Genomic DNA, 72,089 nt, shown 5'->3' with positions numbered 1-72,089 from the left:
GTAAGAATGAAAACGAGCATTATGAACATTTATCTTTGGTTTTCAAGTTATTGAAAGATAATCAATTATATGCTAATCTTGAAAAGAGTGAATTTTTCCAAACACAAATTGAATACGTAGGACATAATGTTTCATCTGAAGGTATTAAAGTTGACCCTAAAAATATAGAAGCAATTTTGAATTAGTCGATACTTAAAAATGTGCACGAATTACGTTCTTTCTTAGGTCTTGCTAACTTTTACAAAAAATTTGTGAGAAATTTTTCATTGCTTGCATTACCTTTAACCAGATTATTAAAGAAAGGCATTGTGTATCATTGGTCCGACAATCAACAAAAGTTCTTTGATTTACTGAAACATGCTTTAACTCATGCTCCTGTATTGCAATTACCTAACTTCAATAGACCATTTTTCCTAGTAGTCACTGATGCTAGTGGATCTGGAATAGGAGTAGTCCTTATGCAAGATTCCCATCCCATAGCCTACTCTAGCTGCAAACTTAAACCCTCTGAACTTAAGTATTCTACCTATGATAAGGAATTGCTAGCTGTAGTACAAGCTTTACGTCAATGGAAACACTATTTAATGGGATATGAATTCATGATCAAAACTGACCAACAAAGCATTAAACATCTCCTTAGTCAACCACAAATATCTGACCGACACATTAAATGGGCTGCTTTTATTCAAAGTTTTCATCCACTCATACAATATCAACCCGGAAAAGGGAACGTTGTTTCCGATGCTTTAAGTAGAAGACTGACTATTCATAATATCTATGTGATATCTTTTAACTCTTTTCTCCCTATGAAAGATACCTATGACCAAGACCCTAGTTTCAAGCTAATTGGAATAAATTAGTTGCAAATAATTGCATTCCCATTCATTCATTGTCTTACGCTGATGGATTTATGTTCTATGAAAAAAGATTATGTGTGACTGTTCCATTTCGATCGTTTGTCTTGCATGAAATTCATTGTCCCCCATACCAAGGCCATAGAGGAATTATTTCTACTTTGCGTACACTAATTGAAGATTTTTATTGGCTACACATGGAATCTGATGTATCTAACTTTGTATCTGAATGTTTAATTTGCCAAAGAGTTAAATGACACCATGGTAAACAATATGGTTTATTAATGCCTTTACCAATTCTAGAACGACCATGGGAACAAATCTCAATGGATTTTATCACTGGTTTGCCTAACACTAAAGCTAATCATGACATGATTTGGACTATTATCGATAGGTTTAGCAAACAAGCATATTTCATTCCATGCAAGAAAACATTAACTGCATCTCAAGCTGCTCAATTGTTTTTGAATTCACCTTAGGTGAAATTCTTGGAATTGCCAAACGTGAATCCCATGATGTAATTATTAATGTAATCAAAAGGAAAAGATAATATGTTGGTGATGAAGCTGAACAAACAGTGCATGCTTTTTTGCAAGTTCTTCAAGTTTTTGTGCAGGATGAAGAGAAGCTAACTTCACAAGAAATTCATCTTAAAGCAACTAAAGAATTAATTGCAACAATTGAAGTTGAAGAAAGCATGAATGCAAAAATTAAAGAAGTGAAAGCTGAAAATGTAATGGTCGACTGGTCCAAACTAGTTGGGCAGTCCACCTCTCAAAAGAAGGCCATCTATAGCACATGCATGAGGAGGAAGAGGCTTGGTTCATTCCAAGTAGGCACTACTCCCGTACGCATTGGGCAAGATCAACAATGGAGTCAGCCGTCAAAATTGGAGAAAAAGAAACACCATGTATTGCACTCTTAGACCATGGCTCAGAGATAAATGTCATGGTAAGGAGTCTCTATGAAAGTGGTGGATGGCCCATAGATGTTGATCCAGGATGGCGAATGACAGCTACAAACAACTCTTCTGGAGAGTTATATGGTGCATGTCCTAATGTGCAAGTAACTATTGGAGAGATAAAATACAATTTTCACTTTTTTGTTCAAGACTCTTGTAGTTACCCTATCATTCTTGGGCAACCTTACATTTCTGAAGCCCGCTTGGAAACAAAAGCCCTCGATGATGGTTCTTCATATGCTCGAATCCAAAGCAAGGATAATGAACGAGCTGTCCAATTTCTTACTGTGTGTGTTAACCATCATCGAAATAGAGATCGACTGCGTGATTATCCTGTGCCTTCTAATGCGCGACAATTCAAGGGTATTTGGGCTACACTGCTATAAAAGGAGACTATGGTAGTGCGTCATGTAAAAATATTGAATCTCCTTATGCTACAAAATCTATGTCTCTAGCAAATCTATATGTATGTACAGCAAATAGTATGGGTTGTTATAAGTCTCTTCCAGCCATGATTAAAGCTGAAAGAAAATACTTATGTCATGTAAAAAGGGAGCTAAAAGCTTATGACATGATGGCTGAAAATGAAGATATTTCGGGCATTTTTTTTGGATTGATTACAACTGACACATTGGCTGAAATATATGCAGATGCTCATACAAAAAATCAGGTTCATAGAAGTATGTACATTAGATTTTTATCAAACAATTCAAGAATTTGTTGAGAAAGAAGACATTGGTTTACTCAACAAGGTTGAAGCGCAAGTGGAGACAAGATACAAGATGTTGGATAAGAAAGTCAAGCCTGTGGTAGTCCCACTACCTGCTGAAAGTGAAGGGTTGGCTGATATGGCAGCAAAATAAGCCAAGTCTTCGTGATCCTTCCAACATTGGTCACAAGTTCACATCTAAAAGTATAAAAGAGCTCAAAATAGGTGAAAACTCTTTCCTTTTGTCAGTTGAAAAACACTCTTTTATACAAATTCTAATGAAACATGGAAAAGCTTTTGCATTTCAGCCAAGTGAAATAGACTGTGTGGATCCAAATATTGTGGCTCCTACGGCCATTTTTACAGTTCCACATGTACCTTGAAACCTCAAACCTATTCCTGTTCCAAGGGCGCATTTGCCCAAATTACTGGAACTTCTAAATGAAAAGATTAGAATGAAGATTTTGGAACCTTCTTCAGCACCTTACTCAAACCGATGGTTTACTGTGCCTAAGAAAAATGGATCTTTACGATTCATTCAAGATCTATAGTATGTCAATCGTGTCACAATCTGAAATGTTGGTTCAGGTCCAATTGTTGATGAGTTTGTTGAAGCTTTTGCAGGTAGAGCAATTTATTCTATGGGCGACCTATATTCAGGGTATGACCAATTTCAGCTTTCATTAGAAAGTAGAGACATTACCACAATGAAGACACCACTTGGATTGGTCTGCATGTGCACTCTACCACAAGGTGCAACAAACTCTGTAGCCCATATGATGAATGCCATGCAGAAAGTCTTAAGGGACTTTATTCCACAACTTACTCTTCCATTTCTTGATGATGTACCTATCAAGGGATGTGGATTCAATGAAAAGAATGAGGAGCTTGACGAAGATGGTTGCACGACATTTGTAGTTAAACCATATTCATGATTGTGACTGGATTTTGACAAGGCTAGAAGAGGTACATCTTACCCTTTCTGGAGCTAAGTCGATTTTTGGAGTAGAAGAAGTTCTAGTGGTCGGTCATCTATGGACACAAACCTTTGCCAATCAAGATAGATGCCATCAGTAGAATGCAAGAAAAATTCACAAATGCTTCAAAAGAAAGAAGATTTCTTGGTGCATGCGTATTCTGTCTCATATGGATTACTCCGACAAGAAGACCTACAATGAATTGAATATATATGTCAAAAGTAATGCTGAAAACTGCAAGGACTTGCCAGTCCTTGACCCAATTTTTTATTGACTTCTTTAGCCTTGTAATGTCTAGCCCAAATGTCTTTATCATAAGCTTTGTAAACTCCTCATGTAACTTGGCATTACAGTCCATGTACACTTTGTGAGGCCCCTGTTACAGCCTCTGGATGTCCATCATGTTTTGGTGCCCACACTTAGCCTTTTCTGCGACAGCCTCTGGTGTCTACCATGTTTGTGGTGTGCCCACACTTTGCAGGTGGTTCTCATTACAGCCTCTACACACTTTGTGCCTTTTTTTTTTTAGTTGTGATTGAGGAGGGGTGTTGAGATATTTGCAATCACACCTAATGTAGCCTCTTTGTATGAGGCAGTCTGGGCTCAGGACATGCAGGTTGCAGTAATCCCATATGCACAGAGAGGGAAGATTGGTACCCATCCAACAACTATATAAGCATTGTACTTGACTACCATTTTTCATGTAGAATGAATACAATGTCATGATGCCTTGTACTTTCAGTTAAGTGTCTTGTCATTGTCAGTCATACACAAGATTGTGTTTATGAGTCCAAGCTTCCATCTTGGAACCTAATTCACTTGTGTAACAAACACTGTCTTTGTTTCTATCATCATGATTCCCACTCTATGCCTACAAGCCGCCATAGCCATGCTCTAGATCCGCTCATTCTGACAATCTGCAGGTTGGTTGCTTGATATTCAGGTAGGTAGCTTGATCTTCAGGACTACTCCAAATCTTCTTCTTGAAGATTTTTACTTGCTAGAAACTTCAGATTTGAGTGAAGAAGGCTTCAATTGATTGAAACAATGGAAAAAATGAAGTGAAAAAGAGCTTGAAGGGTACTTGGCTATGGCTAATTAGGGTTTTCAGAACAAGGGTCTGATTTTTTGGTTGGGGCAGCTTGTATAGTGGATCATTTGAGAAACCCTTTTAATGGGAGATAGCTTAGGTATGGAGCTTACAATGCCCTATGGTTGTGGACAACATTGCACTGCACAAAATGAGAATCAACACATTTGTCATTAATTAGTGCCTTGGAGCGGGACCTACATGAGCTTAAAGAAGAACTATGAATAGAAAGTTCCAAATGTAAGAAACTTTAAATAAAACTTAAGGCTTTAGAATGGGAAATACTTGGATTAAGTGATATCCATGTTGTCTTAAGCTTTCTTTCATGAAGTAATTTTTGTTTCAAATAGGATATGACATGTCAATACTTTACAGTCTGGATTATTTTCGCATAACGCTACAATAATCTCTATTGGTTTGGATTGGTTCATTTACATGCTTTTGACACAGTTCAGACAACGACTTTGAATTTGAGCAATGCTAGGATATATGGTAAGAAATGCCAAGCTCTAAGGTGACAAAGAGGAGCTCCAAGAGTAGGGAGAGAAGTCTCCAGAAGGAAGCTTGTCAAGTTCTTGCATGGTTGAAGAGACCTGAGAGTAGGGAGAGAAGTCTCCAGAAGGAAGCTCGTCAAGTTCTTGCCTAGTTGAAGAGATCTAAGAGCTCAAATGAGGGTAGATGTAGTTTGGCTATGGCTGTCAAGAGGTAGAGGGTGTAGATGAAGTGAGAAATGGAATCATCAACTGGACAGAGAGGAGCTCTAGGAGTAGGGAGAGAAGTCTCCAGAAGGAAGCTCATCATCAAGTTCTTGCCTGGTTGAAGAGATCTAAGAGCTCAAAACAGAGTAGATGCAGTTTGGCTATGGCTACCAAGAGGCAGAGGGTGTAGATGAAGTGAGAAATGGAATCATCAACTGAACTTGAGCTAGACAGGGGTAAAGAGGAGTTGAAAGAAGAGTTTGGTGAGCTCAGCCATGCTCACCATGGCTCTGATACTAGGTTAAAATGCATGGATCTAGATTCTAGAACATGTCTATGGTGGATGATAGATGTAAACAAGACTCATGAAGACATAGAGTTGACAACTGTTTATTACATGTGAATTAAGTTCCAAGATTGAGACTTGGACTCATAAATACAATCTTGTGTATGTAGACAATGACACATGCACTTGAGTGAAAGGACAAAAGTACTATAGCATTGCATTCAAATGATAGGCAAGTATAATGCTTTATAGCTTGAGGATACTTAGCACTTTCCACCATTGTGCTTATGGGATTGAGCAAGCTTGCATATCCTTAGCCCAACTGCTCCATACAAAGGGACTACACTAGGTGTGATTACTTAATTCTCAATAGCTCGTGCTACTAGATCCTCTTAATTTTAAACCACACGTGCCCTATATACCATGCATTAAAAAAACATGAGAATTTAGCATATTATCAACACTTAACACCCCCTTTCTCCCTATTGCTTAAGATTGTGCATTCGGTGGTAGGTTTTGAGCATATTTTTCATGTATTTTTTCTTCATAAAAGCAACAAATACCCACTTTAACATAGAGATAGAGCTAAATTGAGGCTAAAACTCATGTCTTAGCCTTACATACATTCACAAATACAAATGTGATTTTTTTTCCTTTTTTTGAATGCAAAAAATCTATTTTTATTTGTTTTTCTATTTATTTATAAATATTTATATTTTTATTTACTAATTTGGAATAATTGATCTTATTGAGAATTATTTTTCTATCACATTCCATTCCATATGAACATCATATGCACAAAAAAATAAAAAACTGTATGATTTCCCTTAAAACCGCATTGTTGTGGGCTTTGCATGTTTATAAAGAAATGATTAGACGACTAATTTTTCTTGATTTATTTAATAATTTTGATTATTTAGAGCATTAAAAACCAAATACAACAATTTTCAATTAAAATTTATCATAAAACAATAAAATCTACCACTTACTCATAAAATCATACCTTATATTGTACCTATCTTGTGATTGGAGGCCTGCTGATACTTCCCAATAGTCATGTCGATCCTTCCAACCTTGATCTACGCTCCTTTATGCTCCATCATCTTCCATCGATCAAAATCTCTCATCTCAGCCCACCTCCTTCTCCCATAGAATCAACCATGGAAACACGCAACAAGAGGAGAGAAGAGAGAGAAAGATTGAAAATTAGCATTTTGATTCCTTATATGATAATCTGCATGTCCACAGTCAAATTGAAGCCCTTGATGCGTAGATCATAGATGTGCCATCATTTCTTGATGATCCCCAACATCCAAGAGGCATGAAATCAACAAATTTTCCCCTCCTCCATGTCGGATACAAATTTGCATGTTTTTTTAAAGTTTCATTTCATTAGAGTTTTATTTATAAAATTTCTGGTTCACACTTTGGGTGTTCACATTGGATTTTTACATTTTGGAGGAGCAAATGGACTTGGATTTGAGGCTCAATGGCCAAGTGGCTCCATGGCGTCGAAATCTATAAACTTGGCCTCTGTCGCACACTTTTTGACTCTCGGTGCCACAGTGCATAGGGTTGAAGGTCAACACATGGGTTTGGCAAGAGAAGAATGTATGGGGGTTAAAGAGCTTTTACTCCGGAGATGGTAGAGATAAGAGAAGGGTTGAAGGTTTCAAGCCAAGTTCTTGAAGATACGAGACAACAGGGTAAATGTAGATTTAGGGAGAGGAGTAGACGAAAGAGAAGAGGTTCGAAGAGATTGAAGATGTAGAAGAATACTCCCAAAAAGAATTAGAAAATATAGAAGAATACTAACAGAGATGAAGCCTGTCAGTTTCTTTCAGCATTATGAGAAAATATAACTCTAATAGATAAAAACGTGTACAAAATAGTAGCTTCCTCTATGCTGCTCAAATCGCCAATTTGATGCCTCCATTAGCTTCGAAACGGGGTTAAATACCAGGATACATGACCAAAATTTAGCTAGAGATCACTCCTTCTTTATCTCCCACTTCGGAGTGCTGTTCACTGCGCCTAAAAACAGTGATTGTGCATTGTGCGATTTCGTCAATCTCTCTTTTTACATAAAGTCCTCTCAAATTGGTTGAAAGCTACATGCTTTCTTTTACATGTCATCCTAATCTAGAAGTTATCTATAGTTTTATGGATTTTTATAAGAGATAATATCTAGAATATCAAAAATTGACTAAAAAATTGCCCAAAAAAATCTAATATTTTGAACCATGGACACTAACACTAATGCCTAAAGTGACATTGGCTCTCTAAATCTAAAAAGAAGCCACACTCTAGATTATTTTACACTGTGTGCACGTAGTGGCACGACATCCACCCCCTCCTAACCTGCACATCCTCTGGCTTGTGCCAAAGTCTTACGGATTTGCAATGTCAAAAGAAGTATCTTCTACCATGTCAATGTCTTCATCTTCTGCCTCTTCTTCTTCCTCTATATCTTCATGCTCTTGAATTATATTCAAGTCTTCTAGCTCATATGTTGAACTTTCTCTTCATTTGAAGAGCTTGATTCTTTTTCCAACTATGGGTATCTTCATGCTTGTTCCATTCAATTCAGCTAATGAATATGTGGCATTGTCATGAACGACCTTTACCACATATGGGCCAAACCAACGCTTTACAATCTTCCTAGAAGCACTGTATTGATTGTCTAGGCTGCTGTCATAGACAAGCACCCAGTCATTTTCTTGAATTGCTCTTGGCCGAAGTCGATGTTGCTTATCAAATCTTCTTTTGTTCTTTAGTCGTGTTGTCTTTAGCTTCTCAATAGCTGCTTGAACATCTTCAGGCCTTCTTTCTAGCTGCCATATGTGCAAAGTCAGAACTCTTCTCTACTGATGCCTTCCTCTCAAGGTAGAAGACTCCATGTGAGAATAGATTCTTCAATTGGCATAATTGATGTTGTCCATGAATAAGTTCTCAGCTGGTATATAGCCAGTCATTGTACTGTGAGTAGTCCGATCAGCCCATAATGCAAAAGGTAGCATTTTAGGGCATTCTTTGATCTTTCCTCTACAAGTCTTTGCTAGAGCTTTGAGAATAGGCTGGTGCCCTCTCTCACTTTTCCCATTGCCTTCAGGGTTGTAGAATGATGTTAAAGCCAATTTAATACCCAATTGAGCAAAGAAGTTGCGTGCCTCATCAGCATCCAACTCTCCTCTATTTGCAATTACTTTACCCACACAACCATATCTACAAAACACTTCTTCAAGTAAAAACGACAAACAACTTGAGTGGATTTGGTTGTTAAGGCTTTGCCCTCAACTTGATTGGTTAGATCCTCTCTTGCAAGCACTAAATATCATATATTCCATATTTCTGTAGGGATGGTTACAAGATCAATAAACCATCTATAATGTATAGACAAGGGATAAGTCGGTTGTAACCCATCTCGATGCTTGACCATAGAATACATCTGACACACATTACATGTTTTAACAAAATGTGCTATGTCCCGATACATGTTTTGCCACCAATATTTTTCTTTGACGTTAATAAAGGTTCCCCGTATGCCCCTATGTCTTGCCCACAAGCTTTCATAAAATTCCTTCATTATCTGTTGTTGTAACCTTTTGTTACCTAGAACTCGAACAGGTGCTCCTTTTTTCTTCTTTGCATGCTTCCATAGATGTCCTTCTTTAAGAAAAAAAACCATAAGATTTCCTCTTGATATGCTTGAACTCCTCATCAGTCCAAGTCTCATTCTTCTTCATTGTGCTCAAATATTGGTTGATCTTCAACCAATCTTCTTCATAATCTTCTTCAAGGAAATGAACTAGAACTTGAGCAATGCAATGAGCATGCTGGCTTTTAGTTGACCACCCTATTGTTTTCAGCTTTGGACCAATATATGCTGTAACTGAAAATGTATTTTCAGTAGCCATGGAATGAAAGTTAGCAAGTATAGATTCTTTAGCTTCATCTTCTTCCATCAGCTCTTCTTCATTGTTATACCTTGCACGTGATAGCATGTCAACAACTGGATTCGCCTTTCCTGCAATATGCTTTAATTTGGGATTGAGAGATTTAATATATGCAATCCACCTTAGCATAGTAATGTCAGGTGTAGAGCAGTTGGCAATCATGCCCAAGAGTGGAAGACAACCAATTTCTACCACTATGGAAGCACCTATAAAGTATTCATGATCACACTTTAATGCTGTCACAAATCCCCACAATTTCCTTTTTACTTGTGTATACATTCTTTGACGTTCATTGAGAACTTTTGCTCCAAAACGAATTGCATACATGTTACCTTCAAGATCCTCTTGGCCAACCGCCCATACTATCCCAATGGGACTTGTATCCACAGTAAGGATGATGGGTTGGCCATTTGAATAGTCAGCCCTTTTGAGAGCGGGATACTAAAATTAACATCTTCTTTAATTTACTCATAGAGATAGTATGCTCACTACCCCAAGAGAATATTTGGCCTTTTCTTAATAATTGATAAAGATTTTCGGCTACATGAGCAAAATGTGGAGAAGCTAGGCCTCTCCACTGATGAGCTCAGGGAACTTGGATTCAAAGAACAAGAGCAGCCCCATCTATCCCTAGTTCAACCCATGATGGAACAAGACATCGAGGAAGGGCCGGACTTTGAGCAAGAATTCAAAGAAGAATCGCAAATCAGAGAGCCTAGTCCACCCTTGCCTAATCTACCCCCAAAAGAGCTAGAGGGTGCCCAAGTTTCCGAGTGAACACAGCCTAGATCTAGGATCTTGACACTCGGCTGAGAGGTGGTTTCCACCACAGTGTATACACTGCATGTGAGTTCGCGTAGGCTTTCTTATTTGTTCTTGCAAACGTGCAAGCTCCATTCTCACCTTAGCTAGGTCCTGGCCTTGGTCAACTTCCTTTCCCTTATCCTGTGTGCTAGAGCTCTCTCTCTCTCTCTCTCTCTCTCTCTCTCTCTCTCTCTCTCTCTCTCTCTCTCTCTCTCTCTCTCTCTCTCGACATCGTTGACCGCTCTAAAGCCCTATGGCCTGTACCATCCCCACTGGTGTTCCTCATGCTTCGCTCCCCCTAGCATCTCATCTGAACTACATAGAAAGTCTTCTAACCTAGCTTGCAGGAATAAATCTGAAAATGGATGAAGATATTTGTATTGGTGTCTTGTTAAAAAGTTTGCCTCCATATTTTGATAATGTTTCAACCACTTTAATCAACATGCCAAACCCTAAATTGGTTGACATTAAAGCCTCTTTGTTAGAAAAAGAAAGAAAGATTAAAGGAAGAGAAGAAACTACAAAAGATGGACAATTGTTGTATGTCAGTAAAATAGGAACAAAAGAGACCAACTAATTTGTGACTTCTGCAAAAAAGATCGAACATACTGAGAAGTTTTGTCAAGCCAAAAAGAGGTCTCAGAAGGCCTATCTTGTAGTGATGAAAGAAGAAGAAGACCATGGAGCAAAAGAAGAAAAAGAACAAGAATACTATCAAGAGCAAAAGGACAAGCCTCACCAATCCTTCTTTCCAATTTTCTCATAGACTTTTTTGAAGCCTTGTATAACCTTGCTCAAATGCTTTCGTTATAAGCTTTATAAACTCCTTGTGTAATTTGGCACTATAGCCTCTGCACACTTTGTGAAGCCCTTACTATATCCTATGGATGTCCACCATGTTTTTGGTACCCACACTTAGCTTTGTTTTGCGATGGCCTCTAAATGTTACCATGTTTGTGGAGTGCCCACACTTTTTTCCGTGCTAGTTATGATTGAAGAGGGGTGTTGAGAATCAGACAATCACACCCAATGTAGCCCCTTTGTATGGAGCAATTGGGCTAAGGATATGCAAGCTTGCTCAATTCTATAAGCACAGTGGTGCAAAGTGCTAACTATCCTCAAGCTATAAAGCATTGTACTTGCCTATCATTTGAATGCAATGTCATGGTACTTTTGTCATTTTACTCAAGTATCTATGTCATTGTCTTTATGAGTCCAAGTCTCAATCTTGGAACCTAATTCACTTGTGTAATAAACAATCGTCAACTCTATGTCTTCATGATTCTTGTTTACATCTATCATCCGCCATAGCCATGCTCTAGATCCATGCATTTTAACACAAGCATACTCGGTGCTGGCCCTAGGCAATGCAATAATCTTGTTTAGAGTAAAGGCATGAAAATAAATATTTTTGCACCTTCACAATGTTGGTTGTCAACAAGAAAATTGTTTGAGCACTATAAAACATACACAATTGAATTGCAAGCAACATATGGTATCATCATGGATGCACAACAATTGTTTTCATGAACAATGACCTACATTGAGGAGGTGAGGTACAAGATGTAGGGTTAGTGGTTCGTTCCTTTGGGGAGTATTCAATGAGGAATATTACATCTACTAGATCGATCGATTAAACATTAGGAGAAATATGGACTATCTTTTTTGCCCATTAAGGAGAGAATAAACAAATATAGGCCTAACCAATGAGAGAGCTGGGATTCCAAATTCATGTAACATGAATCTTCTAGCCATATCTTGGCCTAAATCTTCCCTCAACAATAAAGTAAGGGGAAATGTGGGGAATACAATACTGACACTTCCTGGAAGTTTATGACTTGAATTTTTTTTTCTTATTTTTTATGTTTGACTTTTCATTTCTCCCCTTTTCAGTTTCCCCCTCTTTCTTAGGCAAAACTCAAATTTATCATATCTCTTTCCCTACTTCTTTCCTGATAAAATCTTACAACCTCATTGTTGCTTGCCCTATCTGTAACCTTGTGAAATTTCATTTCCTCTACACAAACACAAAGTGAGTTTCACATGTTTTATAAGAGCAGAGCTTGTTCTACAAAAGCCCTAAGATTTTCTTCACAAAACTTTACATATATATTTTTCTCTTCCATGGATATTCTATGGTAAAGTTTTATCTCGTTTGGACAAAACCTATGCAAGTTATGTGCATTCTCTGACATGTAATTTCTTTTGTTTTGGTACTCTAGGAGTCTCTTACATTCAAAAACAATGATCTTTTGAATGCTCAACTTCTTTTTCAACATCTTTCTTGTTTTTTGTTGCTCCATAGTTAAATTTTATCTCATTTGGACAAAATGTATGCAAGTTATATGCATATTGAGCTTTCCTTTGTTTTCTTACTCCAAGAGTCTCCGAGGATGGAGAACAATGATTTTTTTAAAACTCAACTTCTTCAACATCTTTGGGCTTCTTTGCAAAGACAGCCACATGTATATTGTCACTTTTTTTTGTTACTCCATGGTTAAGCTTCAACTCATTTGGACAAAGCCTATGTAAGTTATACATATGCTTTGACCCAAGATTTCTTTTGTTTTTGTACTCTAGAAATTTGTCAGTGAAGGAACAATGGTCTTGTTATAAGTCAACTTCTTATTTAACATCTCTAGGCTTCTTTGTAAAAAGAATTACAAGTACAATGTTTTTTTAAAATTGCTCCATTTAAATTTCATTTCATTTCATTTGGAGAGAACATTTGCAAATTATACACATATTGATAGGTGACTTTTCTATTTGGTTATTATAGATGTCTTCACGGAGGAAAAACATCAGTAACATACTTGTAGTGGAGGTCTTCAATAGGAAAGATAGTGGCAGTAATTGGATTTGCGATAAGTACCATAAGTTGGATTGGATTACTCGAAGGAGTTTCAAGGTTAGGTGTAAGGATGTTGTAAACCCTAGCAAACATTGGAAATGTAGAACTTTAGAGTTCAGAAAAGTATTTAATGGAACAAGTACAGTAATAGAAGTGTTGATCCAACATGTTTATACGCACAAACAAATCTCTGTACATGATAAGAACTACATTGCAAATTATAAATAAAATAGTAAGTTTTTAAATTTTATCATTGTTTATTCTTTTGCATCAGAGTTGTTTTTAAATATCTTTGTAGTATTCTAATTCAATCTTGTTTTACTGACAGCTCTATGTCCATCAACTTTGCATGAATGGTAGAATGTGGAATGTTTGAGCGGCAAGATACATGTTTGGCATGAAGACATAGGTTCTTTGATCTATGATAATAACTCTACAAGTCAACTTGCAACTCAAAAAATCTTTTTTTATAATTCATTGTATGTAGTAGAAAGCCAGAGATTGTAGCATGTTCCATTGCCGCCACGATCTAGTGGTGGTGAATGGTTGATTGGTAGCTTGGAGTTGTCAGGAGCATGTAAGTCCAAGATAAAATCTAACATCAATAGTGCTATGAAACCCACCACAAGCTCCAAAGATGTGCATCTTAGTTGGTTTATTCTATTTTCATCATTTGCACATTTGTTTGGTTCATGTGATGTTCTGAAGAAAACAAAGATTACTTATCAAATGAATGGACGAGTCAGCTATTGGGTGAGTCTTGGTAAGTCAAAAGAACACATTTTGATGAGATGATTGAGTATAGGGTCAACCAATCTGATCTCACATTAAGATAAATCTTTTTTACTACTTTGAATGCCTTCATTTAATTGACATAGGTCTTGCTTAGATGAATTGTTGTGCTAGTTGCATTTCTTATCATTATTTTTGTTTTTATTATAGGTATTTCATCACTAGACAAACTCTATGCATTCACTTTCGATATAGAAGATGGTGACTTTTGTGATGGGAGTGGATCAACTTGGATCAAGATACCAGAGATGAGACACGTACAGCTCTCATAGATGTGGTTATCTTGTGGAATGGTCATAATCCTTTTGTGGTCATTGCGCAGAGAGCCATTGGCCCATTTCTTTTCTGAGAAAAAAAATCCAATTAATGTCCAATGAGCCCCTCTGCAACTTCTATTTCAAGTTAGATAACAGAAAAGTCAAGATTCATTAGTGAGAAATCCATTACATGTAAACAATGTACTTCTCCATATATCCTTGAAATAGTGGAATCCTTGTAATTTTTTTTATAAAGAACGAATATAAACTTTTTTAAAACTTTTGAGTACTTTCAATTTAGATAATCTTAGTTTATTGTGATCCAAGCATGCAATAATACATATTGTAATTAGTTGATTGTACTGGTTAAAATCATAATTGAATTGCAGGTTGGAGTTCTATAATCTATGCAATATTGTCTTTGCATATGATATATTGTAGCTCAACTCTTTTACTCATTTCTTAAATTTAAATATTAAATTGGATCCAAGATATTTTGAAGGTATTTTAGATTTCTTTTCTTAAAAATTTTCTATATTTTCTCTAGTTGGACTTGAATATACTCAACGATCCAAGTATATTCGAGGATATAATAATGTAGAATGAAGTGTTTGTCTGTATGAGTAATTTTAACAGTGACTTTAAAGTATTAAAATAAAAAACCAAGGAAAGAGTTTTAATTTTTGAAACTTTAGGGTTAAAAAAGAACCTTTATTTAAAAACCTAGATACATAAAAGCTATAAATCCAAACTCATTTTCACTTTCATTCTCTACTTCCCTACACTTGTGCTCTCCTTTCTTCTCTCTTTGTGTGCCATGGCTACCACTCCCGCCTTCACCACATGGATTAGCTCCACATGCTACACACACATAAGAGACCAGATATACCCTAGGTTTTGCATGACCTTGAGTCTAGAGAGCTCGCTTTCTGCCACATAGACCCTAGCTCTAGTCTAGTGGCATCGTTTTGTGATGCGACAAACCCTCTCACCTGCTCTATTCTGGACTCTGCTCTTAGATGGGTCCCCATAGATTTCTTATATAGTTTTTTTTTCTACAATTTTGAGTCTATACTACCCAAGGATGGTAGAGAGTCAAAGCTCCTGAATTTGACGGGAAAGGCAAGAATGTGGAAGTCGATGCAGAAATTTGGATCAAATCTATGGAATATTATTTTACCATTGTTGGAATTGTCCCAGTCAACCAAGCCATGATAGCTAAGCTAAAATTAATTGGTGAAGGTCAACTCTGGTGGAAGCTGTGGTGCCGAGATTAAGGTGTCCCTGAAAATACCATTACTTGGGATTTCCTGAAAGAAGCTGTAAGAGGAAGATATTTACCTCCAACTTATCGCACCCAAAATATGAATGAGTTCTTTAATTTGAAGCAAATGGGACTGACACCCTAGAGGCATATTACTCCAAGTTTGTTTCACTTCTTAAATATGCACTCTCCATGGATACTAGTCAACAAGTGTCCAAGTTCTGCAATGGGCTAAATTCTCCTCTGAACGCTCATTTGGAATCATTGCGTCCAATAGACCTCCAAGATGCTTTGATTCAATTGTGTAGGAAGTACAATCAAAACCTAAAAATAATAAGTTTTGGAGCTACAATAGCCAGAGCAAAGGAGGTCAAGAAAAAATAACCCAAGGCCAATTTTACCAAGGTTATAAGAAAAATGAAAAATTCAATGCAGTTGGAGATTTTGTTCCTACCTAGGGAAATAAGGATGGTCTTAAGTGCTTTCATTGTAATGAGCTAGGACATTTAAGGAGAGATTCTCCAAAGCTTGGTGGAAACCATCACCAAGGCCAATTTTGAGGTCAAGGCAGAGCTACCCAAGGCCGTGGTCAAGTAGCTATGGCAAGAGGAAGAACGTCAAATATTACCCTTAAAGAGATTAATAGGAGGAAGACCCTACTATGGAAGAAGATATTGAAAAAGCAACTATTCATGCTGCATTCTACAAGAAGGGTCCAAATTGTCAATATTCGATAATACAGACACCAGCCAATCACCAAGGTAAATCATTTAAAGTTTTTATTGACTGTGGAAGTACACACTCATTTATTTCACCCAAGTGTGCTAAGAAGTTAGGAATAGATACAGTAAATGCATCAAAACTACTTGTGGAATTAGCAAATGGAAAGGTAGTACTTTCTACATAGCAAACTACCAAGGTAGAGTTTAACCTAGGAGAAAACCTTTCAAGTATGAGGTTCAGAGTAATGAACTTAGGAGCTTATGAATGTTTACTAGGAATGGATTGGTTGATTCCCAATGATGCTCATATCCATTGTGGAAAAGGTCAAGTCACATTTTAGGATTTGAACAGTGAAATAACAACCACACAAGGTGAAATAGGGAAACCTAAAGTTCAATTAGTAAAAGCTTCTCGAATTGTGAAAGGCCTAAAGAAAGGATTGCCTGTTTATTTGATCAAGCTTAACAAGGTAAATCAAGATAGTCAAACGGAAGAAGAACCATCCTAGTTAAAAGATTATGTTGACGTATTTCCTGAAGATCTAATTGAGTTACCTCCAAAAAAAGAAGCCAATCATGAGATCAAACTTGTGCCAGGAGCTGCTCCAATGGCAAAGAGATCTTACAAAATGTTTATTCCTGAAGCCATCAAACTAAAATAGCAACTCAAACAACTGCTAGAACAAGGGTATATTCGGCAAAGTACTTCACCATGGGGAGTCCCAGTATTATTCCAAAAGAAGGAAGATGGAACTCTCAATCTACTACTGAAGGCTAAACTAGGTAACAGTAAAGAATAAGTACTCGATCCCGAGGATAGACGAGCTTATTGATAATCTACAAGGAGCAAGGATCTTTTCTAAGATCAATCTTCGGTCAGGATATTATCAGATCAGAATCAAGGATGAAGATATTCCTAAAACTTCCTTCAACACAATATATGTTCATTTCGAATTCATCATGATGTCATTTGGGTTGACAAATGCCCCAACTACCTTCAACAGGTTAATGTATGACATTTTCAGGCCTCACCTTGATGATTTTGTTCTTGTATTCTTTGATGACGTCCTAACTTATTCTAAGGAGGAAGAAGAACATGAACCCATCTTCACATTGTCCTAGAGATGATGAGAAAACACAAATTGTATGCCAAGAAGAAGAAGTGTGCCTTCTTCAAAATGAAGATTGAGTACTTGGGACTCATAGTGTTTGCTGAAGGTATATCAGTAGATCATGCCAAGATCAAAGATGTTCAAGATTGGCCACCCCCAACCACTATCAAGGAAGTGAGAAGTTTTCTAGGTCTAACAAGATGGTATAGGATATTCATCAGAAACTATACCCAAATTGCAACACCTCTTACAGACCTACTCAAAAAGCAAGTTGCCATTATCTGGACGCCAAAAATTGAACAATCTAGCTTTGAGCAACTAAAGTATAGTTTGATAATTGCTCCTATCTTAAGGCTACCTAACTTAAGCAAGGAATTTGAAGTTGTCATCACAGATACTAGCTCTCTTGCATTGGGATGCGTACTAATGTAGGAAGGTCATCTTGTAGCTTACTCTTCAAGAAACTTGAAAGCCCATGAAAAGAGATACGCTACTCATGACCTAGAGTTGTTAGCTATGATTCACATTCTCAAATCATGGAGATATTACTTGCTTGGAAATAAATTTTCCTTAGTCACAAATCATAAAAGTTTTAAGTGGATTTTTACTCAGCCTGATCTTAATATGAGGCAATGATGGTGGATCAAAATTTTGCACGAGTATGACTTTGAAATTAAGTTCAGACCTAGTAAAGAAAATGTAGTGGGAGATGCTCTTAGTCGTAAAGCCTTCCTTAATGCTATTATCGTTGAAGAACCATCTATGGAAAAAACACTAGCTACAATGGTATCAATACCAACTAATCCTATCATCGAGTTGACTAAGGATGAAGCAAATAAGGACCCAGAGTATCAACAATTATTTTGGGAAGTTCAGAATAAGGAACAAGATCCCAAATTCAAGACTAAGTATCAAGAATTCTCTACAGATGAAGACAAAGGACTTGTTTATTTTAGAATGAGACGCATTCCTTCAAGTCACACTCTCAAGAGAAGGATACTTTGGGAAGCACATGACTCTCCTTTTTCAGGACACCCGGGGTATGCAAAACTCTTAATGCTGTCAGGAAAAGCTATTACTAGCAAAGACTCAAGGGTGATGTACTTAAGTATGTCATTGAATGTCTAAATTGCCAAAGGGTAAAATCTGAACGTGTCAAGTTACCAAGAAAACTCCAGCCACTTGACATTCCCCAAATGAAATGGGAGTTTATTAGCATGGACTTTGTAGTTGGGTTACCTTCTGTACAAGGAGGATATAACTCAATAATGGTAAGAGTAGACATGCTAACAAAGGTCACTCATCTTATTCCAACAAAAACCAATTACAAAGCTTCAGATATTGCAAGAATTTTTGTAAAATAGATTTTTAGGTGATCATGATCGCGATTCTCTTTTCACATCACATTTCTGAAAGAGTTTATTTGAAGCCATTGGAACCCAACTTTGTTTTAGCACTGCTTATCATCCATAAATTGATGGGCAGGCAGAACGAGTTAATCAAGTAATTGAGGATATTTTGCATGCATATTGCAGCAAGGAATCTAAAAGGTGGATCTAGTATCTACCCTTAGTGGAATTTGCTTATAATGCCTCCTATCATCGAACTATTCAGATGACTCCATTTCAGGCACTATATGGTCAAGATTGTTGTATGCCACTTAATTTTTTTCGATCCTACTCTGAGGGTAGAAGCTTCGAGAAAAATGTTAGAAGAAATGGATGATCAAATCAAGTTTATTAGACAATATATTCGAGCTGCGAAGGACCGACAAAAGGCATATGTTGATCTAAAAAGACAAGAATGAGTCTTCACAGAAGGAGACATGGTCTTCATTCGTGTCCATCCAAAGAAGAGTTCTTTGTCTTTAGGAGAATATAAGAAGCTAAGTCCAAGATATTGTGGACCCTATAAGGTTCTCAAGTGCTTAGGACCAAGCACTTACAAGATACAACTCCCTAAGAATATAAAAATCCACAATGTATTTCATGTTAGCTTATTGAAAGCATACATAGCTAACCCTAACCATATCCTTGATGATCAACAAGTTGTAATACCTAACCAGGGAGTCCTTAAGCTACAATCTGATAGAGTAATTGATGTAAGGGAGAGAAAACTGAGGAGTAGAACCCTTAGAGAATACCTTGTCCAATGGAAGGATTATCCTGAAGAAGATGCGGCATGGATAGATGAGAATGTTCTTTATCAATAATACCCATGGTTTCTCTCAAGATGAGGATATCTTGATTTCTCCAAGGGGAGAAGGATGTAATACTTCCACGCAATTAAAAGTTATTTGGTTAGTTCAAAAGTTAATTAGTCAATTAGTAAGTTAGTAAGGTTACTAAATAAAGGCTAACTAAAGTAAAAACTAACTAACGTTAGTAACTAACTAACTAACAATTATTATTATTTTAAAAACTGAGGATCATAACCCGATATTTTTTCGGATTGACAAGGACTGTAGCCACCCATCACGGAAGTTACCAACGTGAATGAGAGTTATGAGCCATATTAGTCATTAGTGTCATTGTGTATAGTATGGATGGTCCAAAAATAGTAGATTTTTGAACAAAACTAGCATATTTTTTATATTTTGGATATTATTTATTGTAAATATCCTAAAAAGTTAAGGAAACTTCTAGAACAGGATGTGATGTAAAAAAAAGTAAGTGGTTTTTTAAAGCTAGTTTTGAAGATTTAATGCAAAAAAGAAGGATTGACAAAATCGTGCGCGTCACAATCGCAATTTACAGGCAGCATTACCTTAGGATAAGGTCTACCTTGGCTATGGAAGCTATGAGCTGCATGACGGTGTGATTGTCATTGCATCATTTGATATACGTTTGAAAGGACTGTTTGTGTTTGCTAGAATCTAGATCTCTAATTAAAAACATTGACAAACAGGATAAAAGGAGAGGTTGCACTAGGCTACCCCCAAGCCAGTTACAAGACCCTACTCTAAGGGGATCATGGTTATCACTTTGAGAGGCTTAGACTGGCTCCGTAGTGAAAGGTCTATCCGTAGGGATAGCCTCGGGCAATAGGAAATGTGGGGTGCCATGGGGGCTATGGCCGTAAATTCCACATTACTCCTAGAATCTGATGAGCCCCTTCATGACCTAGGATGGGATCTTGGAATCCTAAATACTAGTTACAAGGGTGATATCTTGGTGGGCAGAATACCCTCGTGGAATTTGGTATATCTTCCACAGAGTCAAAAAGATGGAAATTGTAATAAACTTCCAATATAATAAAGATTTGTTTTTTTACTCAAGGGTTGTTTGAATGGTATGTGTGTCCGTGAGATAAATTACATGAATGAACCTGTGATTTAATGGACTAATTAAGGAAGCTAAATGTGCTATAGGTAATTACAAAACTAAAGATGATTCCGTCATCAAAGAAAAGTGGGTGGGCATAACCCCTGATGGGTCCGTCCAATGGTAGGGTTGTCCCAATTAGCTGGGAGCTTTTCTAAATTGGCGATAGAAATAGGAAGACGACTAGTCGTTGGGTAGAACTGACTTTCATTGTTTTAGGGGGATGGAATGGGATTTTGCCTTATGGGTAGGAGGGTTGACGTATTGCACTCCCCTCTGTCTCCCATTCTCTTTGAACCAAGTGCAAGGGCAAGTTCGCTTTAGTTTGAGTAATCTTGTAGGAAGTGGGAACTCGAAATTTCTAACGCTAGCTGGCTATTAAGAGACTCGTCTAATTTTAGGAACCTGAAAATTCAAGTCAATCCCAGTGGATTTGGCCGGAACACTTTCATTGCGATGTAGACTTAGTGGGGTCTAAGTGACAAACCCCGTGATGTTCCAAGGGAGCATTGAGTGGCATCATTTGAAAAACCTACTGATTGACTACAAAAAGGTGTGCCTTGGAATGAGCATGGCAGACATCTCACAATCTATAAACAAACATAGCTAATAAATAAAAACCAAGCAATTCAATGCAAAGCAAAAATAACTAACCAATTAAAAATAATTGATCAATCACAAAAGGATAAATCTACCTACAAGCAATATCTACAAAGAGAAGTTAGAATCTCTACTTTGGCCCAAAGTTGATTGTTACAAAAAGAATACACTCCAAAATGTTATGTTTATTACTCAAAAACCTAATTTCTCTTACATAGGGATTGTGATTATGTTTTTGCAATCTTGTAAGAATAATATGTTAATAACTTTGCGATTTTACATTGACAACATTAGAAATAACACTAAGAAACTTGTTATGCTAGTCAATTCGCATGGATTTTTGTGTATTCATAGCCCAGTGGGCCTGTCAAAATATACAAGTAGCTCAATAGGCCTAAGCCCTAAAAAATTCATTTTATATAGAGGACCCTAATCTCATTTCTTACTTTTATATATTTCGAGTGAGTCTCTTGGAAAGTGTATCCTTCTTAGGTGAAGAATTCTCCTACAGGACAACCCCAAGAGTATCTCAGCATTGAGTGGATAGTTTTGAGAATCTTTTGATGAGCTAGATTCCATTCTTTGCATAGAAATACTTTTATAAAAAAACCAAAGAGTGTGCAAATTGTTCCAATGAGAGCAAGAGCTAATCCTTTATTGTTTGCTAGTCTTGGTTTTTGTTTTTGAATAATCATTGGGGCAATCACAAAGTGCTTTATATCCTGGATATTTGGTCCTCTCACGAGCTACATGTATCCTAGATATGAGCTATTGGGTTAGTAAATAGCAATTAAATATGTGTGAACTTTTTCTTAATGGGTTAACATCATATCTTACGTAATGCTAGTTCATGGCATTGTTGTTTGATGCTATATGGACTATGTTGTCCCTAACCGGGGACAGAATAGTTTATTAACTTTGTTTATCATTAGTTTAAACACATATTTTAAATTCTAATGCTATTCGTATTGTCCATAAGTTGTATATATGCATTGCATATTATTTAAATATGTAATATTACAATAGAATTATGTGAACACTAATGTTTATGTGGTATAAAAGTTATAAATGTTTAGAATATTTTTGCTTGTTTACTTGTGTTTATGTGTACTCCTGAAGTGTAGAAGTATTCAATGTTCACATCATCATTCAATCCTCAATCGCCAATGACATTAGCTGATAAAATAACTCTTGTGATAGGTCAAATCATAGATAAGCTCTAAGAAGTTAGATGTATGAATTGATGCTAGTCTAGATTATTATTTGTAGACTTCTTATTTTAGTCTCAACAACTCTAGTTCTATTAGTATTTTCAAAGTAGTTCAAAATTCCCAAACAAAAGCTTTGAAATAATCAAGTAGAGGAAATTCCTTCTCAAATAAGAGTGCAAGCCCTAATAGAGGGTTGTACTTGAGAGGAGTACGCCAACATTTCCCATTTGACAAGCATAATCACACTAGCGCTCAGGCTACATTATGCTAGATGCATTATGTTTCATTAAAAGTATTGCATTTTGTATTGATTATTTTAGTCATTTCATGTTAGATGCAGTATGCATTCATTAAAAGTAGACAAACGGTTTGTTGCAAATTTTTATTTTATCATAAAATTGAGTAATGTGTTTTGGAATGATGTAGTAATAGCATTCACATATGGATTGTTGTATTGCTTATTTATTTGTTGTTTCATAGTTTTTTTCTCAAGAGTCATTACCTTTGTGGAGATGCTTACACATTTCTCATTGCATTATCTTTGTCTTTGTATCTGGGTGATTGTGGATCATTGGTATCTGGTGAGAAGAGCTTCAAAATAGAGAAGATGGCATAACTAATATTCAAGAAGTTGAAGTAAGAGCCAGAAGAACTTTCTAAGAAAAAATATGGTTTGGATTGTAAAAAGATTTATTCGTAAGTAATCGTGAATTCAAGTGTGGTCTAAAAATTGTCAAAGATATTGCTAGCCCCATCTATTTATAATTATTCCATTGATGTGTTGAATGCACTCCCAAGAATAAATAAATTTACAAATGATAGTTTTCTAAAAAAGCTTTATGAAAAAGAATTGATGATGTACATAGAGCCGGCTTTTCATACACACACTTCTTATCCACAAAGTAGCAATATGTGTCTACTTTGAGGATTAAAGGTGGTTATATGAAAATGGGCTTAACCTTCTGGCACATTGGCAAACTCTATGTGTATCATTATTTTTTTAAAATATTTTTTTAATAAAAATTTATCATTTGTAAAATCATTTATTCTTGAGAGGGCTTTCAATATGTTCCCGAAAGAGTAATGAATAAATAAGCTTGTTATGTATGTGAATCTTTTTAGATTACTTTTGAAGTTGTGATTATTTAAGTATACATTTTTTTGTAACCCAAGCTCATCTTTACCAATAATTTTCTCCTCTTTCTTGCTCCAATTTCCTAAATACTCTTTATGCTCTCATATCTATTTTAGAACTCCCCTCACTATTTTGTTGGTACACACACCTTGTACTTTATCACGTCTCATGACATGTAGAGAGAGTGTGTGTGTGAGAATGCACGTGCATGTGATATAAGATTATGATTTATTTTCAAAAGAGATTCTTAAATGTGATTGAGATTAAAACTCATTTTAGAAGTTTTTAATTAAAATAAGAAAAACCCTTTAAAATATATTAATTAAAATTATCAATAGAAGAGAAATCAGGATAGTGAGGCCAAGGTTAGAAAGAATATATATATTGCATGTAAAACAAATGCACATACATACACATATACTCATGTATGCATGTTAAGTGGTAGGAAAAGATTGCCACTTATAACATGCTATTGTCGAATTCATGACACGTGTGAATCAACAATCCTCCCCTTCCACACACACACACACACACAAAGAATATAATTGTGGTTTCTCTATATCTAAATTTTAAAATAATATTGTTTAAGTTTAAATCTATGTATGATCGTAATTTGAATTATAATATATCTAAGAGTTTTTAGCATTTAAAAAATAAAATTAATAGTAATATAAACATTATGATTGATTACGATTTATTTATTTTTAAGATAGATTCTTAAATATTTTTGTATTTTAAAACATTTGAGAAATTTTTAATTGGAATAAGCAAATCCCTTTAAGATGTTCTTATTTAGGATTGTGATTAGAAGAGAAATTAGGATAGTGAGTCCAAGGTTAGAGAGGACAGATAGGCTGCATATAAAACACATACACATATATACTTATGTGCGCACAGTAAGTGGTAAAAATGAAGATTGCCACCCATGACATACTATTGCTGAAATTATGATGCATGCCAATCAGTAGTCCTCCCCTTCCACACACCACACAACGAGAGATAGAGGGGGAGGGGGGAGTTACCCAAAAGAGAAACAATGATATTTACTCGACCCCATGTGGCTTTTATAAAGGCATTTGAATAGCTTGTCGATTGGGCCCGTTGAGAAATTTGCCTGGTGGGCTTTTGTCAATTTAACATCTATGAAGGGTGAATCTTCTTACTTGGATGCTTAAGTTTTAAAAACAATTGTGAGGATTAAATAAAAGGGAAAATGAGTGGTAGATTGATTTTGAGTATCTCTATTCTTATACAATTTCCCTTTTTTACCCAATTTTCAATTTCTCTCTTTTTTCCTCCACGGATTCAATTTGACTTGAGAATTAAACAATTGACTCCTTTCTCTCTTTTTTCTATTATGATAAATTTTCATTTGCATTAGAGATCTGTAGTGAGAAAAATCCCAATTTGATTACTTCTTGTACCTCTTCAATTGCTTCTACTTGCAATAGTAGATTTTGGTCAAAACATTGGTGCTCACCTCTCTCTTCATTTCTTATTTTCTATGTATTTTTAGTATGGTTTGAAGTTGGATCTAAGAGAAATAAGCATTTAAAGCATTGATCTTAATTCTTGCCTTTGTTTTTCTTACACTAATCCAACATTGAGCAAAGTTTTCATCTTCTCTTTTATATATCTTTATATACACAATGTGCACTTCCTAGTTCTAAAGCTTTAGGGTTTGATTACCATTTTTGGATTCTTCTTGCCTTCTATCAAGACAAGGGTCCTAAATGGACATATTCTATAGGATAGCTCGATTTATGTGCCAATAGCAAGCAATGGGCAAGTATGCTAAGGTGTTGATAAGGTCAAGGGGTCAAGGGATAGTCTACATTTGGGCACAAGATTAGTGGGAATGGACTTACTAAAAGTTAATCTAAAAATGAAGGTCCATGGATCTACTAAAAGATACTAGCACAATGCTAAATTTGGCTATTATCTTGAGTGGCTAGGAGGCTAACCAATCTTTTCCTAACTTTTGTGCTCTTGGAAGCAAGGCACCCATGTGTACATGACATTGGTATCATAGTGAGGCTACAACAAAAGATCAAGGAGGATGCAAGATCAATCAATAGCCACATCACACTACCCCTGCAATTGTGCACAATTGTCACATCATAGACCATGTAATAGTGCCCTCACATGGCTTATGACTAAGGTGGCAATCAAGGCATAGTCTTTGGCACACTTGGCAAAGAGGCTATAAAGGCAATCATTTGTTTGAAGGAAGGACTTCTTAGGAAGTCACCCATCCCACTATGGTTGTTAACCAAGCACACTTAATTGCAAGGTAGTAAGCCATCAAGTTGAGCCTTATTGTTACTCCATACTAAAAAAAGTTTGTAAAAAGATTGTTTGCAAGGAGATAAATAGATTTTTTAGCACCTCACACCTACAAATTAGCATACAACATGTGCAATTCTATGAATTGTTTTATAGTGAGGATCTCATAAGTAAGCTGTAATTTTTCTCCCTTAGTTTCAAGCATCACATCATGTCCTTACCATTGCATTCATAGCATGATGAGCTCACAAACATGCATGAGGAAAAAATCATGAATGAGCTACATGATTTATATACATTTCAACTATTTGTTGCTAGGAGAGAATTTGGTTTAGTAGTGACTCGTATAGTGGCACTAGAGAAAAAAATTGATGCTCTCAATGAAAATGTTACAAAGATCTCGGATCTTTTACAATAGGTAGTACGACAATAAGCTTTGGATATCTTAAGTATGCCTCTTGAAGATGGGGTTGCTCCTAGTGCTACTTTGTCAACATGGCCACCTTAAGGTGGTAAGGCCTTTGGGTCTCTCAGTATCATGAGACTAGCAAAATATTAAAGGATATGAAGCCACTTATGTTTCAAGGAGAGGCAAGAGATAGTAACAAGGATACAATCAATACTTTTTTGCAAAAGTTGAGTGACTTGTATCAATTACGTTGTTTCGCAAGCGATGATCAAAGATAATCCTCTCACACAACTCAAAAATGAGACGACAAGGAGTGTTGATTATTTAATTGACTTTGTCTAAATACTACACTTAATCAGAAATTTTGATAATTTATGACCAAAAAACCAACACATTCAAACTAGAAGCCAACATAATTGCTTCTAATGACCACAAATGTATTTTTAAAAAATCTCACAAAAATTTAAGCATCTAAAACCTCAAAAGATATAGCAAAAGTCCTTACTTCATACCTTTGCAATAAGCTTGTAAAGTCTACACAAATTGCTCCATACACAATGTGACCCTCCTCTCTTCGCAAGGCCAGAAAATGATTGCAAGAGAAGGGCCCCTCTATTCTTTATTCCTCTCCTTTATATAGATGTTACTCCTAACGTGAATATCTAAAAGCTTTTGAGCTCTTTTGAGCGTTTTAGGCTTTTCAAAAGCCTCAAATACTTTTTTGCTTTTTAAAAACTAATCAATGCTTTTGTGAAAAGCATTAGGTCACCACCCTTAGTCAAAATAGCCACCTTATCTTTGCACCAACTATGCTGTTGGTTACTATGTGCTATCATAATGCAATTCCTCTGACCAAACAATGATTGCCACATGCCTATGCCAATAGCGGCTTTCTTCTCAACTACTATGTTTTATAGCTTAAGTAATCATTTTAGTCATTGATAAGCATTCTTCAGTTGTGTTCTAATTTGGCTGCTTCTTTATGCACAGATTGCAGTCTTCTGCTTAATTGACTAGAACCCTCATCATTCAGCATCTATGCAAGTCTTCTAGCTAAACATGCCTCTTCAAATGTAGTACTCTACAAGGGATGTCCAAATATGACTAACTACATCAGTGAATTTGCAAATTCCACCTCATATGATGGCATCAACCTTAAGGCCAGAAACTTCATTGGCATACTTTGGAATAGATTGTAAAATAATCACGTGCGTGCTCAAAGTAAGTGATTTCAATTCAGAACAAGCTTTGTATTTTCTTTATAAATAAGCTTGTTATGCTCTTTATAGTGTCTTTTTTTGTAGGAAATGGATCTTCAAGCTAGCATCTCATAAGGCTAGGACATACTCTTTGCAGTTGAAGCATTATTGCTAAAGGGTTTGTTGAGAGCTCTTCAAACTAGTCTTATGGCAAGGTACTAGGTTGATTGAAGTATGTTTTTGTTCCTAAAGTATTAAGGAGCAATGTATTAAGGTGATGTATCAGGATCACATCATGGTCAAGCTATATTGTGTATGATGTATGTAATGTCTAGTCTTCTTTTGATTTTAGTTATGCTACATACTTTTGTATGTGCTGTTGATGAGTGCTTGACACAAGAGATTTGCTTTTGTCTTGCTTTCAGAACAATTTTGTAGCATTTTGGTATTTTGGGATTCTCTGACAACATTGTACATGGAGATAAATAGTGATGAAAGCAATGGGAGACAATTCAATGTACAACATGGTCATTTTCCTGTACTTCAGATAGTCAACAATGAAATATGGCAGCTCTTGCAATCTTAGGTATTAAACATCTCATAGGCTCCTTCGGTCTGCACTCAAAGTGCCACTTTAAGCAGACTAACAGTCTCCCTTTCATTGTTTCTGATCACAAGCATTGAACCATTTTTTGTAGGAAACACGAGTAAGTTGCCGCATCTGATAAAGATAAAGATCCATTCCAACACTATGGTAATCATAAGAAGGCGTCAGCAAGTATAAGGCAAGCTTCCAAATTGTATTGTCACTTTGAAGACAACACAAATAATCCTAATAATTCCTCCAAATCAAATCAATCTATGTGCTTGATATGTTGCAATGTGCATCCATCAAGACTAGCACCTCCCAAACTAAAAGAACCTAATGCCACCTCAACTCCCATTATATACACACCAAGAGCATGAATACCAGAGACTCTTCCCCGTAGTGTAATGCTTCCCTCCTCTTAATAAAATGATCATTCCATCCAAAGTATCTTGCAAACGAAAAAACCACCATGCTAAGAATTTCGGTAGCTAGATATGGTCTACTTCCCAACTTGATTGATTTCTACTTTCACCCTAGCCTTCGTAACTCATGCACTAGGTAGATAACTTGCTAAATTCTCAGCCCGCTATTGGTTGGCACCCATCTCAATGTAATTTTGCAAACACGCCACCTTACCTTATTGGCATACTCCAAGGGGGCGGACACTTCTCACCTTAACAATGGCCAATCCATCCAAGCATCATTCTCAACTCCTATCAACCCTGCATATACTCTTACAAGAACAACCCACCATAATATCTGATATAACTTTATATCTTTAAAGGTCCTTTCAGAGGTTTTAAGAACTTTTCAACAAGCTCTCTCTCATGTGCTTTAATCCCTATTTTCTCAGATGTTCTTACTTTGATATCATGCCACGTGCCCTAGCAAAAAATATTTATTCAAAAATAAACTCCATGCTCAATCATACATGACTTCGAGAAGAAATCCAAAGTTGAAAGTTATGCCATACAATCACACAAACATTGCCATACACAAAAAAATGGATGCACTAAAAATATAGTGCTCCATGCGTTATGCAAAATGCAAACATAGTTCATTATTTAACTACGATCTTTAACCTCACCTCTCATCACTCAACAAATATGAAACGTTGTACTCCATTCCAACCACCAAAAATCTCACAAAATCACTTAGTAAAAATATGGTCCTCATGATGTTGACAAACAAAACAACCCATCTCACAATTATAGGTATCCTTCACGACCCTCAAACTCACCCTGCCACCTTCCCCACTAGTTTTTAGATTCCTATTTGGGTGTTGAATATCCCAACACTTGTGCATGCATAATGAAGGTGCTCTCTCAAGTGCATGTGCATCTAAAATTTATTGCATATAGTTGTAGCAGGCATCATGCCGTGCTAGTGCTCAACGATGGTGCAAAATGTGTATCAACCAAACCTTTGGCATGGAAGTAATTGATAAAATCAGGAGACAACCCCTGAGTCCAATGTAGCTTGTGAACCCATAATATCAGTGATGTGTGAGAGTATTGGCAAGAAATATACATGTTTCAAAATGTTCAATGGTTGCCATCAAAATCCTGCTCCAATGTGCCCATGAAAATACTAATCTCAACCAAGACTATCAAGTTTTCATGCTAAAAAATCCAACTAAAATGACAAAAATAAGTCTTGATCTAGACAAATACAAAAAATCCAGCTACAAAACAACAAAGCAAACAGTCAACAAATGACTAAGCTACAAAAATCCTACCTATCTAATGTTTTTCTAGGGGTTTTTAGTAGTTTACACAAAAATGCTTGGCAATGTCATACACTAGATTTTGTCAAAGCCCTTGAGGCAGGTCTCATACTTGAGGGCAAGCCCTACAAGTGGTGGATGAGTCTTGATGTCACTACTCATCCTATGATGTGGGCAATGTTTGAGAAAATGTTTTAAAAAGAAGTTCTTTCTAAGAATGAATAGGATCATAATTGGACTACTTAGGATAAGCATCAAATGGAGGGTCTAACATTAACCTAATATATCTTCAAATGTAGAAAAATCATTCTGAAACTTGATGAATTTCATAAGGTTCAAGGATTCGAGAAGGATTCATTCAAGGCTTTGGATAATGAGTATAAGGCCAAGGTGAAAACTCAATATTGTAAAATGATAGAAGAGGCCATTAAGAGTGCACATATATTTTTATGATATGTTAAATAGGAAAATATTTACATATGCATTGTTTAAAATGTATATCAACATAAGCAGGAAAGAGAAAGTTCAATGTTGCATCAAAATATGAGAATGATAAGAAGACCAAATGGGTTAGCGGGCCACTCTTAAGTGAAGAGCTTGTGACAACACATAAGGAGAAGTTATACATCAATTGCTTAGGCCCTCACGAACCTAAGGATTATCCACAACTCAAAGGCAATGGCCCTGATAAGAACAAGAAAAAAAAGTAGTGTGCATGGTGCAAGTGCTTCCTTTGGAAGCTTGCTCTAAGTATTTGGCTATACAAGTTAGCCATCAAATTGATGAGCTCATATTATTTGACTACTTCACCATGGCAATCCACATTTGGCCCCCATGTCTAGGTTCGTATGCATGGCATGATAATGGATGATGAGTCACGTCATACTCATGTGGGTGCTTTGCCTTCAAAGAGCATAGAAGTTTGATTTACCTCCCAATCACTTTTAAGATGATAGCCTCTTTTAGCACCATGCCAATATCTTTAGGTTGGTCCATGGACTCTATTTTTAGACTGACTTTTAGTAAGACCATTCACACTTATTGCCTATCCTTTAACCCTTTTGTCCATATACCCTTGTGTTCTAATGTAAGCTATCCCTTGGCCCCTTAATCCCATCAATGCCTTAGTATACTAGCTAATTGCTTGCTATTAGTGCTACAGTCAAGCTATCTTATGAACTATGTTTGCTTAGGACCCTTATCTTAACATTACTCTTGAGTGGACATAGTTTGTAGAATAGCTCAACTATTGCATTACTAGTAGACAACCATATTGGTATGCTAAGGTATAGATGTGGTTAAGGGGTCAAGGGATAGCCTAAATTAGGGCACAAGGGTATATGGACAAAAGGGTCAAAGGATAGGTTGTAAGTGTGAATGGACTTACTAAAAGTTAGTCTAAAAATAGAGTCCATGGATCAACCTAAACATACTAGCATGGTGCTAAAAGAGGCTATTGTTTTCTAACTTTTATGCTCTTTGAAGGCAAGGGATCTATGTGCACATGATACTTATATCAGGACGAGGGTCCTAAGGAGACATGCTTTGTAGGATAGCTCAATCATAGTGCTATGAGCAGTTAATGGGTCGATATGCTAAGGTGTTGATGAGGCTTAGGGGTCGAGGGATAGCTTACATTAGGGCACAAGGGTATGTGGACCAAAAGTATGGACTTACTCAAAAGTTAGACTAAAAATAGAGTTCATGGATTAGCCTAAAGATGCCATCGTGGTGAGGCTATCGTCTTGAGTGGTTGGGACCTTAACTGAGCTTTTCCTAACTTTTGTGCTCTCAAAAGGTAAGGCATCCATGTATGCATGACACCTCCTTATTGGACAATCCAAAAGGGCTACCTTTTAAACTATACTATTTTTAAGGACCCATTTTGTAGTCCATTTTTTGCTTAATGAGTCAAGGCAACATTTTGTGTCACATCGTGTGCAAGGTCCTTCCCTTTGCGCGAGCCACATCAATGGGCATGCCTGAGGAGCCTGGCCAACATCCAACTACATTAGGAAAGTCTAATGGTCTCCCAACATTTCGATCTCTCTCTTTGTATTATTAAATGGAAGAAGCAATAGATGAGTAGGCAATCTCGTGGAGTCTCAATCCCTTCTAGTCTTGAGCATTTTTATACTAGGAAGATGCCACGTAGGCAGAATTGGTCTTGAGTAGATATTCTAAAAGATAATAATAAATATGCGAAGAAGTCAAACTTTTGATTTTTACGGTCGATAGACATAATTGTTATTTTATATATATATATAAGCTGGGTTTTATAAATTAAATGATTAAGGCATTTTGGCTACTGTCCCTGAACCCTCTCTCTCTCTCTCTCTCTTTCTCTCTCTCTCGTTCTCTTTTTCAGTCTCACTTTGCTTTCGCTGAGCTGCAGAATGTTTTTTGGTGCTGTGAGATCCATGTCTCCTTGTTCATCATTGACAATGAAGAGACTTAGGGTTCCTCCCATCTGTCAGCTCGCAGAAGAGTTTACTCAGAAAGACAAATTTTAGGCCATACCAGCGCATTTCCCTTCCTGCCTCAGGCCCCTGACTGCCATGGGAGCTGTCACATCCTCTGTCGCGGCCCGCTTTGCCTTCTTCCCCCCCACGCCGCCCTCGTACCTGGTCATCAAAGACGCGGCTACTGGCAAATTGAAGCTCTCTGACTCCCTCGACAGAGAGAATGCGGACGTCCTTTGGCTTAACACAAAGCGCGGCCACAGTATTGTTGCCCTGTATGTGCGCAACCCAGCCGCTCGCCTTACATTGCTGTATTCTCATGGCAATGCTGCCGATCTCGGCCAGATGTATGAACTTTTCATTGAGTTGAGCAATCATCTGCGAGTGAATTTGATGGGGTGAGCTCCATATATCTGGTTCTGCAACATCACAAAACTAGGAATCTGTTTACTGCAGCACTTGGTTGTTTTATCCAAAACAGCAAATCGTACATTATGTCATAGAAAAACACCTACTGCCTGTTCTAGTATACAAATGAATGATTCGTTTTAAGAAGGGAAGTAGATTAGGACTGTCAGCTATGCCCATTGTGCTAGAGTAGCTTCCTTTTCTTCATGCATACATTCATTCTTGTGGTCATGTCTAGTGCTTTGCAGAGCATTCATAGTTTCCAGGGGCAAGCAGTGTGGCACATATGCATTGACAGGCTGCTGTTGCCAGTAGGCATCTTTATTGTTGACCATTCACAAAATCTTCTGAGCTTATTTTTAGGTACATACCAATAACCACCATTTTCCAGAGCAGATATTTCACATCCATCTTATCATACTTGTTACCGAATCTTTATCTCATTGATCACTTGATGATTTTGTTTTCTTTCTTGTATTCATTTCAACCTAGTATGATACTGCCTCAAAGGGCAGGTAATAAGTGAAAAACAAGCTCTATATGTAAAAGAAATATCGAGGAAGGCATTACATTGCAAAGGATATGAACCTTTATTATTTAACATTTGACACATAATTGCCCCAAATACAACAATTATATGCTTCCATACATTTTTGTGATTTCAAGGCACATGTGCATAGGCACACATGCATGCATGAGCATGTCAACACACAGATCCACTCTATGAGATTACCTCATGGATACCATTAAGGTAAGAGGTGGTGCCCCTTCCTCTTATCCTTGTAATTCCTATGGTATTCAAATTGTCTTCTATTAGTTTGGAAGTAGTGCCGATGTGGCCTATTGGGAATCTAGTTCTATCCTATGTAGACTTTTTAAGCTTATGTATCTATTGAAATTGTGTAATTTTTTTAAAAGATTCTGTTCACACACACAGACACACAAACACACACAACAACAGGTGAAGGTTTTTTTGGTACAAGTGATAGTATACAAGATGGGGCAGTAGCCTTTTTGATGGTCCTAACTTATAAGTGACAGCTTCCATGGTTGTTTAAGTAGTGTAGCAACAAATTTTTATCATTTCTTGAGATGAAACTCTGAAATTTCTCTCTCTACAGTATTCTCTCTCATTCTCTAGTAATTTCTCAAGTTATCATCTCAAGAGAGTCTAGCTAATTGAGTCATTAGAGGTTGAGATTTCATAAATCTTTTTATTAAACCCTAATTTACAACAAAAATTAGGGTTTGATGGCCATCTCGGGATGCATGCATGCAGGTGACAGCATATAAGAGGGGATAGCAGCCTTTCTAATGGTCCTAAGTTGTAGATGATAGCTTTCATGGTTGTTTGAGTAGGGCAGCAACGGTTTTTTAGCGTTTCTGGCCATGAAACCTTGAAATCTCTCTCTCTCTCTCTATAGCATTCTCTCTCATTCGCTAGCCATTTCTTAAGTTATCTTAGTAAAATCGAGCCAATCGAGTCGTCAAAGGTGGAGATTTTGGTAAATCTCTGTTGTGAATCCTAGTTTACAGTAGAAATTAGGGTTTGATGGCCATCTTAGGATGCGTGCTTAGAATTGAAGGCCTAGGATGAAACCAACCTTCCTTCTTGGAAAGGATGGTAATTCCATGATTAAACATTTAATTACAGCAATTAACAAATAAACATAACTTAAAATGCACAAATTACCTTAAAAATCTTAGATATTGGACACCTTGTTGTTTCCAAAATTGGCTCCCCTTTCAGTATTTCTTTATCTTGATTGCTAATGGAATGAGTACAAGTTGAGATTCACAATTTCCTTTGTTGTTCCAAAAGCCCCATGGTATAGTAAAAATTAACAATCAATTCAGGCCAATTGTCCCTTAATTCTTCACCTAGGATTTACACAAATGGAACCACTAACTAGCTAAATGCTATCCCAATTTACAATGAATGGGTTAGCATTTGAATTTTCTGACAATTACACAAATTTCAGGTGCTGAATTCAGTATATGGTGCCTTCACCAATTGGCATGGGTCTCGAGGTGGATGTCAAACCCTAATTTCTGCAGAAATTTAGGGTTCACAACAAATGTCTCTGTGCTGTCCACCAAATTTTACTAAAATCTGATCCAAATGCTGAGAAATGCTGAGAATGACTGAGCACAAGTTGGGGAAGGTGAGAAAATGCTAGAAGAGAGAGATTTCGGATTTTCACACGAGAAAGGCCTAAAATCTGATTGTTGCTTGTACCAGACAGCATTAAATGTTGTTGCCAGCTGCTAGGAGATCTAAATCTGTTGTTGTTTGCCTCAATCAGCTGTTGCCACCTTCTAAAGATTCTAGAATTGCTGTTGCTTGCATCAGATGGCTTGATTCTTACTACTCTGTCCTCTAGAAGGTCCTCCACAGCAGAATACTTAGACCAACAGCCTATTCTCTCTCTTTTCCTCATCTTAAATGCAACGAATTCCTCTCTTCAACCTCCAAGAATGGTTTCCAGTCTTATAAGGGCACTTTTGCCAAGTGACAACCTTCTATTTTTCAGCATTATCCAGTCATTTAACTAATTTTTAAAATTAAATAATTCTGAAAATTAAATTCAGTCCTTTTGACCCTGTCTAAAATTATTTGTGCCCATCCATAATTAAATTGGCTAGGCCATTGTTAAACTTTGTTGACCCTTAGATTGGCATTAATTAATTAATTAATGCTAGTCCCTAGTGTTACCATTGACACTTATTGGCCAAACAACTGTCCTAGGTTCAAATCTAATTCCAATTGACCAACAAAACTCAGTCGGCATAACTTATCACAACTTTTATCTTTGACATCCATTGCATCCTCAGGGTCCTTGGCCTGTACCATGAAATAACTGCCATGTGCAATACATGTGATAAACAATCTTGCACTTTCGATCAATAACTTAATGAAATGTTATTGGCAAGATTAAAGCATCTCAAAATTTGACATTCCCATGACATAAGACTTAAATTCTAGTAGCTGAAATTGAGGAATTTCGTGGAGATTCAAGAGGCGAGTCAGTCAATATTAGATTTTGGGCTGAATTTGTCTTTCAAGGAGCAAGGTGAAGGCCAATCAATAAGCAAACCGATGGGCAAATCGGTTTGGAGTCATGCTGGTTAGTTTCAACAGCAATAGGCACTAGATTAGCAGAGGAGATTAGAGGATCTTAGTTGTACTCCATCTATTTGCAATAAAAGCTAAATAAATACTAGAAGAGGCGCTAGTTTTGGGGCCAATAAGTTGTTTATTGTCCAAGATTTAAGTGGTAAAGTGTGCATTTTAGTTTATGTGAATTGTTTACTTGGTGTAATTATTTTAAAATTAGGTTGTTTACCATCCTATACGAGGAGAAGGCTGGTTCAAGGTTCAATCTCCGGGATACCATTAATTTTTTTGAATTGGTGGGCCTAAGGCACCTGATTGAAGCATAGAAGGTTTGCTCTAGTATTGACATTATATTCAGTTGAGACCACAAGAGATGCCTTCAAATAGTGAGATGAATCGAGCAGGGATGATGCCTTTCAGTATGAAAATTCACAAAGTGTTGGGAAAAATGCAATGGGTAATCTTGGAATAGTCTTACAACATGGAGAACAAGCTGATAATGTTGGTTTAGACCAAAATATGGGTCCTTCTAGGTCTCTTGAAGCTAATGACCAGTAGGTGGTAGAGGAATTTGATGATCAATTTACAGATCAGCTAAGGATAATTGAAATGTTTGTGCAATTGGCAAATGATCCTAGTTCATGTGCTTTTTGAACCCCTTAAAGAAGGGCAGCAAAGGCAATAAGAGAAAATTGTCTTCAAGAGCTTCGGGACAGTAAGATGCACCGAAGGAAAAGCCAATACAGTAGCATGATGTTTCAAATGTGGGTAGTGAGCATAAGTAAATTATGCTAGTGCAGCAATTGATGCACATGCAAGGCCAACATGGAAGTATTAATCTAATATTTTTTGAACAGTAGGGTATGCATGCAATGATGGGGCAGCTAGGATACTTTGGTGGTGGCACTATTTTTCATACTATGGTGGATCAAGGTTTGCTTACGGCGATGTATGGCACAACTTCTTATGGTATGTAGCAACTAATGAATGGTGTGCAAGGCCCAATGTATGCAGGTATGGTTGGTAATATGCATAACCCCATATATAGCGATGTCGGCATGACGTTGGGGCACAAAGTGGCAAGTTTGGTAATGCATATACGCAGCCCATTGTGTTTGGGACTCATGGTATTAATGCTAGTTATGCAAGTGCTCCATATAGTGCTGGTCACGAGGGAAATGCAGCTAGTAATGCATGCAATGTATGGGAAAATGTGACTTGGTATGGTTGTATGCAAATTCCCATACACAATCACATTGCAATAGTCCAAAGTATGGAAATATGAATGTTTACTAATGCATTTGGTGCTTCTAACATGTTTGGTACACATGAAGGGTTGGTCAACTGGATGCAATTTTTGCATATTGGTTAAGTTGGAATTTCAGCAATGTGAATGTATGAAGCATCACAATGCTTAAGATGTATAAAGTCCTAGAACCTAGTGGAGGTTTGGAGGCAAGTAAAGATAGAGGTAAAGTTTCCATGTGTCTCTTGGTGTGCTTCAACATTGTATCACCTATGAAAGAATTAGAATGCAATTGGACGGAGGAAGGTGACATGGTAGATTATCCTCAGTGATGCACTTTACCTTGATGTGCTTTAGTTAGAGTCAATTTTGGATCAGGCTCTTTCATTGAGCTTCATCAAAGCATAGAAAGTCTAGAGTGTTGCTTGATGCATTTCAGTGATTACATGAGCATTTATAAAGTATTCTTTATCATATTTAAGGGTTGTTACAAGGCCCCAAAGCTCTCTCCTTACTTGTGGGTATCTTCGTTGCCTTTCATTTAGGACATTTTCACCAAACCTAATAGCATGTCTCTTCCTCTTGTCATCATCGTGCCCGATGGCCTATCCAATGCCAATTGGGCTCATATCCACTATGATGATTATATGCTTCCCTTTTGAGTAATTAGCCTTCCTTAATGTCGATGTTGACTTCAATAGTCTCTTTAATTTCTTCATAGCTTTAGTGTGCTTTTGACCCCACTAGAACTGTAGAACCTATGTTTTTTCCTCAACAGTTGATAGAGATAATCAGCCACATGTGCAAAATGAGGGATCTATATAAGGTGAAAGACATATGCTTCCAAAAACCTTCTGACCTTTTATACACTAGTACAAATATCACGCATCTTGCCAATACCATCTCTCTTTGCTGATGAAGGGTTTTTGCCATAGGGTTCACACAAACGGCCCACAATCGTGTGTAACCAAATTGGCATCTTCTATGTAAAATTCCTCTCTTAATGCCTTCTATAACATAGGCCAATTAGCATCTTGTAGATACAATTTTGTAATCCATTCCTTGAATTCTTGCACAGTGATTTGCACGAAATATTGGCTTCATGCAAATTGAGCCACCCCATACAATTCCTTCTTTAGTGCTCACAATTGCAAATAGGCTGATACATTCCATCTTCAGTGCTTACAAATGCAAATAGGCTGATACATTCCATCTTCAGTGCATACAAATGCAAATAGGCTGATACAATCTCGCCATTAAATAGTTTCATCTCCTGCTTTACAGTTTGCAAAGCCTTAACCATTGAAGACTCTAATTTTGCAAAAGTATGCATCCTTTGTTGTTGTTGTTGTTGTGCTTAGAAAATCATATTCATATTTTGCATCAACTATTGAATAACATCATTTGAACCCAATCGTGATGTCTCTCCCATCTTGCACCCTGCTGACGGCTTTTACGTCAGTTTCACCAAATGTCCAGGATTAAAGAGTTGAAAATTAGAACCATGGTGGTTTTAGAAATAAGGGTGTAGAGAGTAGAGGTTAAAGAGAAATATATGAGAGAAGGGAGAAACAAATCAAACTCCAAATTAATGTGAAGCCAAGCCTTCGTATTATTGGCAAGTACAACAATGCAAATCAATTCAGCCCTTGTCGAGGCAATTGATAAACTCAAAATCAGTTGCCCAACATAAACCCTAACTGTGAATAAGAAGAGGTCAGAATCTTGTTGTACCTAGGCCTATGTGATAGGCAAAAGTATCAAATCTCTATACAAGTGCATGAACTTTGACCCCATCACTCGAAAGCAATATCAATTGATAGTAATGGATAAAGATGAAGGAAACCTTGTATGGGCCTTATTTTTGTACTCCAGCCCTATCTTTACTATGTATTATAGCAGCACTAGATTGCTCTTAAGCCACTCCAAAATCTCCCAAAACTATGTTGCATAGATTGCCCTGAAACCAATAGGAGAGGCTAAATCTTTGTGGACAACAAGCTGCCCTGTTGTATACCCCAGTAATTCCCTATTCAAGACAGCCAAAAGTAGTAGTCTCTCCTCTCTTGCCAAGATACAAGAGTCAAGACTTACCTTCCTTGATGTTGGAGCGCTCTTTTCCCTTTGCTTTTTTTGGAGTTTGTATGCCCCATCTCTCCCTTTGTAGTTCACATTTGATGCAGCCCAAATTACGCTTGATGACACCTGAAAATGTGCTGAATTTTTTCCCTTTCTCACGCGTGATCTCCTTTTCTTCCTCTCCCACTTAGCTCCTTAAGTCCCCCTCCATAAGCCATGCATTATGTCTCATGCAACCTTGACTTCAAGTCTTGCTCTTGACTTAACCACATAGATGACTTTCCAATAGAACTTTGTATAAATTGAGTTAGTGCACTGCGTAAGCTTTCCCATAAGCTTGTCTCCTTATGTCCTGAAAATTAAATACTGCAAGGTATGAGTAGTCATCCACTTTCAAAGCTTAGACCAAACTTCTCATGATAACATTGCCACAAAGACTCGTGGTAGTACTTGCTTAAGGTTTTGTACATTTTGCCAGGAACTTGGCCATGTAGATAATAAATATTCGCCCAAAGGCCGAGAGGATTAGACCTATACAAAAAATCACCCCATCCACAGTTAAGGGTTTGCTACCCACACCAAAAATGAATCCAATTCCCCATTCCTAAACCAACCTCAGCCCCTTTCGGTACTGGTAGTGCTACTCCAAGGACGTGGAGAGGGGGTCTTTCCCAAGGAGGTAGTGCAGTTTCTCCACCTAGTGGTATCGGTCTTTATTAGTGGTTGGCCATTGGTACGGTGGATCTCGGATCTCCCCCTTGGTTAGTGTCTCATAGCATCTTTGATTGGTTTGGTCATTAACTTTCCCTCAGCTAGTTTCTTAGGAGTCCTAGGTCATCCTTAGGAACCTTAGGCTAGTTTCCTTTAGGTTTGGCTATACTTTTCTTAAGTCTTCCGCTACACACTTCCTTTTTTCATTTCTTCTGTTGTGTCTCACTCCCATAACATCTAAAGCATCTCAAGATGAAGCATTTGGTATTCCGCTACACACTTCTTAAGTCCTAGGTCATCCTTAGGAACCTTAGGCTAGTTTCCTTTAGGTCTGGCTATACTTTTCTTAAGTCTTCCGCTACACACTTCCTTTTTTCATTTCTTCTGTTGTGTCTCACTCCCATAACATCTAAAGCATCTCAAGATGAAGCATTTGGTATTCCGATTTCTTCATTCATCTTTTTATGTTGGGTTTTGTATTTTAGTTTAAGACTAACATTGCATGTCCTACTTGGGTTGAAGGTTTGCTTTATCAGTTTTTGCCTTGGTCACTATTGTCTTCATTAGCATGGAGATGAAGACTTTGTCACGGGGGTGTGAAATTTTGGGATGCTCTAATCTTGTCGATAACATTTGCTTAAGGTATTAATGAAATGTGTAAGGTTGTTTAGCACATGTGATGCACATGATAGTTATTTCATGGTAATAGGCCAAGGGCCTCGAAGATGTAGTGGGTGCCAAAGGCAAAAGTTGCAATGAGTTATGTTTGATAGGCACTAGGTGGTACCTAGTAGATAAAACTCTGAAATTTCTCTCTCTACAACATTCTCTCTCATCCCTAGCTCTCTCTCAAGTTATCTCAATATTTTCCAATAGTTTGAGCCATAAGAAGAAGAGATTTTAGTCAATCTTTACTACAAACTCTAATTTATGGTAGAAATTAGGGTTTTGATAGCTGCTCAAGATGTGTTGAGAAACCACTTCTTTAGTTTAGAGATTGACTAAAATCTTTGCACTTGGATTAGCAATATTTATAGTCAATCTCTGTTGTAAACCCTAATTTATATTTCTTCGTACTTGGATTAGCAAAGGATGTCAGAGGACCTTAGTTGTACTACATCCATTTGCAATAAAAGTTGAAAGAAATATTGCAAGGGGCACTGGTTTTAGGGCCAATAGGTTGTTAATGTATTGAGAAACCACTTCTTTAGTTCACACACTTCATTTTAGTATTTCTCACTGATAGGTCCAAAAAGAGCTGGTGTCCACATTTTGGTCAATTTTTTGTGAGCGCCTACATGGTGGTATGCCACCCTAGATAGCTTATGCCTATAAATAGGCAATCACTTCATTCATTTTTTTTCTCTCTTTAGTCATTCTTGACCACCTTTTTTGATCACTACCACCACTTCCCTTCTCTCATCAGCCCCTTCCATTGCCCTTACATCCCTTCAAGAGGACATTGCTGTTTGTGGTTCGTGGCTGCCTTCACCCTTCCTCTTTCGCTTCAGGTATGCCGTTTCATCATCAGGCCTTGCGTTTAGAGCATCTTTCACTTGGCGTTACCATCATTTGCTTGGCATCAACACCCTTTTTCATCAAGCTTCAGCTTCACTTGCGTTTATCAATGTGGAGATTTTCTCATTGCCTAGCATCATCATCTCTAGCTTAGTGTGAGTCCATCATTTGCTTGGCATCAACACCCTTTTTCATCAAGCTTCAGCTTCACTTGCGTTTATCAATGTGGAGATTTTCTCATTGCCTAGCATCATCATCTCTAGCTTAGCGTGAGTATCCTAGTCTCTGATGATAGTCATCATCATTGAAGGTTAGTGATTTCATCACTTGTCCATCATAGGGGTTGCAGGGACTGTCGCTTGGTTCCTCCTCCATCACTCGGTATTACTCATCTGTCACATAGGTTGTTGGGACTTGCGTTTTTTCAGCCTGATACATTCTCTGTCATTTGGCGTCATCATTATCCACTTGGCGTTAGCATTTAGGTTGCTGTCCTTGTGTTTGACAGCTCCAACATTTTGGGATTTGCGCTTTGCTACCTAGGTCACTCCTTGGCATTAGGGGACTGCAGTTCGCTCCCTCGACAGTTGGTGATCATCTTCCACATCTCTGACGGTATCTGAGGACTGTGGTTCACTTCCTTGATAGCCATCCACCTTCCAGTGATTACTTCAATAGCCCAATGCTCAGAGAACTGCCTTTCGCTCCCTTCACTATGTAGATTTTCCATAGGTGCTGCTGCCCAATTCAAACAGGACAGTGCAATTATCTTTTTAGCTTCAGCTCCGTTGTATCATCTTTTCTTCTCATAGCATGATTTAGTGCATCATCACCATGTTTTTGTGTTTTTGAGTTTCTCTTCTCTCTTAGTGTTTGCCGTACACGCTTTGTGTTACTCCTTGCAAACCCTACTATCTCTCACACTGTTGCTTATTTTGACATGGTATTAGAGCATACTTGTTATTTTTGACGTGGTATCAGAGCATACTTGTTATTTTGACATGGTATTAGAGTGCAAGAGCTTAGAGAGCTAAAGACCTTGTTCATCAGAGAAGGCAAAGATAGGTTGCGGATGTATCATCTCTTGATTTCCCCCTTCATTTTCGTTGCATCACCAAGAGATAGAGATGTCTCTCTCTTTCTCTCCTATCCACCCTCCCTTTTACAGGTTGACACTCTAGTGCTATGACTTCGCCATATGTAGATGGATAGACCATTGCGTGCTCCTCTTTTGGCATCATCGGAATCCCCACCGATACTTGCCGCCATGGACCTTTGCTCCCTACCCCACCTGAGTATATGTGTCTACCCCCAGGCACTTATTGTGCCACGTCTCTCTTTTGGGCCATAGAGTTTATTCAGCACCGGTTTTTAGATTTTTATGCTTAAGGGAATTAGACGCATCCGATGTGCACTAAGCTCTTTTGGGCCATAGAAGGATCGACTGGTACCATGGCCTCCTCGCAATCACAACAATGTGCTACAGAGGTTGCTCCTACTTCGTCTAGGGTTTCAGGAATGCCACCTCGACAACCCATGGTTCTGTAGTCCACTCCTGCGAGAGATAGTGATTAGTGGATGGTCCCCTTGACAGTCTGCTCCTTCGAGAGAGAGTGATTATTTGACCCCTTCTATTACTTCAGCTTTGTAGTTAACTCCAATGAGAGAAAGCAAATGTTGCCCATCCATGGCTCTCAACTTGTGTCTCACCTCTCCCCATCCTCAACTACTCAGGTTAGAGAGGCCACATTTGGGAGTTTGACACCCTAGATCCCTTCTTCGATATGTCTGACGGCACTTCCTTTGTCATTAGATGATTCGGAGTTCGTGATCCATGAGTTTTTAGATTGCTTATCTCTTGCCAAGAGGAATTCAAAGGGGGATGTACTTTTTTTGCCCTTCAAGGAGGCTCCTACTTCTTCTTTGGCTTTAGAGGGGCCCCCTCCCCCAACATCCTTAGAGGGAGCACCTCCTCATCATAAAGTTTGTCACTTACTCTTTTGGGATGGGTGGAGGTGGAGTCAGGTTCTTTAGTTCATTCCGTTTACTTTTCCTTACTACAGGTTACCTTTCAGGTGGGAATCTTGGATCTTTGGGATCCTCTTCTTCTTCATTGTATCTCTCTTCACTCCTCTTTCTTCATCCCTTTTTGGGCTTGAGAGGGGGTGTTGAGAAACCACTTCTTTAGTTCATACACTTTATTTTAGGGTTTCACACTGATAGCCCCAAAAAGGGTTGTGTCTACATTTTGATCACTTTTTTAGTGGGCACCCACATGATGTGAGCCACCCTAGACAGCTTATTCCTATAAATAGACAGTCACTTCATTTAATTTTTTTCTCTCTTTAGTCATTTTTGACCACCTTCTTCAGTCACTACCACCACTTCCCTTCTCACTAACCCCTTTCATTGCCCTCTCACCCTTTCAAGAGGACATTGTGGTTTGTGGCTCGTGGCTGCCTTTACCCTTCCTCTTGTGCTTTAGGCGCCTTGTCCATTATCAGGCCTTGCATTTGGAGCATCTTTCACTTGGCGTCAGCACCCTTTTCTATCAGGCTCCACCTTCACATGTGTTTTTCAATGTGGAGATCTTCTCCTTGCTCGTCATCATCATCTCTAGCTTGGCATCAGTATCTTAGCCTCTAGTGATACTCTCTATCATCGAGCGTCTGTGATTTCATTACTCATCCATCATAGGGGCTGCTGGGACTTGTGTTTTTGCAGCTTGGCTCCTCTTTCTCCATCACCTGACATCACTTGTTTATCACAAGGGCTGCTTGGACCTACGTTTTTGCAAGTTTGGCAATGCATATATGTAGTCTACTATGTTTAGGACTCATGGTATTAATACTAGTCATGCAAATGCTTCATATAGTATTGGTCATGAGGAAAAGTGTTGCTAGTAATGCATGCAATGTATGGAAGAATGTATCTTGGTATGGTTGGTAGTATGCAAATTCCCATGCATAGTCACATTGCAATGGTTCAAAATATGCAAACAAGAATGCTTCCTTATGCATCTGGTGCTCCTAGCATGTCAGGTACACATGAGGGGCTAGTCAACTGGATGCAATGTTGCGTATCAGTTAACTTGGAATTTTGGCAATGTGAAAGTATAAAGTACCGCAGTGCTCAAGGGGAAGAATGGCTTATAACCTAGTGGAGGTTTTGAGGCAAGTAAAGTTAAAGTTTCCATGCTTCTTGGTGAAGCTTCAGTATCGTTTTACTAATAGATGCAAAGTGGATGGAAGAGAATGACTTGGTAGACCATCCTTAGTTGTTGTAGCTTTACTAAGTTGCCTTTTAGTTAGAGCCTACTTTGGGTCGAGATTTAGTAGAGGAGGGGTTTGGAACATTGCTTGATGCTCAAGGGGAAGGTAGCATTTCCACTCCACCAATTGTGGACAACTCTTATATGTAGTGAATCTTGGATGTATTCAGCATGCATCCAAGGTACTGTGTTGATACTATATTTACCATGGGGTCACTACTCAGTGTACTAGTCACTATGAGATGTATGCAAATAAGTATGGTTGTTATCGGGGTTTGCGACTATACTTTTGTGTCAGTTTGGGATTAGTTGGGCATGAGCTTTTGCCTCAATTTTGAAATCAAAATTTTGATAAGTTTCAGCTCAGTTTTTGATCAATTTGAGAACTGTTTATAGTCACTTTTGGGATTAGTTTTGTATTAGTTATTGATCAGTTTTTGCAATCAGTTTGTGATTAGTTCTCAGATCAAAAAGTGACCTGTTGATACTTAGTTTTCAATGGTTTATAGCTGGTTCCATGGACATCAGCATGTTAGTAAATGCCATTGATAGTTTCAACCATGGTTTATACTGAGAATATGCTTTACTATGGTTGTGAAGTTAGAATAGCCGAGAAACATGAGTTATGGATGTAACCAATGGGTTTCTAGCAACAATTCTAGACTAATTTTCAGTTTTATATTATGTATATGCTGGCTGGAAAATTTCAGCAGGTTTGGGGCATATAGCATGGTTGGACAACAGTGGCCAATATTGTGATTGTGATGTCTATTGGAAATTCTAGTGCAGTATGCTTTTCCTTTGGCACAATGCAGTGCAATCGAGGACGATTATAGGGATTTCAAGGGGGAGGTTTGTCATAGGGATGTGAAATTCTGAGATGCTCTAATCTTGCCGATAACATTTGATTAAGATATTAATAAAATATACAAGGTTATTTAGCACATGTGATGTACATGGCAGTTATTTCATGGTAATAGGCTAAGGATCCCAAGGATGTAGTGGTGCGAAAGGCAGAAGTTATAATAAGTTATGTCTGATAGATACTAGGTGGTAACCAATGTCAGATTTGGGCCTAGACCAATTTATTGGCTACTAATTTGAGTGGTGACATTAGAGACTAGGTATTAATTAATTAATTGATGCTATTCTAAGGGTTAATAACTGCTTAGGGATACTTGGAAGACAAATTGGCCTAGCCAATCTGATTATTGGATGGTAGAATTAAATTTTTGGAGTACTATATTAATTATTAAATTAATTTTTAGAATATGAGAATAATTATTAAATGGGATTAGAAGGCTACAACTTCACCAAACTTACCCATATAAGTGGAAAAAACGTTTTTAGTGGTTGGGGGAAGTTTATTCTAGTAATGAGAGAGAAAAAGATTGTTAGAGAGCAAGGAGAGGCTATTGATGTGATTTGGAGCGACCAAGGATCAGTCCTAAAACATATGATAGCGGTTTGGAGCCCTCTAGGAGCAGGTGACAGCAATCCAAGGTCCTTTTGGTGCAGATAATAGCATTTAGGATGGGGTAGTAGTCTTTTTGGAGGTCCCAAGCTGTAGTAGGTGAGTGCTTTCATGGTTGTTTGAGCAGGGCAACAATAGTTTTTGAATGTTTTTTGCGACGAAACTCTAAAATTTCTCTCTACAACATTCACTCTTATCCCTTAGCTATCTCTTAAGTTAGCTCAGCATTTTTCAGCGATTTGAGCCCTAAGAGGAAGAGATTTCAGTCAATCTTTGCCATATACCCTAATATACAACATAAATTAGGGTTTTGATAGTCACCTTGGGATGCGTGCTCAGAATTGAGGGCTTAGGACTTGAATTCTAGTAGTTAAAATTGAGGAATTTTAAGGAGCTTCAAGAGGTGGCCAGCCAATATTAGATTGGGGCTGAATTTATGTTTCAAGGAGCAAGTTGAAGGCCAATCCCGAAGCTAACCACGGGGCAAATTGGTTTGGAGACTTGCTGTTCAGTTTTGATAGCAAGAGACGCTTGGATTAGTGGTGGAGGTAAGAGGATCTTAGTTATGTTCCATCCATTTGCAATAAAGGTTAAAAAAATATTGCAAGGGGTGCAGTTTTGGGGCCAATATGTCCAATGTCCAAGATTGTATGGTAAAGTGTGTATTTCAATTTTGTGAATTTATCAATCGCTGTAATTAAGTTGTTAATTAGGTTATTTACCACCCTATCTAAGAAGAAAGGTTAGTTTTAGAGTCTCTCGAGATCAAGCATCCTTTTCCCTTATCTTGGCTCCATCTTTCTTTCCTTCTAGACAAGGTGTTTTTTAATCATTTAACAATCATTTTCTATACTACTAGTTTGTTTACTTTTCGTGATTGGATTGCTACTTTGGTGGTTTTGTCTTCGTACTCTTGGTTGGTATTGGAGCCATCTCTGGAGGTCAAGTTTCAGGCATGACTACGACACTTGCTCAGCATCGAAGCCATTCGAGATCGAGTACGGGTATATTCCTACTATCTTGGTCGTTAACCTTTCCTTGCTCTTTATGTTTGGGAGGGTCAGATTCTCCTCCTCCATCCATTTGATCCATTTGCATGGTGGATTGCTATATTGGTGTTTTTTTGACTAGCATGGAGCCATCTCCCAAGGTTGAGATTTGGGCTTGCTTGTGTCACTTGATCAGCATTCAAGTCCTCTCCCAAGATTGAGTATAGGCATGTTCAGTATATCCAAATGGGCGATTCTCCTTTGGCTATTCCGACTAAGAGGTGTTGGGTCTACCTTTACTATCAGACTACATTCTTCATCATGGTTCTCATCACTATATGAAGATTGATATCAGGCTTCTCTTCCTCCTTTGGCATCGACATCCATAGTTGAGAGGGGGTTCCTACCCTTTCTAGTATTCTACAAGTTTTGGTATTTGTCCTTGACATCAACCTAGATAGCTTGTTTGTTTTTTGATGTGTTGGATCTAACCATCCCTTTTCATTCTCCCCACAGGGCACAATTACTTGATAGGCTAATGTTTCAAAAAGATGTGAAAAATTACACGTCTCTCCCTTTTATACCTATGTTAGTGTGACAAGGTATTATTATTAATTCTACACTAAACACATCTTCTTCCTAGCTTTTTACGATCCATCTCGTCCCAAAGGTTTTTACCCACAAAAACAAACTTACAAGAGTTGGAAGAATGGATAAAACAGAGTACTGCTCTGTTTTCAACCCTATCAAGTAGGGAACTGAATGAAAGATTGAAGACATACGGATTTAAATGAAGAGATGGAAGTAAGCTGCAGCTATACACATGATCATGAGCTCTTCAAAAGAGTTTGAAGCCCAAGTCTTCAAGAAATAGACTCAAAAGGAAGAAAACAGCTTGCTGTAAGAACAGACCCTGTGGAACCAAATTTGCCATAACTTCTAGAAGAAGTATCCAAATGAAGTGTGTTACATGTCAAAACGTTACTCTTGAAGAGTACTTTGAGAACTATGTAGGTGGCATTATTTTGAAAATTTGACAAAATAAAAACTGTTCTAAAACAGATTGCTGTCAGGACCTTGTCTGCACCATAACCGGCTCCACAATAATTATGCTTCAACCCACTAATGTGTTTCGTAGATAAGGAAACTCATCTAATATAGATTCGGGCCTCCAAGAAGCTTCTTCAGGTGGTAAACCTCTCCATCTAATCAAATATTCAATGATAGAGCAAGAGCGAAGCTTCTTTGCATAATGACCTATGATAGCCTCAGGGATATGATGAATAAGACCATCGATAGGTGGCAGCTCATCAACTGTACCCACAAAAGCACCATAGAAAGGCTTGAGCTGACTAATATGGAATACATTATGAATCTTAGCAGATGAGGGTAGTTCCAGTCTATATGCCAAGTCTCCAATGTGCTTCAGAATCCTGTAGGGTCCATAAAACCTGTGAGCAAGCTTGTTACTGGATCCATCCTTCAAGGTAGAGTAACGAGACTTCGGCACTTTCAGCAAAACTAATTCTCCTTCTTGGAGCTCTAAGGGTCGTCTCTTCTCATCTGCATACATCTTCATCTGATCTTGGGCTTTCCTAAGATTCATCTTACACTGCTAAAGAAGGGTTTGCATTCTTTTCAATTCTTATTTCCCATGAGGATTGATTCTCATTGAAAATGACTGTGCGTAAGGGCACCTTATAACTATATGTAGTCTCAAAGGGTGAAACTCTAATTCTAGCATGAGTGGAGTTATTGTAGGTAAGTTCAGCCAAGTGCAACCAAGAATCCCATGAATGTTGCACATCATGACAGAAATGGTAAAGGTAAGTCTCCAACCACTTGTTTACTCTTTTTGTTTGTCCATCAGTTTGTGGATGATAGGCTGTAAAAGGAGCTAATTTAGTGCCCATGGATCTGAATACTGCCTATCAAAAGTTACTCATGAACTTTGAATTTCTGCCATGAGCAATCACTTGTGGTAATCCATGTAATCTAAAAATCTACTTTATAAATTGACCAACCACCTGTGAAGCAATGAACTATGTCTTGGTAGGAATAAAATAGGTTGCCTTGGTAAGTCTATTCACCACCACATATATACTATTCCATCCCTTTTTGATAGTAGATAAACTAGTAATAAAGTCCATGCTAATGTGTACCCACTTGCCTTTAGGAATAGGTAGTGGTTGTAACAAACCACCTAGTTTATGGGTATTGTCCTTATTCTGTTGACAAGGCATACATTGCATAACAAATTCTTTATATCTTTTCACAGTCCTTATGGGTGTTGTCTTTATTTTGCTGACAAGGCATATAGTGCACAACAAATTCTTTAATGTTTTTCCACAGTCCTTTCCAATAAAAGCTTTTGCTGATCTTATCATAGGTTTTAAAAACTCCAAGATGTCCAACTAAAGACGAAAAATGCAACTCCTCCATAATTTTCCGTGTAAAAGAAGAAGTAGAGGAAATAACAATCTTGCCATTTAACCAGATTAGGCCATTTTTAAGTTGATAGTGAGTTTTCCTCCATGAGACCTTGCTATAATTTCTGAAAAACATGACTGAACTTATCATCCAAAAGATAGGCTTCCTATAATTCTTCACAATAGACGTATTCACAAAACTATGTGTATTGCCAGCAAATTTGCCAAACAAGAAACCCTAAATCCTATGCTGTTTGATGTCTTCTATGAGCCTAGAAGATACTAAAGGGAATCCCACTAGATTTCTAGGAGGCTGAGAACTTGGCTTAGCCATTAGTATGTGTTTTTTGTAAAGGCTGCCATTGATCTCAGCCTTTGAGAGATTCCAAAGATCTAGCAATTAGTCCTTGAACATTGCACAAAATTTCAGTGACAAAATACCATTTTTCAATCAAGAATTCATGTGTCAATTTGAGCAGATCATCACCCATCATTTTGTGCTAGACCTTGTAACAAGTTAATCAGTGAGTCATACTCAACTCGATCCCTATTAGCAGCTTTCTTGGATGCAACTTTATGATCTCTTTGAAGATTGATGATGATTTGAGTTGTGACTGAAACAGCTACTTAAGAGAAGAGAGACGACTGACCCTAGATTCATGTGTATTTTTGGTGCTCTTGCAATCCTAAAGAAAGTTGAGGTTCATGTAGTAGGCTACAAAAAATTTGGGTGATTTTGACAACATTGTCCTTGAAAATGGCTTAGTTGATTTGTGGAGCCAAAATCTCTTCGACATAAATTCTAGAAGGATTCTTGGTATTCACAAGTTGTGCAATTGTCTGTTAATCTACATACAATGCTTGATGCGATGGGAATATGAGTCTGGATTCTATAAGCACCAGTAGTAAGAGCTTTTCAAGTTCCATTTTATGAACATGTTTTTTTAGGTGGAGGAATGGTACCTTTGTTTCATTGGTTGAGAAAGGGATCCAAACACCCCATGCAACATGATGTGCTCAGGGAACATCCATTGGCTCTTTCTCAAAGGCCTGCTTACAACCTTTTACAACAGGTTTTCATCAGGTGTACTGAAATAGGACAGTGGTTAATTGGAAATATCTTAAACCTGACCTGTAAATAATTTCTGAATTTCTTTTTTCTGTAAAGGTTGCTGAAATTAAAGATTACTTGGAAATATCTTAAAACTTGACTGTAAACAATTTCTGTATTTTATATAGCCATCTCTACTTTAATAATACACATTGAGTGGAGTTGGGAGCATATTAATATGCGATGCGTGGGATTGGTCTCAAGACATAGGAACATTGTGCCATACAATTTTGAGTTGAGGGATGCATCCCAAACAAGGTGGAACATCCCTTGACCTTTGCCTAGGAGCCAGCTCCCTCTTCCTCTGTGTTGAGGTGCAAGACAAATGGGGGACAGGTGATACCAGATGTTTTGGCCTGTTCTTGTTATTTTTGGCCCATTTTGCATACTTCTTATGTACCGCCTCTTCTTGTGCAAACACACAGCAGCTTGCAACCTTGCATCTCACTTAATAGTGCAAAACTTCTCCCATCTCAGCCCATGCTGACTATTCTTGCAATTCATTGTTGCATCTCAGCTCAGGCTCGGCCAGTTTTAATACTCAGTTTCTAATCTTGGCCCATTCTAATCCGTATTTCATGTCCCTGTCCCTTGGTTTTGCATGTCTCCCCTTTCCAGGTTTCTATGGTTGAGAGAGGTTTTGATAGAGACAAGTTGATGTAATACCGGTATAATTTAGGAGGAAGTCAAGCCTTCATGTTGTTGTGTACTCGTATATGTGCAATGCTTCTTAGTCATACATTGGCAGGAAAGAATCTTGTGCAGGCCACATGAATGCGCACTAGCTCAACTAGATTAATTATGCATCGCACAGAACTCATAGGTCTTATAGAACCAAGCATCCTGTTGTAAAGTCCACTAGCACAAAGAGAGAACCTATGCTGCAAAGTATTCAACGGCTAAAGCAGAGAAAAAAAACTGTGAGGAGAAGAAAATCAAGAAGATAGTGCACAAATTCTACTACTATCGCGAAAGAGATATGCATGTAGGTGTACACATTGTATATGTATCAGAATCAATGAAGCCTTTTCCTTGTAAGAGTTTCTGTCATGTTATTCTTTGCTGACAAGTAGTCTAAAGATAAATTTAGTTGTGTGTTGGAGGGTGTACTGTGTAATACTAAATTTGATGCATTAGCCTACAGTCAAGGTCATAAGGGTACCAGTATTGAGTAGCAAAGAAAGGCAAAGTTGCATGTAGGTTTAGAAATTATCTTCCTTTGCTAAAGATTTGGTTTTGAAGGTCTAAATACATTCGGTGGACAGGTCTTAGATTTGTCAAGTTCCAGTGAGTTTTCCCACTGGTATGTTGTTATCTACTGAAACATTTGATACCTTACTGAAGTGACTGCTTTTGCAGATATGATTATGCTGGTTATGGCCAATCATCAGGAAAGGTGAACTTGTGGATTGCTAATTTTTTACTGTTCTTCACATTTTCTGGATGAAGTGGCTTACTTCTTTTTGGTCTTTTCCTTTGCGTTTGTTCTGAACAGCCAAGTGAGTACAACACATATGCAGATATAGAAGCTGCTTATGAATGTCTTGTACGGGATTATGGTGCTAAACAGGAGGACATTGTTTTATATGGCCAGTCCGTTGGCAGTGGACCTACCCTAGACTTGGCAACACGCCTACCAAAGTTGCGAGCTGTTGTTCTGCACAGCCCTATTCTTTCAGGATTGCGCGTCATGTATCCTGTGAAAAGAACTTACTGGTTTGACATATACAAGGTGAAGGACATCTGTGTCTGTCTTGTGGGTTCTCATTCTTCTACTCAATCGGTTATGTTTGACATTCTTTCACTATTCATTTACAGAACATTGACAAAATTGGACGTGTATCTTGTCCTGTTTTGGTCATGCATGTAAGTATTACAGTTAACATTATTCCTTTTGGTTGCAGTTTTTTTACATATGGAATTCTCAGTCAACACTAATGTATTTGTCCTTTACACCTCTTATTAAAGTTCTTAAGCTTACTTTGGATCTTCTATAAAGTTCACTTATCAAGGCTATTACACAATGCGTTAAGGCCAGGACTTTATGCATACAATAAATTGACACTACTAGGACATTAATAAGGCCACTCCATGAAGGTCTGTATGTAACTCAAGCGTACGTTGGATGCTTATGACTCAGCACATCTAAACTGCTAAACCTGTACCTGTTTTATTTTCACTGGTTAGAGGAGGGTTAGGCATCACAATGTATTTTTACTACCCACTGTTTGCGGAGCATCCAAATTTAACAAAATTGAAAACCTGCTTTGTCTCAGAACATCCAAAAGCTTCATCATACCAACTTTTCCTGTGAATTTCATAGAAAAGAAACCAAATTTGTAACTTAAGATGTAGTTTGACTATTGAATGCCTTTTGACATGTCCAGGAACCTAATATGAAAGCATTCAAACTCTCATATTGCTTTTAGTGTCTAACATTCACTTACGGTCGGTAAGTTTTAATTAAAATGCATAAGATGGGCTCAAAAGTACCTTCATTTGATGGGATGTTCTTGTGGTTGGTTCTGCCTCTGCCTTCTTGGCCCCTTTTGGTTCAATGGGAGGATGCTTTTGCCTCGTCAGAAATGAATAGAACCTAAGAGATTGTTGGAAATGGGGCTTTTAAGTTTTGAGCATAAAACATAGAATCAGTGCTTCCTCTTATGGCAAGACAAGTTCAATCTCCTAGCTTGACCGTAAATAAATGTATTCAATTGTATTCACATGGTATGTAGCTTATACTAAAAGGTGTCTTACAAGCACATTTATGCATGTAAGGGATTATTCTCTATATTTTCCCTTTGGGTGATGGATGATTGAACCCATCATCCAACTCTATTAGCATCCTTTTAGCTAGCTTTTGGCTTTCCTTGTAACTTCCCTAAAGCATTTTGGTGAAAGGAAAGAATGAAGTACTACCACAATCAATCAATTTTTCCATACTCAACTCAACCTGATCTCTAGAGAGGTGGTTGTGGATCCCAACATGAATGTTTGATGGGAGAAGATAGGATTACTTGCAAGGGGAATAGCACTCTGACTGTCAATGTGGACCAGGGTAGGACTAGAGATGGGAAACTAAAACTCATAGGTAAATGGCCTCCGTAGTAGCACCCTAATGATATTGAATATCAATCTTTTATTATACTCTGTCCATTCACAGGCGGTATCATTCACATAGAGGAAGGGAAAGAGGCTAGAGTGCTGTGGCAGTGGCCGCAAATCCGTTCATCAATTGGCTTAATGGAAGATGTCATGAAAAAGAGTGAAAGGTTTATTAATATTTCGTTCTGGTAGTCTTTTTGTTGGTTCATGTTTTCTTTGGTTATGCATTGTAAAAGTATGAGGAAACGAATCAGAAAACCTCTAAGAAATATCCTCTATATAGTAGGGAAGGCCTTGGTCGATACTGGAGTAGACAATCATGGTGGATTATGATTCAAGTTACTGTAGTAGAGCATTCATGGTGGTATTGGTCCATGTGGAGCGCACTGAGCAGAAACTCTTAACCTCTTGGCAAGTCATAAAAACCTCTATCTGAGGCACTTTGTTGAGTACTTGCATAATCAACAGATCCTCAATGGTGGTATTGGAATGGAAGAGTGGAAAGATACATTATTCTACCTCTATGCTTCTCAAGGGGTAGTAGCGGTGTCCTTTTCCTCTTCCTCCCATCTCATGACGTTTTTGCAAATTTCCTTCATATAACAAAAAATTTGGAATCAGATTGGACAAGGGATTCCACCAAGAGATTAGATCTATCCATCGCATGCAGAGTATACTGCACACTAGCTGAAGACAAGAAAAGAGAGGTGTTGGGCCAAGAGACAGGAGAAAATCAGGAAGAGAGAGGAAGCATGCGATTGCCCTCTTCTAGTAACAAACACTTCATGGCTTGCTATATGGATCTGTTCAATTGGGAAATTGCATAGGGAATGTTTGTTTGTGGTTTAAAAAAGTAAATCATGCTTCCCACTGATTGTTAGTGGAGTGAGATATGAAAGGGTTACAGATAGGTTTCCTGCCCTCAAACAGAAGAATGCTGAAGTAACTTGGATTTGACGACATCCCCCTCAACTGTAGTAAGTTGAACACAAGATATCAGTGCGATGACCAAGATTAGGAATGCCAAAGGTGGGCTGCAAATTGGCTTTAAAATCTTCTATTTTGTCCTTATTCCCCTTAGGGTGTAGCATATCCTTGGCATAGAGAATCAATCCGGGTCCATCATATCTCATACAGAGTGCTCTCAGTTGAGCTATTTTGAAAAGTCCCACCAAGTAAGCAAAAATCTTTTGATATCAAGCTTGTGGCGTCTACTTGAGGCCACACAAAGCCTTATGCAAACAACAGAATTTGGCCTCAATTACTAAGGCACCTTCCCTAAGTCACCATTAAAAAAGGTGGATGTAATGTCCAACAAATGCATATGCCAATTGTAGTGTGCAGCCAAAGGAATAGTTGCACAGGTAGTAGTCCTTCAGAGATAGATGCAAATGGTTTCTCATGTCTAACCTCTTTTTCAGCATACCCCTTTGCAACCAATTGAGCTTTGTAACAAGCAATGCTTCCATTAGATTCACATTCATCTTAAAAACTACTTCTTGCCGATAGTACACTTGCCCTTGGGCAAATCACCTAGCTCCCATCTACATATCAGTAATCGTGAGTATGTTTCCACTCAATGCTCATCATAAAGTGCATCTTCCACACACACACACATTTCATTACATGTTGCAGCCAATTATTTATTTCACAAAATCATTTGATGCATAATGAGTGGCTGCCTGTCTTCTGCCGTGAAGAGGGAAAATATGTTTAGAGGCAACAATAGGCTACTTCTTGCACACTTGCAAAGGCAGGGCTGTAGTTGCAGCAAAGTAATATTCCAGCTAACAAGTGCATAACCAGTTGTGGTCTGAATAATACAATTGCTCTCTTTACTGTAACTAATTGAGACAATTATTTACTTTATGATTATGAAATTGATGTGAAGGAACATGTGTGTAAGCTGGCACAGAAACAGCATGTGAAAATCAATGGGCTTGGATCCATTTGATGCCTTGTAAGAAGCAATGGCTTTCAATGTTGTATAGGTAACTGATTTTGAACAATACAAGGTGTCAAGATAGCATCCACCCAAAATCTGTCAAGAAAAGACTTCCCTTTAAACACACATCTAGCCATTTCTGTCGGTGATTGGTTGTTGCATTCAAGGCAACCACCCTATTCTAGTGTGGTGTGCAAGTTGTTACGTGTAATGGATGATTCTATGATATAAAAGAAATGTATCAAATTGATATGATGTGCAGTCTCTCTTTTTTGAACCACCAACTTGCAATGATTAGGATTCTTTGTCATAGTAAGAGAATGGGGAAAGCAAGCAGAGACATCTTGACTTTGCTTTAAGACAAAAAGGCCATGTGTGACTAGTGGTGAAGTCATTAATGAATGTGATAAATATATTTTCAAGAGATGGTGTACACATGGACACATATAGATCACTATGGTGCAACAAAAAATTTGCAACTAACACCAATACTTTCATTCTTAAGATAGCTGAATCTACGCATCTTGCCAATATCATGTATCATATAATGCCTACAAAGACAGGCACAAGGCTTCCAAATTTTAGGTAACCAAAGGTTTCATGCCGTAACTTAGTGTTGGCTGCAGTTAGCACATCAAAACGTAGAATTCTTGTTGGATTGGATGAACAACTCAATAGATAAGATGTGGAGTAGAGAGTGAGAGTGAGAGGAGACACAAAGATGCATTCAAGAATACCTTTACTAAAATGAATCATAAGAATGGATGTACAAGCCATAGCCCTAAGGTTATATAGACTTATACACTAAAGTGTGTTTACATGGGAAAGAACCTGTGTCACACAAGAGGGTAAAAAGGCCTGGTGGATAGGGTGCATTTACACCAAAACGACTTAGTGAGGAAAATACAAGGTGTATTCAATAAACACGCCTGGAGGGAATGATGTGAACAAAACAGGGATGTCATAGGTCAATCCCTAAATGGAAGTAAGCCTAAAAGCTTTGCGAAAAGCGTCAACTTTTTCTTTGAATAGAGCCTTGGTGAATATGTTTACTATGTTATCCTGTGTAGGCACATAGACTAAATCAATTTCCCTTACATGGAGTCTCTCTTTGACATGGTGATAATGCACTTCAATGTGCTTTGTTTGTGTATGAAATACTACAATAGCATTTGTCACAGTGGCCATGAAAGTGGCTTAGTGCGAATGTATTAAGGGCATTTCGGGGTTAGGGCAATTAGTACAAATGTACTAAGGGCACTTCGAGGTTAGGGCACTCGAGTTCTATTTATAGGCCTCAAGGCCCAATTGCACACATTCATTGTGTGATCACTACCAAGGTTGCATTCTGTGCAGTACCGTACAAACATTCCATACGGTACCATGCAGTGCTCTGTGCATTCCAGCAGGTGCTGACTGGATTTGACTGTTGCAGATTGCGTGCGATTTTGAAATTTTTACCTGTTTTTCTGGCAGTTGCACACATGAACGTTGGATCTTGGTTGATGGGCATTATGTACCTTTTGAAAGTTGTTCTCCTCTAGGCTCTTTCTAGCTTCTTATCTCCTCACTCACCTCAGTCCACTATAAAGGGCAGCCCGCCCTTCTTACCTCCATCCAAAAATCAGCCGCCTTCTTCAATCTTCCCCTCTTGGGCTCAAGCTTGAAGCACCTCCAATATCTCTTCCACTTGAGTGTTCTCCCCTCTCCTCTCCCTATTGCTCTACCACTTGCTCTCCCTTTCCCTCACCTTCTCTTTCTCTCCTCTCCCTCTCCTTCTCTTCCACTTCTCTCCCTCTCCTATCGTTGTCCCTCTTCCTCTTGCTCTCCCTTTCCTATCCCTTTCTCTCACCTCCTCTTCCTCCCCTCTCCCTCTCTCTTGCCCTCTCTCTCCCCCTCCATTTCATCCACCTCCCTCTTCCTTGCCCTATCCCTATCCATAATGCCGAAGTCTCTTCCTGAAGCTTTTGGTCTCTACACCACAAATTTTGTGAAGGCCTTGAGGAATGCAAATTACTATTGTTGGACTTGCAAGTTTTGTGGGAAGACGATGACTAGTAGCGTGATGAGGTTCATCATCCACTTGACTAACGTGAGGGGTCAATGCAGCCCATGTCCTTCCATCCCTCAATCCGTAGCGGATGAGATCATGAAGTACTCTTCCCACTCCTGTCAAAGTGGCCTTGTGTCATCGAGCATGGCAAATGCTCAAGAGGAAGTGGTTCCCCCCGACTTTTTGGAGCACTCAATACATGACTCTAGTTTCGACTCTTTAGACCTATATGGCATTGCAATTGTTTTCTAAACTCTAGTCTCTAATTCATGAAACTTTGTGATGATTGATCTATCTTTAAGTTGCACATTATATATATATATATATATTTATATATACATATATATAATTCTACATGTATTTTTGAATGAACGTATCAAACAACGTATTTTATTTTTGAAGTTTTTGTGTACATTTTGTACCGCACTAGTTCACGTACGAATCGTATCATACTAAACATATGAAACCACCCTGATTACCACTCTTGGACTATTGGCTTGTTGGTGGATGCATTTGTACACCGGGATGGTGTGGGTTGGTCGTATGGGATGCCAAACCCTTGGGATGCAGTCGTGACTCGGAGTGTTGCTATCTCCGAGACTCGGGGTGAGTGAGTCTAATGTCCAGTCCCTTTTATTGTGAGTTTGTGTGTCAAGTCTCTTGTGTAGGTTGTATCCTAGGGGGACATTTCACTGAGAGTCTACCAAAAGCAGGTGGGAGTCCTCCAGAGGGAGGGCGGCACCACCAATGAGGTGGCAGCAACAATCTGGTGTGGGAGGCAGCAATAACTGGCTGTGTGGCAGTTTGCCTTATTGGGCAGCAGCTTGTGTTGACTAGAGGAGAGGCTGATGATAAATGAAATGCTGATGATGGAGTGGAGTACTTGCACAATCTATGAACAAGGGATTAGGATGAAAGCCCATGGCATGCCCTTAACATACGGGATTTTTAGGCATTTCTCTGACTGCCAAATTAAAAGTCTGTAACGTATTACTTCCTTTCGGCACTGTTTTGTGGAGCTAAATTTGGACTTAATGCATGATAATTTTGTGTTAGTGCAGTCTAACTTTGGTTGCCCAACAAGGTGCTCTTTCAGTTCTTTGACATGAGTAAGAAATGCATCCATACTGTGGCCTTCTAATGTTTTTTAAAGACTCCATTGTTGTAAATAAGGACATATGCTTCATTTTAGATCTAATAGAGAGATTTAAACGTATCGCAACTGCAAGTACTTTTAATTCTTGCATGATTGAATGTGTTGAAAGATTCCATACATTAACGATAAAGCAATAAGAGCATGTGCAAGAACATCCTTATCTCAAGACAACTTATGTAACTTTTGGTGACTGCCTTCCAAGACCTGTTTGCCACTATTACATGCTTTATCATTACAGTTTTGTCTATGCCCATTTTTTTCGAGTGATTAGTCCGATTGCTTATACACAAGTACTAACCTAAAATTTGTAGGAAAAGCCCCAGGTTTTGGACTGATATGCTGCTTTCCAGAGTAACTGTAACGTAGAACAGCAAGGGTAAAAGAGCAATACCTGTCAAACGGAATGCTAAATTGGTGAACAAGCTGTGGGGATGCGACCAGCATGTTGAAGAGCCCCTGACAGGTTTAGGTGGGTACCCTAAAATTTGGCTGATTGGACAGTCACTGGTAAGGTGGGCACAATTAAAATCTGGTTGCCCGTTGCCCATCCAGTGGGCAAGGTATCCAAATGTGATTTAGGTGACTGTAACTTAATTTAAGGCCAAGCTTACATATAAAAATTTAAGATTCTGAGAACTGCAGCGGAAGCATGGAGATTTGACAGGCTGGAGAGGTTGACAATTAGTTGGAGATTTGACAAGCTGACAAGCGTGGCTGCTGGAACTTCCCGCATTTGCCAAAGCTTATCGATTTGAAAATTAACCCAGTGAGCTTGGTGACAGCACGGATGACTTTGATTTGACCTTGTCGAGCATGTAAATTGTGTACGATTCAATTTCTTTTTCAATCGATTCTTCTCCCCTGTACCAACTGCATAAAATCATTCTATACCTGAGGAACAACAACAGAGAGAGAGAGAGAGAGAGAGAGAGAGAGAGAGAGAGAGAGAGAGAGAGAGAGAAGGGGGGTATATATTACTCCCACTATGCCAGAATAAATAGAAAGTACAAACTATATTGTTAATAAGCATTATATGGGTGTTTCGACCAGGCAAAAACTCGACTTGAAAGTGCATGGCAATAGGGTGTGTTCCTACCAGAATGACTCAGAGGAATACAACACACTAACTAAGAAAAGCTACTGAGAAATATTTGGAGCTTGTGGTTATCATATCGCATAAGTTTCAGCAAGTCAATTTGAAGAAATAGGAAGGAAAGAAAAGCCCAAGTACTTGAGGATTTGGATAAAGATCATCCACACTCTCCGTGGGAGATGGGGAGAGGATGTAGGGTGGCTTGAGAGGACGAGGAAGAGGAGAGAGGCCTTTGTGTGTATGTGGGACTGGGGAACTTTCTTCCATATGGCCCCTCAGATGGTCTGGCACTAAAGCCCACTTGATTGGTTGTTCACACAACTAGTGTATTTATGATGTACTTAGACACTCTTTATAGAGTTCTTTGTACTTCGTATTTTTATCTCAGGGGACTTCTCCGAGGTGTGGTTAATATAAATTTCTTTTTTCTGGGGAGAATATACAAGAAAACTCAAAGAACTTGGAACCCATGTTCATCTTCATTTGAGGTAAAACTGAATAAGAGTAAGTATGCTAGGATAAAAATGATGCGCATTCGACCAGTCGCAAGCAATTGACAGCCCAGGGAATAAATTTATCACAATGGTTAGTGGGTCTTTTCCACCCTGATGTCTTGTATCTTTTCAGTCTTGTTTAGATCTTTTTCTTTCGGTTATTTGTTGAAGTCATAACAAGAATGATAAATATGTTGAACTAACTGGCATGCAAGTCCTCCAAGTTACACTGAGGTACTATGCGAAACTTGAAACATCCAGTAGTTCATAATTTTATCGTAAAGGAATCGGGATGGATTTTTTTCTCTACTTAAATGAATGTGCTGGCCTTGACCGAGGAAAGGGTTATGAAGGTATTACCATGACTCCGCATATTATATGCTGTAGGTGAAAGCTAACTACATCGTTTCTATTTGTTTGTAGCTTCAATTGCCTTCTCACTGGGGAGGATGGTTAACTGGTATTGAAAGAGTCGAGAAATGTGTTTGAAACTGCTCTAATGGTTTGTTGAAAGATGGCTGTTCCTGACCTGGTTCTGTATTGGCTGGTATCTTCAAAGCGAGTCTCTAATTTTGCAACATTTTTTGCAGGGCACATCAGATGAGGTGGTGGATTGCTCACATGGCAAGCAGTTGTGGGATTTATGCAAAGAGAAGTATGAACCGCTATGGTTAAAAGGAGGGGGACATTGCAACTTGGAGGTCTACCCAGAGTACATAAGGCATCTCCGGAAGTTTGTCACGTCATTAGAGAAATCCTCAGTAAGTAGGAGTGGTGCCAGGAAGAGTACAGATCGTGTGGAGCATTCAAGAAGAAGTGTGGACCGGTTGGAGCGGTCAAGGAAAAGTACAGATCGTCCCGAGCACTCCAGGAAAAGTGCTGCTGATGTACTTGAGCAATCACGAAAGAGTGTTGATGGAAAGTTGTAGTTCTCATCACCTCTGCTTGGTGAAAGCCACTAAAAGCCTGTTGCTGGCATCTCAAATTCAGCCTGGAAGCTTGTGATTCAAATGACAGATCCCGGATGGAGCATTATAACCTTCTGACACTCTCACCTTCCATGTATAAATTCTTTAATTTTAGCATCATCTAAGGAATGTTCAGTAATGTTTCTCATTTCCAAGCTGGTTCTTTGATCAAATTTAACTTCCAAAGTTTCTGAGATGTTGGAAGATGTAATGTGTCTGTGATTTCACTTACTGGCGTAATCTCTTGGGATGAATGAATGCATGAAGTAAAGCTACATCAACATCCGTAAGAGGCCAAATAAGGCTTTCAAGTTATCAAAATGTCATTCCTCTTGGGTGGGCTGCAGTCACGGGGCAACATCTGTATGTGAGAGAACCATACAACTGACACAAACTATATATTACAATAGACGGTTTCTCCAAGGCCATTGCCCCAGTACATTAACTGGCTAGCAATATACAACTAATGAGGCGGGTGCAAATTGAGTTTTAGTGCATTCCAGGACATGCGAGTGTCCATTTATCAGATACTATTTACCATGTTGAACCTATCCAAGTTAGTGAGTCTGACACCACTATTATACTAATAAAAAGGGGGGAAGTGCCTCAAGTTGCATGGCTTGCACCCTCAGCCAAGAAGCCCGCACTGTGCATACAAGCTCCATGAGTCTTCCTCTAGTGCTAGGCGTCTAATGACATAAGTGGTGGATAGGTTGCTGCTTGGAAAAGGACCTTTATCACAACTGGTGCTGCCCCCAACACTGTTCTCAATCTGATGTGGTATTGATACCTCACCATGTCTTTGCACAGGATACTTGCCCTAAATCATGCGAGAGATCTTCCCCAGGGGCTGTGCCATGGTCTAATTTTGTAATATACATCTGTAGCACGAAAATGTTTGCTGTATATTTCTGAACAGGTTAAAGTCTATTATACCTAGTTGTAAGCTTGCTTAAAACGTCTTAATACTGTTTATATCATTTGTATAAGACACTATTTATATAGAGAATCAACAAGGGTGTTTGTCCGAAAAGAAGGGTTTTTAAATTAGAAACAGAGTCATTTTGGTGGGTCCCTTAACAAAACTAAGATACGATGCCATGTTACATAAATGTACAAAAATAAGAATGTTTAACTAGGTTGACATGTTCAGCTCAGTAAAGGAGTTTGAAGTTTTATATGCAAATCTTGCATGTTTGTTATGTAGTAGTTTTACTGATGGTGTTTAGACATGCGTCGTGTTTCGAAGTGAAGTATGTTTGTAGATAAGTTTTTGCGTTGTTTAAATACATGGAGGATGTCGAAAGGAGAATATGTATGCATATGTAGTTGGAGTCATTGATTGTGATTTTGAACGTTCATATTTCTTTTAGTTATAGGTGCCATGGCCAAGTGGGAATAAGAACGGAATAACCGCATTTTTCAAGGTGATATCTAGACAGGGTGAGGTTCTTGTAGGCAAGCCATCCGTTTTGAATGTCCTTGTTCTTTCAATGAGACGGTTATTATTTCATAATATGATGCATGCGAACTCATGTTGATCGGCTCTTTGGAATACTTGTCGGCTTGGCTTGACTACATTTTCGAGTAAATTGTAATATCTTCCATTTTTGTGATCTGCTTGGAGCATTGGATTGAATGGAGAGATTTCATGATGAAGCTCCATAATTCTTTCGATGGATTGCTTGTTGAGGATGCAAAGCCCTGTCCTTGGATGTGGATGTTCTGCTATAGCCATGTACTTTTGGATCAGTGAATTATGTAGCATGTTGAAAGTAAACACATCCGCAATATCGGATGTAGTCAAGTCAATTTCAGTGGATGGCTGTAAAAGCGATCCATCATTCCAAGAGACTAGAGGGTTATCGAGAATAGATCGATGGTCCAAGGTTTTGTTCGCAATCGCTCTTGTTTTGCATATGGAGATGGATGTATCAATGATGCTCAATAGTTGAAGCTGTAACGACTTTACATTGAGAATTTGTTTTGCGTAGTCTGGTAAGAGTGACACCATGTATTTGTTTCTCTTTCTTTGCAAGACATGGTCCGCATTTAGTTATCATCATGCTGACTTCGTGTTGTTGGCATGCAAGGATGAGAATAGTGCTTGACAAAGTCATTGTAACTTGTATTTCTTATGTAGATGGATTGTTCTTTTGTGAGTTGACATCATGATGTTGCATTGTGACTATACCACAGGATGTGTACATTGTTAATCTTTCAATGATACTTTCACATTCTGTTACCTAAGATGATTTGAATTTTTCTTTGTCGTATCAAGTTATAGCAAACAATTTTTGTGATATTTTGTAGAAGCCATAGTTTTTCTTTTTTTAGAAGTTTTGAAGGATGCCATGTGACTATTTTTTCATAGCGTCGATTGATGCTGATGAGAACAATATATTTTTATCATAAAATTGCAGTACACTTGTTTACAGAAAAACATCACTACTTGATATAGGCCTAATACCGACGTTAAAGGCGACGAAAATGTAAATAACAAATTTTCCCCTGTCATCGCAAAAAGCGTTGTTATTGGCGACGCCATAGAATAGTCAGTATCAGCGTCACTATTTGCATCGGTATCGTCGCAAATAGCGACATTGATAATGATGCTAATAACGACGCAAATAATGACGTGTGTAGGTAAATTTGCGACGCTAATAGCGACGATAATAGATTTTTTTTTTTTTTTGGGTGGCAGGGCAGATATAGCACTGTAAGCTTTATTTGGGCCATACAAAATAATTTCTGCTCTGTGTACAATGCTCGTGTAAACAAAAACAAAGTGTACTTAAATCATACACTGATACATGAAATAAATACATGATCGCATAATGAAAGTGATTGGTACAATCATGATAAGATATTACTACTACATAAAAAATGTCTACACAGATCAGGCGACCAAAAAAGAAGGGTGTGAGCTCCAAGGATCCAAGGGCGAGCTACATATCCTCGCCATTCGAAAGCTCGTCCCATCGCGTAAAGGAGCATCGAACGAACTCTGCAAAAAAAGAAACTACACATCAGTCCACCATACAATAATGCATTCTAATTAAACATGGTAACTACGGACAAGAAAGATGAGTGACTTACAGGGCCGCTGTGTCTATACAATCGGTCAATCAATGCAGTGAGACTGTGCCTCTGCATATGGAGTCTCAAGGCCGGTCGGATCACGATTTGTAATGGAGTGCTGCAAAGAAAACAAAATACTAACTGTTAGAAACATGATTGTCAGTACAAAGGATATTGCAAAAAAATAAGCAAGCAAAACAAAATAAAAACTTACAAGTCCTCCAGATATGTCCTATGGTCGCCACTCCCAAGATGATGGACCATTCCGGCCTCTGGTCGTGCCCTCGCCGCCTCGCGCTGCTGACTTCAATATCCTGGAGAATTTGTAGCCTCCTTCCTCAGTTGGTGCCAATCATCCGCGTCTAGCCACTTGGGCTTTGTAGCCCCACTCTTGAGTGCCTTGCATGCGTCCGATCATCTATGTGACATATATGCACGCACGTAGTCCATCATCCAGCCCGTAGAAAATCTATCTACTGTGGCTGGAACCGGAAACTCCTCATGCAAGGATGCTACTATGTAGTCCTTGCTCCCCTCCGGTATGTTTTTCCAATGATCTAAGACGTGCCGAAAAACTTGTTGGCACAACTCTCTCATGCGAGCCATCACCCTCCTCTCCTCATCATTCATGATGATGGCTCCTGACCTATCATCAACAAGATAGGCATATCCCTCTGGGTTATGCCTAAGATGGGTCCTCTCTCATCTGCGTCCACGCTCCTGGACATATCCAGGAGACCCCTGTACATTCAGTGTACCGATCGGGGTAGACAACGAGACAGACACCACGTCCGTGCCTCCACAGCAACCACCTGAGCCACGCTCCCTAGAATTGCCACAAGAGTGAGGAGTCGCACGTGTATCCCGTGCCGACCGCGGGCTCACTGCCTCCGTATCTCTACAACATCCCCTAATCCTGAAGCACTCCCTCTCTCTGGCTCACGTTTGGAGCATTGACCTCGTTTGCTCAAAGCTGAAGCATTTGATCGCGTCGAAGTAGATCTAATAGAGCGGCCTGACGATGTCTGAGACAGCTTCTGGTCCGTCATGTCTCTGAATCTCGCCATCTGATCTGGAGACATGCGCGTGAAGATATCCTGTAACTCTTTATCGCTCATCTCTCGACTTATCCTGAAAAGGTCACCTGCACAGACAAAAAATGATGTTAGCATAATCAATTTAAATCATACAAAACACGGTAATATAAATTTTTAAAAAATGATCTCACTTAAAATGTATATCTTATGTACCCTTATAAGTGATTAGTCAACGAATTGAGTAAGTGGATGCTCCAAGTATGAAGTATCCTATGGTCCCATGTTAATCTCCTGACACAACTCCGCATACATTGGAAGGTCGATAAACATGTTACCACAAAAGGATGAGTCCACCTCGTTCTCAAAGAATTCTTGGACTCTTGTATTTCCATCATTGTTAGCCGATGTTGGCTCCTCTACATGCTCCAAGCTTTCAGTGGCCTCCATCCCTTGCAATATCGATCCATTTATTTGCATATTGTCCTCATCTATGCTCGGAACATCACTTTAATCATATACTCTCGCACTTTGGGAAGCTGAAGGTATAATATACCACCATTGAGGTTGTCGGGGGTTTGGATAGAAGATTACCTGTTCACAAATACATACAAGAGAGATTAAACTATTGTGACATGTACCATGTCGTAATACAATTAACAAATAAATGAGTTCATACACCTGTTCACAACACAAAGGTATCGCGTAAATTCGTCTATTTTTTTTCGGAATCTATTTCGAGAAACCCAAATGGACCTCGTCGAACTGTTGCTCCAGCTCCTTCAAGTACCACTTTGAACCACTGCATATCAAATAGTATCATGGAGAAGCTACGGTAATCCACCATAACAATACTTTGCAAGTTCCCAAAATACTCAATCTCATCTATAACCGTGTTTGGATCCGTTGCTCGTCGTCGGCTCTCTTGCTCGAACCTTGCCATGATACCACAGTCCATTGTGGAGCGCATTTTGTCAATATGCTCCACGCGAAAATGCCATCCTCACGACTACGCTGCACTATATATTTTGTACTGTACATTGAAACACTCAAATTAGTTGTCACATATAAAATATAGATACGACAAATCCTAAATACATCATCACCTTTAGACTACATCCCCTCAAGAATTCCCACTCCTCCATTGAGACCTCCGCCCCTTCGCGAGACGTTGCGGTCAAAGCTCCATGCAACCATTGCGTTTACATAAACAACGGTATCTCCTCCATGCCCTTAGGATATCGAATCGGTCGATGGCGCGCACTACATCAAAATAACGATTTGGTACCTAGCGAGCCATGTCTCCATAGAGGCATGGTGCAACATACAAAAGCGATTAATCTTCTCTTCCATTACAACATCCTTTCTTTTTTCTATCCCATTTCCAACCACATCTCCGGTCAGTCTATCATCGTCCTTCAGCGACGACCATAGCATTTTGTTGTCTAGATCCACTGTTGGTAGCCATTATGAAATATGCATTACTCAGACACCAATTAACCTTCAACTATGCTATCTTTTGGCCGAGCTCATTGTCGCACAAAGCCTTTCAGGGTTTTCATGAAGTGCTCCAAGAAGAACATCCATCGCGTATGGAGAGGTCCAGTAATCTCCACTTCATCTATAAGATACACAAGAAGATGGATTTGTATCGTGAGCATGCTGGTAGGCAGGGATTTCTCAAAGAGACATACCGTCCCCACTGCTTCCCGCCTCACAGATTCAACAGAGGACGTCTTAATCACCTTTTGTGAGATCCATTGCACCAAAGTCGATAATCTGTAAATGGCCCTGCGTATTTCTGGAGTAAGGCATCCTGCGATCACGATCGGTAGTACAAACTGCCACAAATGAGACAGCATTATGAACAATGGCTACACTTCAAATAGCAAAATGCGCACGCCAATTACAATCCATTCGTAGTACAAACCTGACATATCTTATGCCAGTCATGGGATTTTAGACTTGATAATTGGTCGTCTTTAGAAAATGCAAACTTGAGAGAACGCATCATACCCGTCGGAGTGCGAATAGATTTGACTACTTGCTTCACAATGCGCTCTTCTTTAGTGAAAAAAACCCAAGGAGCGCGAGGTAGCTATACGCGATCATCAGCACTCGACTACGGCCAAAGCGCCTCTATCTTGCCTACCTCCTTCAAATCCATTCATGCCCCTATAGTGTCATTCTTTCCTGTGATGTGGTCCCATAGCAAGCTGTCCACATTCTTGAAAATATGCATGGGATCCAATAAGTGGTTAATCTGTAAGTGGGTCCAATATGACAAGTCGTAGAAAACTGAGAACCGTCGCATTCCATTTGGATGTGACTCCGCGTGAACCATTTTCAGTTCATACCAACTTGAGGCTGTCCAAGAAAACCTTCCCTGAGTTCATGACCCTCTGGCAAAAAAGCGGCGTGTCCTTGATATACCATCTTCTTCATGGTTCGTGACCTTCGGGAGTCTAACTTTGGTCCGCACAATGGATATGCATGATAATCTGAGATAACAAGACCTCTTCCAACACCTCTATCCAGTGAATACAAACTTGAACAAGATAAAATATAGATATTACCAACGAGAACGGAAGCCTATTTACCTAAGTACTCTCCAAATCCCAGAAAGTCATGCATCGTTCACATGAGAATGGCTCAAATATTGGTGGACCGTCGACCATCGTGCTTGCTCATATCTTGCATAGTGACCCCCTTCTCCTACAAAATCTTAAGCTCATCGACTAATGGATGAAGATATACGTCCATATTTTTGACTTTGTAGCGGTTGGGGACGAGTAAGCTAAGGATGAGATGTCCTTTCTTCGTAGAAAGCCATGGAGAGATATTGTAGTTGACAAGGACTATAGGCCACACATTGTAAGAAGTTGACTGCAGACCGAATGGGTTCATGCCATCCATTACAAGATCGAGCTGAAGATTCCTTGGCTCTCGGGCAAAGCCTGGGAAGGTAGAGTCAATGTGGCTCTATGTGCGTGAATCCGCTGATATTCATTGAACTCTATCTGTGGACCTATTCTGCGCATGCCACATTGTCAAGCTCGCTATGTCGGACGTATGAAACATGTGGTTTATGCGGGGGATAAGCGAAAAGTGTCTAAGAAATTTTTGAGGGATGGTTTGTCCTTGCAAGTCCTATCGATACCTGTGAGTACCATACTTTGGACATGTCTCCATTGTCTTGTATTCTCCTCGAAACAGTATGCAATTGTTGATACATGCATGGATGCTATTGTAGTCCATGCTAAGCTTTCGTAAAACATGTCGTGCATTATCACGAGACTCAAGCATGGTATTTGTAGGTGGTAATATATGATATTTCAGTAACTTGAAAAAAATCATAAAACACCTTGAAAAAGCACAAATGTTTTTAATGATAGTGTCGAAAAGAAATCAATGAAGCGTATGTATAAGGTACCTGAACAACTCGGTCACACTCGCATCACTCCACCCGTATTTTACTTGCACACTTAGGAGTGCAAGTAGTGTCTTCAGGCGAGATACTCGGTACCCATCATATAATGGTATGAATGCTTTCTCTCTAAGCAGATCAAAAGTCTAGACATCCATGGAAATCAATGCATCGATCATTGCCTTCATCTCAGGCTCCAAGATTATAGATAAGTTTGGAAGGCTGCCTTTCTCCTTTGGTATTGACGGTATACATTGGGCAGCACCTTTCAAGTGGTGGATTGGCCTAGGCACTCTATCTATCGCACTCCCACGAACTCTTCTAATTGGCCGCAAAGGGTGCATTTCTTCTTGGGAGGAGATGTCACCTCCCTGGATAGAAATTTTTTTAGCTACACCCAATCTTCTTGTATATGGTATTCAATTAACTTGCGAATACAATGCATGATTGATATTAACTTTTCTTACCGTTTACTAAAAATCCAAGATCGCGCGATCAATGTCTCAGATTGAAACTCGCCGAAGCGTCGTACGTGTTCTATAGACAATTGACATTTTCGTCTAATTGCTAGCTTGCATTGAGAGCAAGGATATGGAACACGCTGATTAAGATACGCCTCGCGATCTTGAACAATAAGATCTTCATCGTTTTCCATTTTGTCTACGTTACGACAAACAATTTGTTTTTATTATCATTCTTTTTTTCTTTCTTAAATTGTTTGAGAAAGGATTTATTCTCTTGTAACTCAGTAAAAATTAACGTATATAAAGTCTCCACCCACTCACCCACAGATTAACATATATATGTCGGAGTGTTTTCCGTCTCATGGTATTGCACCGGACCTCGCCACCACTCTCTCTTTGTTTTTTATCCATTCATTATCTCCTCTCCTTCCATCTCTCTCTCTTTTTCTCTTTCTTTATTATACTGTATGTTTATTCCCTCTGTCTCGTTCCTTCTTCTTTTTTCTCTTCCTCCCCCTCTCATTTTCTTTAACGATCACAGCTACGACTACGATGAAGACCACAACCACGACGACCATGACCACAACCACGACTACCACGATTACAACCACGACCACGACTACGACTACAACCACGATCACGACTACCACTACCACTACCACGACTACGACCACCACATCTACCACTACCACTACCACTACCATGACTACGACCACTGTAATAAACAAGAAAAGAAGAAAAATAAACAACAACAACAACTACTACTAATACAACAATAAACAAGAAAAGAAGAAAAAACTACTACTATAATAACAAAAAATAAAAAAACTAAACAACAATAAACAAGAAAAGAAAAAAAACTACTACTACTACAACAACAACAATTAATTTCATTTTCTCTCTTCCTCTCCCTCTCTCATTTTCTCTCCCTCCTTCACCCTCTCACCCTCTTTCTCTCTTTCCCTATCAGGTTTAATGTTTTTTCTCACTTTTTCTCTCTACTCTCCCTCTCTTATTTTTTTTCTCTTTTTCTCTCTCTTTTTTTTTCTCTTTCTCTCATTTTTTCTCTCATTCTCTCATTTCCTCTCACTCCCTCACCCTCACCATCTCTTTCTCTCTTTTCTTATTATGTTTAATGTTTTTTCTCTCTCCTCTCCCTCTCTCATTTCCTTTTTTCTCTTCCTCTCCCTCTCTCATTTCCTCTCCCTGCCTCACCCTCACCCTCTTTTTCTCTCTTTCCCTATTATGTTTAATGTTTTTTCTCTCTTTTTCTCCCTCTCATTTCCTTTTCTCTCTTTCTCTCCCTTTCTCATTTCCTCTCCCTCCCTCACCCTCACCTCTCACCTCTTCCTCTCTCATTTCCTCTTCCTCCCTCACTCTCACCCTCACCCTCTTTCTCTCTTTCCCTATTATGTTTAACATATTTTCTCTATTTTTCTCTCTCCTCTCCCTCTTTCATTTCCTTTTGCTCTCTTCCTCTCCCTCCCCCTCTTTCTCTCCCTCTCCCTCTTCCTCTTCCTTCTCATTTCCCTATTATATTTAATGTTTCCCTCTCCCTCTCCCTCCCCTTTCTTTCTTACTCCCTCCCTCTCCCTCTCCCTCCCTCTTCCTTTTCCATTTCCTTCCTCTCTCATTTCCTCTTCCTCTCCCTCTCTTTCTCTCTCATTTCCTCTCCCTTCTCAATACACACAAATTATACCAAAAACAAGTAAAAGAGAGAGAGAAAACTCCCTCTCCCTCTCTCATTTTCTCTCCCTCCCCCTCCCCCTCTTCCTTTCTTTCTCTCTCCCTCCCTCTCCCTCTCTCAATACACACGAATTATACCAAAAATAAGTAAAAGAGAGAGAAAAATCCCTCTCCCTCTCATTTTCTCTCCCTCTCCCTCTCTTTATCTCTCTCTCTCTCCCTCCCCCTCTCTCATTTCCTCTCCCTCCCTCTCCCTCTCCCTCTCTTTCTCTCTCATTTCCTCTCCCTCTCTCAATACACACGAATTATACCTCATTTCCTCTCCCTCTCCCTCCCTCTTCCTCTCCCTCTCTTTCTCCCTCATTTTCTCTCCCTCTCTCAATACACACGAATTATACAAAAAACAAGTAAAAGAGAGAGAGAAAACTCCTTCTAACTCTCTCATTTTCTCTCAGAGAGAGAGAAAACTCCTTCTCACTCTCTCATTTTCTCTCCCTTCCCCTCTCCCTCTCCCTCTCCCTCTCTTTCTCTCTCCCTCCCTCTCCCATTTCCTCCCTCGCCCTCTCCCTCTTTCTCTCTCATTTTCTCTCCCTCTCTCAATACACACGAATTATATAAAAAACAAGTAAAAGAGAGAGAACACAAAAGCAAAGTAAGAATGGACAATGCACTCACCGTAAAGGCTCGAAAACACCATATTGGGGAATATGGGAATTTCCCATAAGTTTGGGACACGTGGTTAAATCTTTGGATTTTTCATAATTTGAACACTATAACTCCAAATCGAGCGCTCTATAGCTCATTAGATTCCATTTTTCAAGTGCTTTCCAATGACAGGTCACATCATATGGTTTTGAGAAACTTATGGGCATGTTATCCGGGTGTCACCTTTTTAGTATTCATAAAATGGGAATTGGGAGATTCCCAAACTTACTAATATTGTGTTCGAAGAAGGG

General features: G+C 38.6%; 1 protein-coding gene across 2 annotated transcripts; it reads left to right on the top strand.

Moving 5' to 3' along the window:
- The first annotated feature begins 32,124 nt into the window (after positions 1-32,124).
- Positions 32,125-61,592, top strand: LOC148033924 (uncharacterized). 2 transcript variants are annotated; one of them, XM_087681911.1, is made up of 6 exons: positions 32,543-32,671; positions 50,465-50,600; positions 51,987-52,023; positions 52,123-52,359; positions 52,446-52,493; positions 61,064-61,592. In XM_087681911.1, the coding sequence occupies exons 2-6, from the start codon at positions 50,473-50,475 to the stop codon at positions 61,400-61,402; spliced, it is 789 nt and encodes a 262-aa protein (XP_087538037.1). In that variant the 5' UTR covers positions 32,543-32,671; positions 50,465-50,472; the 3' UTR covers positions 61,403-61,592. The 2 variants fall into 2 exon arrangements, with proteins under 2 accessions (XP_087538035.1, XP_087538037.1); XM_087681909.1 differs by lacking the exon at positions 50,465-50,600 and having other exon boundaries at positions 32,125-32,671.
- The last annotated feature ends 10,497 nt before the right edge of the window (positions 61,593-72,089 follow it).

The sequence above is a fragment of the Lygodium microphyllum genome, chromosome 7 (assembly GCF_053477565.2).
Source record: "Lygodium microphyllum isolate KBCC chromosome 7, Lygodium_microphyllum_v1.1.10, whole genome shotgun sequence".
Lineage (NCBI taxonomy): Eukaryota > Viridiplantae > Streptophyta > Polypodiopsida > Schizaeales > Lygodiaceae > Lygodium > Lygodium microphyllum.
This window is presented reverse-complemented; position numbering and strand designations above follow the sequence as displayed.

What these genes read in the sequence shown, in the direction of transcription:
- LOC148033924 (XM_087681909.1), top strand. Translation starts at nt 32,370, where the DNA reads ATGGGAGCTGTCACATCCTCTGTCGCGGCCCGCTTTGCCTTCTTCCCC. An exon ending in CTGCGAGTGAATTTGATGGG is followed by an intron (nt 32,672 to 51,986) that starts GTGAGCTCCATA and finishes CTGCTTTTGCAG; the next exon opens with ATATGATTATGCTGGTTATG. An exon ending in ACTGGTTTGACATATACAAG is followed by an intron (nt 52,360 to 52,445) that starts GTGAAGGACATC and finishes ATTCATTTACAG; the next exon opens with AACATTGACAAAATTGGACG.